We start from the raw sequence: 72,089 nt of genomic DNA, 5'->3' as shown, positions 1-72,089 counted from the left end.
CCAACCACCACTAACACCACTTTTTTTTTAATCAAGGTGTTATTCTCCCTCCCACCCACACCATCGGTGCCACCCAGATCGCACACAGGAGGAGAAAACATGAAAGTTACAGACTCTGCTAAGAATGCTGATTATAAGTCATCGGGCAGATATAATTACAGGAATCGCACTCCCTAGCCGAGTTGATATTTATTTCAGCAGCTCTGACCCTTCATGAGGATCTTGCTGCCACCTCACCCCCAACTCTCCACCCCCACCCCCAAAGGGCTTTTCTAACTGAAAGCAAACCCAAGCCAAATCCTGCTCCTACTCTCGGCCAGGTGCCAGGAAAAGTGTACATTTTCGTGAGCTCCGGCTATTTTGCCAGAAGTCTGCAAATGTGTCTGGACATGAATGGCTGTTCCCTTTTTCGAGGCCAGGCCCGAGCACCAGGAAGTTCTAAAAGCAGCACATGGAGAGAGATCGGGTGACCAGAGAAAGGGGCAAAAACAGCCTGTGTGCGATAAGGCTCTCCTGGCATATCCTGTCTGTGGCCAGAGTCAGTCACCTTATTGCCCTTAAAGGGAAAAAAAAAAAAAAGTAATCTTTCTCAGACTCAGTATTTCCAATTCTGTGCTGTTAACTTTGTTCCCAAAGCCAATCCCCCGATTTCCTACCAGCACTTCACCTTTCATAATGGAAATTAAATCAGTTAAGTTTGGACTGTGTGTGCGTGTGTGCGTGTGTGTGTGTGTGTGTGTGTGTGTGTGTGTGTGTGTGTGTCTGAGAGAGACAGAGAGGCTGTCTGTAAGCACGGGCATGGCTAACTAGATTTAACCCATGCTGTTCCTTTGGCCTTGGCAGAGATGAAAGCAAAAAAGCATTTTGAGGCTATTTGAAAGAAAGGATTTAAAAAATGTAGAAAGCAAAGATCACCAAACAAGTAGGGGGCATCATTAACCAGTCCTCCAAGCCCGGGTCACTCTTGCCGCTCAGGGTACACAGGCTTTGTCCATTCAGAACCTCTGGGCCCCGTGGGTAAGTACGGGTGCCATCTAGCCCCATGCGGGTCTTCTCCTCCATCCTGGTGCTTTGCCTCCCCACCATGTCACACCTGGGTGAATTTCACTGCTCAGTGAAGCCTGTGGTCTGTCTCTAAATTCCCCATGTTCATTCCATTCCTATTGAAGGGGGCAATAAACTTTAATGTGGAGGATGCAATTATTTGGGGGCCAGGTGTGACTTAACAGGCTTGAAAGCCTCTGAACAGAAGCAAAGCCAAAGGGAAGGGTATGTTTTCCAAGTGATTAAAAAGTGGTGTTAGTCCCTTCACACCCGTCCTGCCCCCCATCTTGCCCTGACAAAGCAAGGGTAGGATGCAAATTAAAGGGATCCTGACTTTACTCACCAGATGAATGTGTTAAAGTGCACTGGCCGCTAAGTTTCCACTGGACCAGCAATGGCTAGGACAGGGGAAGGAAGGACCGGAGTAAAAAGAATGAAGAGATGAAAAACCCATAAAGAAACACAGGTTTGCCTCAAATTACACATAGACATATTTCATAAAAGTGAAATATAAATTGTTTTAATACATGGATTCATTGCCAGCATCCCAGCTATTGTTCCTAGAGGGAAACCTTTCATAATTTGAAAAAGAAAGGGTAGCTGCTATTTATCTTTCAGGCCAATTTGGGTTGCTAGGTATGATATGGAATTTTTATAAAGTAAAGGACATCAAAATAAAAGGTTTTTCTGAATTCGTTAAAATATGAAATGCCAGCCAGAAATGTAGCGGCAAGGTGCAGGTACTGAAATAAACTGAGAGAGGGAAAGAGAAGGAAGAAGAAAGGAGAGAAGGAGAGAAAGAGAGAAACGATACCTCCTTGGGTCAACGAACCCAATTCAATAGGTTAAGGTGTCCATACCCCATCTTAAAAGGGACTGAGATGAGCAAATAGCATGCAGAGAGATGAACTGCCAAGCTGGAAAACCAAAGACAGGGAGCATTACTGCACAGAGGGCAAGGTGGAGAGAAGGAGTGAGGGCAGGAAAAATGCACGTAGGCTACATGCACCCAGGGGGAGTCAGAGACCCCAGCCAAGGGTTTGAAATAACTCTGGGCTGGCGGCAGCCGGCGCATGTGCAGAGGAAGTGAGAAAAGTGAGAAAAAGATACATGGGTTCCCCCTTGTTCTCCAGCAAAGAAGATTCCAAAATAAACTGTTCCTTTGCTATCTCAGGATCTCATGGACCAGAGGTCCACATGCCATCTTTAGGGCCATTAGCACCCTTCCCCAGTGGAAAAAGGTCAAGTGTATTTCCAGCTACAAAATATACCCACGTTGTCTCAGCCTTGGAGAGAGTAACTCCAGAGACGGAAGGCGGACGAGAAAAGTTACCAATGTGATGCAAGAGTTGACAGAATAGGAAAACTTTCAAGTCATTAATTCTTAATTAAAGTTCATTTCAACCTTGTAGAGGTTTTTAATGTGTTCATTTTTTATGTGTTTTGTTTAATTTGTTTCTTTAAGAGGGAAGTTCAAAGAGGCTGGTACTTTTTCAGGTTATTTTAAGAAATCTGCCTCAGTAATTCCGTTATTCTTGGTTACTCATTTAGCCCACATCGATTGTAAGGGCCTCCTTGGGTATCCAGCACCCAAGAAGCTCCTCTGGTACATAAGGCCCAGAACCCACCCACCAGGAGATTATGATCTGGCTGCACACACAGGTAGGAAGATCAGGCCACAGGAAGAACCAGCACCCTTTTCTAAGAACCAGACATTATGCCAAGAACTTTCCCCACCTTATCTTAAATAATCCTCACAAAAACCCATGGAGGTAGATATGATTCCCACCAGCTTTGCAAAGAAGGAAACTGAGGCCCAAAGAGGTTAAGTCCCTTGCCTGAGGTCACACAGATGGTAAGTGACTGCATCCAAGCTGAAGGATACGGCACACACCACACGTGCCGTGGGCAGTCAGAGGAGGGCAGAACCCAGGATGCCTTCACAAGCCATCCTAGCACCGCCTTGGGGGACCCAACCCATCTGGAAGGGTAGGTTGGACTCTTACCTGCTCCTGCTCATTCAGGGCTCTGCGAGGTGCTGGTCAGTCATGTGCGCAACATTTAAAAAAAAAAAAAAAAAAACCCTCTACAAGGCATGTAAAAGAAACTCGTTTTTCTATCTTTAGGTCACTCTGTGCCTCCACAGCCATCTGCAGGGATGGAACTTGGTTTCATTAAACATGATATTTTTGTCAGCTCTCTTATGCTTTTTTGTTTTGTTTTCTCTTGCTTTCAATTAAAGGATTGTTTCCCCTCCCAGAAATTCTTTGGGGATTTGAAACCCACTTCAAGGAAAGAAAAAAAAAAAAAAAAGGAAATCCATCTTACAGTATTAGTCACCGAGACGGGTGTGAAGACAACGGGCTATAAGCTGAAACCAGCTCCATCTCCAAAAGCGAGGAACAACCTCTAACAAACTGCTTTGAATTTTAAGAACTAGAAATAATGCTGGCAAACCGGTTTGTCTTTCTTAAAATGCAATAATAATGTGTTTAAGCCTCCAAATTAACTCCCAATGGTTACAACCAAATAAAGAACATAGGCTGGGACTTCAAGCAAAAGCCGGGATGCTTCACCAGAGGAAAATACTTAGCTATGAAGAAATAAAAGTATGAGCGGGGAAATAAAATGAAAATAACACAGGAGCAAATGTAGTGGGCCCTGGAAGTCTTGCATCCCCGCAGCAAGTAAAACCAGTGCAGAATTGGCCAGTGTGGTAGGGAGTCAGGGAAGGGGGCTGGGCTTGGATTGAGTGTTTCCGACTTTGAAATCAAAGAAATGGGCGTGTGTGAGGTGTGTGCCCTGCATGTATGACCACCGTCTCCTCAGCAGTCATGATGAAATAATCTCCCTCTTATCACAGCCTTTGATCTCACAATCCCCTTTTCCCACGCTATTAAGATATCCCATGTCTCAGCAATTCAACTTTGCATACTCAAACCTTTTTTTTCCTTGGCCTGCACCTGTCCACACATCAGCAAAGCTCCACTTCGCTTTGTGCCTTTGCTTTATGCCGTCCTGAAATGTTTTCATTAGATGGGAGCAATTGCCATGGCAGAGGCTGGCTGCCACCCCCACAAGGGGAGCTCCAGCTAGCACCCCTCCTCTGTGGGGCTGGAGAGGGGTCACCGGAGCAAGAGGTCTCCCAAGAACTCTGGGCCTTCCTGAGAGAGGAGGCTCTGACCCAAGGGAAGGGAAAGGTCACACTTGCTTAGCAAAGCTCCCAGGGTTCTCAGGGACTCCCTCTCTCTCTGGCATTCCTGGGCAAATGCTGCTGGCAGAAATTCATTGGGGAGTTTGGCTCAAGAAGAGATCACCTACCTGTATCTTGTCTTAGCAACCATTTCTACTGAGTTTGCATCGCTGCCCCCTCACTTCCAATTTCCTGGGTCCCTTCTAAGACATCTGAATGGAGAGTCTATGATGCGGCCTCTGGCCTGGAAATTGCCTGGCCACCCCATCCTCCACCTCATACCTCAACTAGCCATCTTTTATTGTCCACCTAAAGAAAAGAGAGCAAGATTCTGGAATCAGGCACCCTTAGGTTCCTTAACCTCACTGGGGCCCCTTAAGCTCCTTGAGGCTCACTTTTCTCATCTCTAAAATGAAGATCACTCTACCTCCCTCACATGTCTTTTGTGGTGATTACATTTAATCATATGTGTAAAGTGCCTATGTAGTCCAGGGTCAGGCACATAATAAGTAGTGAACCACAATGGTTCCTGCTCCAACTGCCTACACCTAGATTATATTTCCTTACAATAATAACAACAACTGTTTATTGAGTCTTTCCTACTTGCCAAAGGCTGTCCTAAGGATTTTACATAGATAATCTATCCACTCTCTAAAATAAAATCCTATGAAGTAAGTACCAACCTTATTCCTCTTTCATAGGCCAGGAAACTAAGGCTCAGTGCCTGAGGTCATGCCCCTTAGTAAGCCACAAACATGAAATTCAAGCCCAGGTCTTCCAGACTTTAAAAACCCTGTCCCATTGTGCACATCTGCTGCTTCCTGGATCCTCACAATATTCATGAAAACGTTTGCCTTTTTTTAAAGTTTTTTTTAAGTTTGTCTCTTAACATTTCCCATGTATTCATTCATAAACAAATCCTAACCTGCTTGAAATAAGAAAAATAAGTGATTTTCCCTATTCCATGGTCATTTACATGATATGGCTGAGTACCTCATCGTATATTAGCAAAGCAGATCTCCATAGAAAGTGAATTGTCCTGGGGTGCCTGGTTGTCTCAGTCGGTTAAGCATCCAACTTCAGCTCAGGTCATGATCTCGCGGTTTGTGGGTTTGAGCCCCACATCGGGCTCTGTGCTGACAGCTAAGCCTAGAGTCTGCTTCAGATTCTGTGTCTCCCTCTCTCTCTACTCCTCCCGACTCATGCTCTCTCTTTCAAAAATAAACATTAAAAAATTTTTTTTTCATTTTAAAAGGAAAGTGAATTGTCCTTTCTCCAAAATTCATGTTTCCGCCTGAGAACAAAGGTATTTCTTCATATTCTTTGGGACGAGACCTGGGTCCTCATTCTAAGGCAGCATCCACCCTGGCTACCTCCTTTGCAAAACCTGATTTTCATTTATCTATACTAAGGCACAATAAAAATTTATTATTTGGGTGGCCATCCTCCTGCATTCATCCTGCATTTTGTTCCCCAAGCCCCAGCTCAAATTCCTCTAGGGAGTTTTCCCTGTCTTTCCACCCAGGCCGCGAACCCCAGGCCCTGATGTGTCACAGAACTCAGAGCCTCTTCTACAGACACCATCTGGCACTTCCTTAACGGATTTCCTGAGTGTTCTACATGTGCACATCTTGTTGACCTAAGAAGATTATAAATTCCTCAAAGACTGAAATCTTGTCTTCTATTGTTTTTGGAACTCCTAAAGTGCTTAGTCCTTCACTAGGCATCAAGTAAAAGCCTAATAATAGAATGTCCATGGATGCAATTACCCCCACAAAGTGCTAAATGTATCAGCTGCCCCATGAGCCACAAGCATACCTCTGTTTTCCCTTTGGAAGTTACCATCAGCCCTATCCCAGTGCCCAAACCAAACCAAAATGATGTAAGGTCCAGAAGAGACCCAAATAGAGACCCAATAATTCTATCTCCATGGCCCAGGTGACCTCCTGCTCCCTGCTCCTCATAAAAATCATCCAGCCAGTCTCCTTGCCCAGATTCTCCTAGCCCTGAACTCTTTCTTTACAAGGATACACAGGAATCAACCCTTCCTTCTTCTGATAATCATATTCTCCCATCCCAACTATTTGTAAACTGCTCTCCTCCCAAAGTAACCTAATGAACATCACATAATGGTTCTGATAAGGGGTGAACATCTCATCCCCCTGGCTTCAATAATGGGCATGGGATAACCACAGGATGAAGATCCCATCTCTTGGATCACAATGATTGGTCCAGGGATGAGCACATGACCCAAGCTGAGCCGACAGGATCCTTGCCCAATTTTTATTTACCTATTTATTTATTTTGCTGGAAGTGACAGAGAAGGACCTCCTCCCTCTCTGACTATGAGGTTGTAACCATGAAAGTCAGGGGCTGCCTGTCCCCTTTTAGAAGACAGAAACCATCTGTGGCAAGAGAAAATGAAGCAGACAAACAGAAGAACAGAACCTGAGAGAGTAATGAAAACATTCAAGCCCTGGCTGCAGTGATCCCTAAGTCAGACATCAGCAGCTCTGCCTGAGACTGGGTTATGGAGGTTCAAATCCCCCTTTGGTTTCAGTTAGGTTTCTGTCACTTGCACCCAGAGTGTTCTCCTAACATACACGCTTCCTAGGAAGGGCATGTAAATTAGTGCCAAGAACAAGTACAGATTAGGCCATCATGCAGACAAAGATAAGTGGGTGGTGAGAATTGAGCCATGGAGTCCTCAGTGGCAGGGCCTCTGCTGGTCTGCAGAGGGGCACGGAAGGGGTGGTGGCAGGAAGTGCTTCTCATCCTACTGTGGCTTGAGTCATGGCCTACAGCATCAAAGGGCTCATGACTGGAAACCCCCTGAAAGAAATGCCCTTTCCCTGCTGGCCACAGGTGCTGATGGGCAAAGAGACTCACCAGGCTTCCGGTTGGACCTCTGAGGAGGGGCCTGCTCTCCCTGCTCTGGGAAAACAGGTAGCACTGGGTAGTTCCTCAGCAGAGTCTGCTTTTCCATGTCAAGATGGTAGCAAAACAACACTTTGGTATCATCAATCTAGTACAAAAAGCTGAACTAGGAGTCAAAACTTGAGACCTGGGCTTCTCAGAGTCTTAGTTTCCTCTATTACATGGGTAAAGAAATGCCTGGCTGCCTCCTGGGCAAGCCTTGAATAAAACCATAACAATAACTACAACCTCCTTAGTAGTCACTATGCGCTGAGCCTATGCGTGCATTATCTCATTAAGTCCTCACAGCATGGTCTGGCACACACAAGAAAACTCTGGCTGGATTTTTAAAAGGAAATCTTACCTAAAGACACAAAGCTCATAAGTTGCAGAGCTGGGAGTGCAAACCACATCTATATTAACAGTGTCTGTGCTTTAACTCCTCTACCTGGAGATAGTATTGCCAGATGTAGGGGGGAAAACACACACACAGAGCACCCAACTACATCTGAACTTGAGATAAACAACAAATAATTTTTTTAGTCTATGTCCCATGCAATATATAGGGCATATATATATTAAAAGATTATTTGTTGTTTGTCTGAAATTCAAATATAATTGGGTGGTTTTGTAACTCATCTGGCAACTCTACCTGGAGATCAACTTTATTAATGAACTTTGAAAATGGTAGAGCACTACACAAAGTAAAGTTCTTTTGTTGTAAATCCTAACCCCAGGTCTAACTGGTGGCCGGCACTATTCTGGGACTACTCTGGGACATTCATATCCACAGCTGTAAGATCCAGACAGGTACCCAGCATTAGCAGCCTTCGATCACCCTTGTGGCTATCAGAGAAGTTCTAAACATAAAAGGTACTTGGATAAAGTTAATTGGGAATCAGAGAAAAATGATATTAACCACCCTTATGTCCTCCCCACCACCACACGCACTTGCCTTCCCAGTGGCTGGGGTATCTTTCCTGGAGCTTCCCCTTCTCTTTCCTCCCTCACTTAAATACCTAGATGGCAAGCTCATCCCACCTGCTGAGTTTCTGGCCACCGCATGCCAGTTTAGTACTAGATTCTGGGGATTTACTGTAGAGATATGGGCCCTCCCCTCAATGCATAACACTGGGGTTGAAGAGACAGTATACAATTTAGTGTAGGAGCATGATGAGACAGTTCCCACTTGCTGGGCACCTTGTGCTCATCAGGTGCTATGCCAGCTACATTCCAGGGGATGGTCTCATATAATGCCCCCAGCCCCTCATCCAGGAATCGCAGGTACCCTGCAACCTCTCCGAACAGCTGGAAGCCACCAGGGAGCTCCCGCCCCTGCTATCAGAGGTACAAAATGAGGCTTCTTAGTTGATGAATAAAATCACCAACTTGAGTATATTAGGAGGAGAACTCCGCTCTTTTCCATTTCTCACATTTCTCATACAGATCGCCTTAAGACCGTTCATGCCGCAGGGACATTCAGAGTGTCACCCTGAACTGGGTCCCAAAACGTGAGCCCTCTCAGAATACGTGGTATCTCCAGGACAATAGCAGAAACCGGCTCCATTATCCTCCGGACTGTGTCTGAATTGCCTTTCACTAACAAAGGTCTATGGGCCTGCCAGCACACTTGGCTACCAACTCCCAGATCCCTTTCACCCAGACGTGTACTTCTGTCAGGCTAATGGCTGCCCTGCCCTGGGTGACTAATGCCCTGCTTTGGTCTCATTATGGATTCTTAATCTCTTCTCATTTTTCCCCATAATTCCAGTTGATAATAGTCATCAACTTTTCTCTCACTGTGGAAGAGGCCTTCTGAGATAATGTAATTCCTTGCATTCATAAGCAGTTGAAGGAGAGTATTCAACTAGGGTTTTCCGAGGTCTAAGAAAAACAAAGCCAACCAGAACAAGTGGGAAGAGACCACACCACTTCCAACTTCCCACACCACTCCCCCCAACTCAGCCTCTGGCTACACTGGAAATATGATACCTACGCACTGTTAATAGTCCCTACACTGCCAGCCTTCCTAGGAATGGTTTCTGCTCATCTTTTCCCAACAGGTTCCTCTCCCTTGTCCTGCTTCTCAACCTGACCTTGTCCAGGCTCCTCTACAAAGACCTTGATTCACCTCTCACTTAGGGAGTGCAGTGGAACTCTCTGTAAGGTGAGCTGAAGCTGAGGGACCAGAAGGCAGCCCACGTCAGATGCTGCTGGTGCTGAATTAAGCTTTGGAGTCATCTAGTTTTTAAGATTCAGGAAATATGATGTGACATCTTGGATAACTGAATCCAGGAAAGGGTAAACAGGATCCTACTGGACTTGCACGTTCCACTTTTATCACCCTCTCTTCATTTTCTGTTCTATATAGTTCATTGCTTCCATACTAAACATTATACCTGCTTTCGGTCCCAAAGTGTTCAGTGCTTGATAAGAGATGCTCAATGGAAGTCTTTTTTTTTTTTTCTCTTTTTCTCTTTTTTTGTCCTGCTTGCTCTTTCAAGGTCTTCATTTTATACCACTAATGTGTGGTTATAAGGCTTGTTTTTGTTGTTTCTGTATTATCTGGAGGTTTCTGTATTTGTTTATTGGTTGTGTTTTGTTGCTATCTTTAAGAGATTCTAGGATCTTAACTCTGGTCCTAATATCTGATATTTGACCTCATTTTTAGCTTTTTGCCTCTAATACTTCCTCTTCATCACCTAGAACATTCCATCTTGCCTTAGGCCTCTCTGAAATCCCCACCTATGTCCATATTCCCTCCCAAATCTCCCATTAGTCTTCCCACGGTTGTGAGTTCCTAAATAAAAGGGTCAGTAAAATTTTTCCCCTCAAAATGAGATACATTCAACCAATGCCCCTTCACCATTTTCACGGTGAAACTCGACTTAAAAATTAAATTGTTTTTGAAATTTTTCTTTCAGATTCGAGCCTATGCCAATCACACCCGTGCTCTTTACAAATGGATGGCTAGTCTTGCCTCACAGTGACTTCCCCTTTCAAATCTCGCTCCCAAAAACATTTTCTCCCTGTCAGTTTACCACTGACTCTCTGCAAATCATCCTGTGATCCCAGGTAGAAAGGACATGATACACAAATAAATTTTAGTGTCCTATGCTTTGGGGTTATAACTGAAAATAGATTGGTAGTCAAAAAAACTGATGTGTGTATAGCACCAATATAATACATACATGATGCTACATATATGGTCCATATGTCGAGAGCCTTAAATCTGATACGATAATCTACAAAATAAAACACGTCTGCCCTAAATCCAAAGATTTTTAAATGAGACAAGAGTCTCGTGGATAATAAAACTATTCAAAATCCTAACCATACTTCATCCATGTGGATACAATTACATCCTGTTTAGTACTCCACCTCAATAATCATCACATATGATATTATTACCAGGGCTAACACTTATAGAGAGGTAACCACGTGCCAGCATTCTGTTAGGCAGCATATGTGCCTTAACTTTTAATTCTCACCAAAACCCCACAAAGTAGCTATTCTTTATCATTCCCATTAAACAGATGAGGAAACCAAGACTCAAAGGCAACTGGTAACTTGACAAAGTTCCCATACTTTTGGCAAGTGACAGAGCAACAATTAGAACTTAAGCGCTCCTCCAGCTTCGGAGCCCATCACAGCCACCTCCTCCCTGTGTTGCCCCCCCTTGAAGAATTCCACTCAGGGCTTACGTTTTAAACCTACATGTAGGACAGGTGTTTGGGGCCCTCCACCAGGCTGCTCACCAAGAGACTAATCAGTCAGCATTGCTGTAGTAGGTCACACTTTGCTCCCCATCTTTTGTGGAGTACAAAGATGATTAATTGCTTACACAGAAATTGATCTAACCACTGTTTTATGAAAAATGCAGGATTTCCATATCTTTAAAGGGACTTCTCAAAGAAATTTGAATTAGGGAACAAAGTAATTGAATTTTTCTGTCTTTCCTGGCATTTTTAGCTACTGATTAATGTAGAGTCCTAGGTGTTAGAATGACTTGGAAAGATCGATAAGAATATTAACCCTTATGAAAAGGTTTGCTATGAGAAGAGATTGTAGCTCAGAGTCTTGGACGGAAAACAATCAAAGGTTAGAGTTTTGTGGGCATCAGCTCTATTGGCAGGGAGTGGGGGTGGGGCAAACTTTCTGGCTAGTCTGATCTTCAGTATTTCCTCAGAACTCTTGCTTTCTCCTGGTCTAAGGGAGATAGCAATCCCCTCCTGTAACATGTCACCATCAGGAGGGAGGGGAAACAGTAGGGTTGACAACCACAGCTAGGCAACAGTATCGGGTATAATAGCACCCTCCCCCAACACCCTCCCGGCCAGGCAGACTAATTGTGCACCCCCTCCCAGCTCTGTCCTATTAAGAACACCCCTTGTCTCTCAGGCCGCAGTTGGTCGTGAGGATTAACCCCTCCCACCCCCTCACCCCACCATCCAGGCATCCCCCTCCTTCCAACAGTCCTCTGGGCAGACATGACTGACAAGAGTACCACAGGCGATGATGTCACAAAGAGAGGGGGCAGTGTGCCCTGTTAGACCATCTTTCACTCCAGTGGACTCGCCTTCACAGACAAATTGATTTGCAAAGGTTCAGGCTGCCAGCCCGGCCTGCTTTGCATACAGAACGCTCCCTGGTGACACAATAAAAAGTGGCCAGGCTAACAGAGGAGCACAGCGGGGTCTGGCCGGTTCAAAGTCCAAACTCCACACCCCCCTCACCTCAGTCTGGTTTGAAAGGTCACTGTGTGTCTGGGAAAATAGTCGCAGGATACAATCCTTTATTAAAGGTCACTATTTTTCAACAGCACTTAACACACACTTACACACAAATTGAGACTGGAGAGGGAAAAAAAACTGGGGGCTGCATCGTATCGTATATTGTGCTTGCAAGATTTATGTCTTGTGGTCACCAGCAATAAACACACACTGCTTCAGTATTAAAGTTCACATTAATCCACTGATTCTCCCTCCCCTGGAAATCAGCCTCTTCTTTGCCGGGTAGACAGGGGCAACCAAGACTTTTGTTCATCCCTTTTGTTCCTTCCCCATCTTTCCCTTCCCTGGTTGCGAATGTTTTGCTTTTGCGAGTTTTTATTAAAATAATTGTTGGCATTGTTATTATTGATGTGCAGCCACAGAACTGTACTCTTGGTAGTTTCCTCCCTTGCACTGCTCATGACGTGTGCCTGGCATTTGAATCCAAAACCGTGCATGATCACCACGCTCAAGACTCAGAGTGTGTGTCTGTAGAACTGAATGTGTCACAGACCTTGAGAAGTGAAAGTCAAGTTCCTTCCTGTGCTGCTTGTGAAAATCCAGGGGAGCACACTGATGCTAAGCCAGTGACCATAAAGCCATCAAGGAGACTGCCAGTCCTGCCTATCCATTATGTTGTGTATTTTATTTGAGGAAATGCTTCCAATACAAGCAAAAATAGCAATTGTGTTTTCCTCCAGTAACAGTTCATGTTTGGTTCCCAAAGAATGTTAACAATAGCAATCCCTGCCTTCATAACAAAAGAGATTATCAAAGAAGTCAGCCCAAGCTGTTAGATTAATTTAGGCGAGAATTGCAAAAGAAAATATTTAGGGGAAATTCTATGAATTTCAAATAGCCGGCAAAATATATAATGTTGAGGATTCCACTCTGCTCTGTAGCACATTTTTGCAAAGCTTTTGCCAGTGATAGGTTTCTGAGCTATCAAAAGCACATTAATTTTTTCTGATTAAAACAGCTGTGAAAATATACAAGTGTAACTGTGAAAAATCCAGGGCTTATTGTAATACTTTAAGCAAAACAAGGATAAAATATTTTTAAATATGGACTTGCCAAAAGTAAAATATCTAACACGGGGAGAACTAATTCTGCGTGTGCTTCTAATATTTTGGCATAAATACTTTAATCCTCTTGTCCATCCTGTTGGCACCTCATCTACAGTTGACTTGTTAAGGGCTAGTTCCTTTGTAATGTCGTCAGCACCTCTCCATAGTTATTGACTGTGCTCTCATTAAAACTGGCAGAAGTGAGAAGAGGTGGGGAGGAAGCTGGTTCCTCACTACAAAGGTATTCAGAAAGGCAAAAGAACCTAAAGGAGAAACGAAAAAACACGAAAAAACACGACAGAAGTGAAACTGTCTGACCAGGAGGAGGAGGAGGAGAGGGGAGGAGGGAGGAGGGAAGAAGAGGATGAAGATGCAGAAGGAGAAAGAAAGAGGTGAGGAGGGAGGAGGAGGGAGGAGGACAGAGAGGAGGAAGAGGGAGCAAGAGGAGGAGGAGAAGGGTGGTGAGGAGGAAGAGACTTCTGGAGGTGGGGATGGAGTTTGGTAACCCTGCTTTCGTGATTTTGTTTGTTCTAAAAATATACAGGTAATCACAAAGACCCATTTCAAGCTTCTTATCATGTTCACCCAGAGTTATGCCACAATATGGCACCTAAATGCAGAGCACACATTCATAGCCAATTCCAACTTGTCTTTTTCTCATTATTTAAAATAAATCCTTTTTGGAGGAAGAAGACAATTTCTCTTGCCTGTGTCCCTGATTTGGGCTTGGGTGGTAATGATTTATTTCACTGTGGACCCAGACTCTTCATTCCCTAATCTACTACCTTGAAAGGGGTGACCTCACGAATAAAATCACTGTGTGATTCAAAGGGGGGGGGGGGTACATGCTTAATCAAAACAAGGTGCCTTTTGAGGAGAACCACCCAAACTTCAGCTTCTCAATGCCAAAGACAACATAAAGATTGAGAAAAGAGAAAAGAAAAAGGGAGAGAAAAAAAGACATCCTCTTTCCTCTCCCCCCGGACTGGAGGCCTAATACAGGATGGAGCTGTATGCTGACCCTCTGCTGATTCCCATTCAGACAGGAGTTCTGGCACTGGAACTCCAGATCAGACGGTAAGGTCACTGCCACGTGATACCCATGCCCAATGTAGAGCCCAAACCCAGCATTCCCCTGCCTCCGAGGCAGCAGGCAGAGACACAAACACCCCTCCCCTCAAAGCCACCAGGCCCACAGTCCCACCATAAACATAAGTGCCTGGGATTCCAACCTAGAGCCCCTAATGTGTTCAAAGGCAGCACTAATGCATAAAACGTCTGGGCTCAGCTGAGGCATCGCATCAGTCTCTGCAAATGAGGCTTTTCGGACAGCAAAGGATGAAGAGCCAGATTCTGAGAGGGTTTGGGAATTGCTGAGCCAGGATGATCCTTCTCTCCCCTCTTCTTGACTCTCCCTCCCTCTGGTCTCCACCTTTTTCCCCTCCCCAGCAAGGTGATTAATTCCAGGCCCCAAGAGGGTTTCTAAAGGGATCTACGATCGCCGCAGTGACACCCAGTGCTAAAGGAGAGAGAAACAAGCAGAGACTCCTCTGGTGCCAGTTGCGGCCAGAAGCCAGCAAGACCCTTCCGGCCAGGCTGAGTGTGCCCTGATCCCTAGGCAACTGGGCACTCTGCCCCCCCAAGATGGGGTGCTGAGGCCACACTCCAGCCACAGTCTTGGGGTTTGAGGATGCCCTTTACCCCCAGAAGTTCTCCCAGCACCTTTATACAGCTCAGTGGTGCCCTCCAGCCCTGTCTTCTTCCTCTGCATCCTGGTTCAGCCTCCTGTCCAAGACCACACCACTCACACCTATCTCTGCATCCTATCGCACCCACCCCACCCATCCCCAGGAAATCTATGGTCACACACCCATAGGTACTACCCATTCAGGAACTTTCCAGCGAAACAGCGCCTCTCACTTACTGTAAGAAGGACTTGTCCAGATCCTTCAAGCCCTTGAGATTGTCTTTCCAGGTGGGTAGAGTCTGGCTAATGCAAAGGCCTCCCGTGGCACAGTAGACCTCCAGGCTGAAGCACTAGCATCACTTTTCTCCAAGACTCATGAGTTTGGGACATTTTAGGTTTTCCTGGTTTTGCAGGCCCCAAAGAGAAATGTCCCAGATATTTTCTTACCATTGCATTGTTCAAGCCTACAATGATTATGCGGAAGTATGTGCACATGTATGGGTGTTGGTGCAAATCACACTGGAGGAAACACTGGTGCAGTCATCCCCTGATCACAGGGGATGTCTCAGTCCCCACAGACTGAAGATAGGCAGTTTTGTATCAGTGTGCCCAGAATGCCAGCTCCATGAGGACGGGGATTTTTGTCTGTTTTGTATACCGCTTAGCCCCAGCACCCAAAGCAGCACTGGCTCAACAGTCCACGCTCAATAAATATTTATGGAAAAATTTTACATGCTGAAGAATTTGAGTGTGTGACTCGGTGGTTTCTGACATTTCTTTTCTTTTTCACTGATTAAAAGAAAAATCAGCAGGGTAGGAGATCAACAAGATCCTTTTTTGCTTTTTGGTGTGTGTGTGCACATGTCTTGGGGTGGGCAATGGAGGTTAGTATCTCTATGTGTTTGTTTGTTTGTTTGTTTGTTTGTTTGTTTTCCCTTTGCTATGTCTGGTCCAATCCTTCCACTTCTTTGCTGCCTGGGTCATGCACCTGAGTTCTGTTATAATAGTAATTACAATGGTTTTGACAGCCTTAAGAGTATAGTTTGGAAAGCAGCTGTCACAGAAATTAGCAAGTTTTGCCAACAGCTCAGCTCTGAGGTGATGGGAGCCCAGGCCGGGACAGGAGGAGTTAACTGAGATGAGTGGGGTGTTATGCAAAGCACCAAATCCCTAAACTCCCGCAAAGATCTTTGATGGCCATGATCAATAGATTCTCAGACCACACTGACATAACCTTGTCATGCCTCAGCAAGGGTACAGTGGCTAAAAAGGGGTGGGGAGGTGGAAAGGTGGGAGGAGAGGGGGGAGAAAGAGAAAACAGGGAAAGGGACAGAGATATCATATGCCCTCCCCTCTCCTGCACCCCCAGAGCCCCTCCTTTCCACACCTACCCCCTCTTCAACAAGCATCACACAGCAAGTGACTGGTAATGGTTCTTTGGCCTTGTACAGCTTTTAAAATCCTTCAGCTGAAGCATCTCAGCTCCAATCGCCAGCAAAGCTTGAGCACCCTTGAGACCCTGGTGCAGATAATCATCATCCACTCAGTGACAAGAAGCTGAGCGCCGCTTCGGTACCAAGGAGACCGAATGTGGCAGGGCACCAAGGTGCCATCTTAGACGCGTCCAAACAGCCGCGGTGGCGGTGGCAGCAGCGACACACAGGGGTGTGCATGTGTGTGCAAGTTGTTGTTTCTTCCCCCTTTTCTTCTTCTTCTGTATCTTCTTCTCCCTCCTTCTTCACCCTCCTCAGAGAATCCTCTCTCGAGAGGGATGCTGTTAACACAGCTGCTCTTAGCAGGCTTCCCCGTTACCCAGCGCCTGCCAGACCAAATTGAATCCTGTAGTCAATACTGTTGGAAAGGAAAATGACATTAATTTGTGTAAAAGTGTAATCAAAAGGTGGTTGGGTGATTTTTCTTGCTTTCAGAGAAATGTGGGTTTGAGTTTATGATTATATAAGAGAGAGCCAGTCAGTCAGCGGCTTCCTGCCTTCCACCCAGCACTTCCCAAGTGCTCTTGCTGCCGTGTGACAGCATTAGAGTTAATGGTGTTGCATTATGTATACAATACGCTGTGGATGGTACAGCTGGCTGGGATGGTCCTGCGGACCAGGGTGCTGATGGGTATTTACATGCCAGCTGAAAGGTGGAAGAGACAAGATCCAGAAATAAAAGAAGAGCCATCCCTAACACGCACAGAACTCAGACCTCCAGCAGCTTGGAACAGCGGGGAAATTTCCAGATCGCAAGGGCCCCCGCGTTTATATTCCCTTTTCCACCTCAGGCCTTTGGCTCACATTTTCCATTCACAGAGCTCCCTGGCAAATTGAAGATGGTCTAAACAAGGAATACCACATCCCTTGCGCGTATTAAAAATAGCTCTCCAAACAGCCCGAAATATTTTCATTCCATTGTCAACTTTCCATCTCACACCTCAACAAGGGGCAGTGCTCAGAAGGAGACAGCTCCGGGCAATTGTCCTTTGCAGGTCTGCCTTTAGGGCCAAGTCACCAGGCCTGAAGCCCCTGCCCAGAAGCAGATCAATTTTACTATTAAGCAGTCATACAGAGGAGATGCAGGCACTGGAGGTTTGCGAAAGAAAAGACACTGTTCCATTCTCCACTCTGCGAGGACAGAGGTGGGCATTGCGTGTGCAGCTTTGCTATCCCCCAGGGGTGAATGAACATTAGGCACTGACCACTATGATGGAAGAGGTCACGGTAATGACGCCGGGGGCCTGGGAGAGTGGGAAAGGAAACCATCTTTGTCCTGAAAGTGTGGAAAGTTTGCCAGGAACCAAAGCAGGGGATTTTAGGATCCCAGAGAGCCTGACAAAAGAAAGCTGCATCTTTAAAAAAAGTTATTTAAGGGATTGGCCTTATTCGGGGGTGGGGACGGAGGAGTGGCAAGAAGGTAGGAGCCTTATGGGAAATCCCAGAGACAGCAGGGGTGGTCAGGGCCTCTCTACCCTCAGTCATCCTGACCCCATTAAAAAAAAGCTGCTCTATGTGCTGACCAAAATTTGAATTCACTTAATCAATTAATTCATTCAATAAAATCTGTTGATCACCTGCCATATGCCGGGCACTGGGCTAGATCCCGGGGATACAGCAGTGAACATAACTGACAAAAATGTCTGTCCACGAGGAACTTCCATACTATCCCTCCACGAAGGACAAGGATGCAGCCTTCCACAAGACAATGAGGGGTGCAAGCAGTCTTGGGAAAGATAACCAAGGCATAAGTGATGGAGATCTGTGTTCTCTATGGAATTTTTATTGGGGGAGGGGAAAGAAGCACAGGATGCTAAGTTGAGAGGGAAGAAGAATGTGTGTGTGGGGGGGGGGGCCGGGGGGGACTGGGCCAGCTGTGGAAGGAGGGAGGAAAGTACAAAAGCTGAAGGCACTGAGGCAAGATGCACCCAGTTTGCAATTTTGCTGATGATTAGCACTGGTAATGAAGAGGGGATCACGTAAATATCCATGGAGTGAAATGCCAAGATTCAGAGTTACTATTATATTTATATGAGGCAAAAAGCTGGCAAAAATCTCTGTTCAGCTGCCAATAAGCCTGCATTCCAAGGCCAGGTCTAGATGCAAAGCTGCAGGGCTCTCCAATATTCAGAGCAGTACAGAAACTGTCCCTAATGTCTAGGCAGCTGGACTCATCCTTCTACCCCGGGGCTTCCCACAAATCTCTGTAATGCTCTAGGAGCCCAAGCATGTCAACCAGCACCCCATTCACCGAAGATCCAGCCATTTGAAAATAACAATTCTTTCCCTAAAATTCTGGTGTGCTGTTCAAAGTTATTGAAAAAAAACCTGACCTTCATCCTCAACCACCACAGTACCCACAAAAGCCGTGGATTTCACTCAAGCCACAGGTCATGCTTTCCCCTGGTGTACAGAATCATTCAGAGTGCTTGAGTCATAGAAAAGCCTGCCTTGTGTCTGAATCATGTCGGAGCTTGTGTCTAGTCGCAGAGAGGAGTCCAGTCGGCTCCTCACCATCACACAATTTCCAGCCCTAACACAAAGTCATCGTCCTTTTCTTCAGTCCTGATTCCTTTACCCTCTACCTGCATCATGACATAAGACTTTGGCACTGTCTCATTTCTAGAAAGGTCTTTGCCCCAGTAGCTTGAAGTATCTCCAGTTTCCTTCTGTCACAAAAGAAAGAAAGAAAGAAAGAAAGAAAGAAAGAAAGAAAGAAAGAAAGAAAGAAAGAAAGAAGAAAGAAGCTTTCAAGTTACTTCATAGGAATCAAAATAGCATTCTCAAAATAAATAAATAAATCCCTTTACAATGTTATGTTTATTTGCACGTGTGCACACACACACACACACACACACACACACTCACTCACATGCAACCATCCCAAAACTATTGGCCTGAAAAACTGGCTATCCCACAGATGCCCCTTTCGACATAACTACATAAAAAGAGGTCAGGTCTCGGTCTGCAGCCCGAGCTCAGTCTGTGATCTGCCCAGGGTCACTAAAATAAAAGATAATCCAGAGAGCTGAAAGATCCAAAGTTACGCAGTGTGCACACCGCCTAGGGGTGCTGAAACAAGGTTGAAAATACAACCTGGTATGTAAGACGGCTGTGTGGGATATTAGATTGTGGCTGGCCCAGGGTGCTGAATGGCTCGCTGATATATTGGGTGTAGTTTGGTTGTGCAGAGAAACGAGCTGAAGAGAAAGACGCAAATACACAAAGGGAAAAAGAGACAGATAGAGAGATCTAGAATGAGACAAAGTGATGAGGGAGACAGAATGAGTGACAACAACACAAAGAGGCAGGGAAGACAAAGGCAATACCCTCTTTCCCTCAGTGTTCCTTGAGATTAGGCATGAAAGCAAAATGAATAAATCACCATCTTGGTTGGTGATATTGGAAACTTCTTTTCCTCCTTGAAGGGAAGGCAAGCGGATGGTGTCTTCTCTTTATCCAATTTTTAAACAGTCTGCAGGGAGCTGGGAGTGAAATGCAAACCAGGAAAAATAACAACAGCAATGGGAGGAAGAAAGGAATGGGAATGGACTCTGAACTGACTGTGACAGTTGTGGGGTATCAAACTGTTGTGGTTTTAGGACTGATCTCTCCTTGCCAGTAGATTTTTTTCTCCCCCCACCCCACACCCCAAGCTTGTTCCCTTATGCCCTGCCTCATTGAACCTTAGACAATAGTGACCTCAGCATAGAGACATATATCCAGGCAGCCTCAGCCTGAGGCAGAGATCAGGATGCAAAGGGCAAAGGTTTGACCCTAAGAAAAGTTTCTCATGGGGTCAGATCACACTGCCTGGCTGGAGGGATTTTTTTTTCTTGCCTGATATTGTTTTCTCTCTTCAAGTGACTGATTTTCCCAGCCAAATCTTTTACTCCTGTGCTTGCCTCTTTTGGATCTGGGTATACATATCTACCTCCTGCCACTTCCCATCGAGGCTATCACTTGTCACTTCTCCAAGTCTCAGCCTGGAGATGTGGCAATGCATCCAGGACCAGACTGCATATTAGCCCCCCTGTGACCTCCCACCTCCCACCCCTAGTCCCCACCCACCCCACACCCTCCTCAGGGTACCCAGCAACTCTCACAAAACTGGCTGGCTACATATGGGCCAATGGGAAGGCATTTGTTAGTTGCAAATGTTCAAATTAACACTTACTCCTGTCTCTGAGTCTGCAGGGAAAACCAAGTCTGACTACTAATTACAGCTTTTGGGGGTGAAAATAAACAGAAGTGTGCCAAGTCAAGGCCTTTATGCAGAAAAGAAAAATGTCTTCATCTGGATGCCGCATTTTGACATTTGAGGCCCAAGAGCTGGAAAGAGGAGCCTGGGGCTCAAGAGAGGCTATATCCTTCTCAGGGAGAAGCACTGTGTCTTCAGTTCTTGGCATTATACCCTGGGCATCAGAGTTCCAGGGCCATCTCACACATCTTTGTTGGTTATTTGGTAGTAGCAGAGTGGGGGAGGAAACTGTCCTAGGTATCAATGGAAGGTCAGTGGGAGCTGCAAGGGCCCCATCATGGCTGCCCTATATAGCTCGTCTCTTTCTGCCCTCTGAGCCCAGCATTCCCTCCATGGCACCAGACACAGCACAATTTCCCAGCCTTGCCTCCACCACCTAGGAAGCCTTTTCTGACTACTCCAACCTGTAATCTCTTGCCCTTCATTTCCACGAAGTTCTTTTTTCCACCATTCTTTTGCTGGTATAACTGTTTTATAGAGATAGCTAACTTTTAGTTCATCCCTAATGAAATTTCTTGATCTGGGAAATACAGTACTCTCTAGTCTTGGGAAATTTTCAGCCATTACACCTTCATGTATTGTTTTGCATCATTTTCTCTATTTTCTCCTCTTGGGATGCCTATTAAACATGTGTTAGGGCTTTTTGATCTGTCTTCTAGCTCTATTAACTTTTTTTTCATGATTTTCATCCCATTAGCTCTTCTTGCCACATTTTGGGACATCTCCTTATCTTAGTCTTCCAGTTTCATAATACATTATTTGTTGTATGCAATACACTATTTGGTCCATTATGTGATTTAAAATATACCTGCAAATTCTCTAATAGTCCTTCCTCCAAAAGTCAGCATCTAACTCCTCTCCCCTTGAGTAAGGACTAGTTTTAATGACTCTCATCTAATGAATAGGATATGGTGGCCACGGTGGTGTGTAACTTCCAAGACTTGGTGACAAAGAGCATCATGGTTACCTTTTCCTTTGCTGTCTCTCTCTTTGATCACTTGCTCTAGGGGGAATCAGCTATCATGCATGAGGACACATCAAGATGCCCTTTGGAGAGGCCCACATGGGGAGGAACTGAGCTCATCTCCACCTTCCCTGTGAAGCATCCATCTTGGAAGCTGGTCCTCCAGGCCCAAACAGGCCTTTATAAGACCACAGATCTGGCTGACACCTTCACTAAAACCTAATGAGAGATCCTGAACTAATACCAGCCAGCTAACCCATTCTTGAATTCCCAAAACCAAGAAACCAGGAATAAATGTTTATTGTTTTAAGTTACTAAGTTTTGGAATGACCTGTTAGCTAATATATCCATAGACTCAATTTTTTTTATTCCAATAATGATTTCTTCATTTTTGAAGTTTCTAATTTTCTTTAAAGCCACCTACACTTGTTTCATTTCCTTCTGCACATTTTTCATCATTTCTATACCTTCCATTATCCTTGAGAACACTTAAATGATTTGTTTTAAAACATTTTTTATTGTTCTATCAGGTTTTTCCCTTGGATGTTGGTTCCTCTATTTGCTGAGTTTGTTATTTGTCTTTCATGATGGTGGACTTGCTAGGTGCTTTATAATTTTTGTTTGTGAGATTATCTTTTATGAGAATTTCCTCCAATAAATATTCAGAAAACCCAAGGCAGTTTTAAGAAGGACTTGATACTCAGATCCAGGCTTCTTAGTTCAAAGTTATTTGCCAACCAGCAGATTTGGGTTGAGTGTACAGCATGCTCCCAGGAGTTTGTCATGCTGGGTGGCACTTCTCAGGATTTTAGCCAACCCCAGGCAGGAAAGAAGGGTTTTCTGCTGTCCCCTCCCAAATTTAATGGAGAGAGAATGTGTCTGGGCTTCAGCTTTATATAGTCAGGGCAATGGGGTCCCAACTTGAACCCACTGATAAGACTGTTTCATCCCCAGTGCCCACAAGCCTCAGCCTCCAATATCCAGTGTGGCCCATGTGTTAAATTATTTTATAGAAACCTCTCCATTTATGACTGCTGGAAATTTCCTCTCTTTATTTAAGCATAAATATATACTTGTTAAAATTTTTTTTCTCATAATTTCTCATAACTTTTTAAGTGTTCAATGTAGAAATAGGAGGCTTCAGCTTGTAGTTAATGTTCTTGCTCTGTACCAGAAATCATATTTGCTAACTTTCCACATTTATTTTTCCTCTATCCCCAATCATACCATAAGCTTCTAACAGGGACAGGATTATGCCCTTTTTTACTTCTTCTCATTGGAAGAGAAGAACATCTTCAACATCTTCAGGGATCTGCTCTATAAATATCTGACTGACTGACAGATGATGTGACAGGAAGGTTTGAGAGCAAAAGGAAATTAAATTTCTCTCATATTTCATCAGGACTACTGACTCTCAGATTTGGAACCCCCCAAAAAACGTGTCTCTTAAGCTTTTCTAAATTATAGATACTTTGAAAACCTAATTAGACCCTCTCTACAGGAAAAGAAAGAAAGAAAAAGAAACAATATATTTGCAACACACAAACACAAAGTTCTGCATTGTTTCAGGGATTTAACTACGCTTTTAAATATTTATTTATGTATTGAGAGAGAGAGAGAAAGAGAGAGAGAGAGCATGAGCAGGGGGGAGGGCAGAGAGAGAGGGAGAGAGAGAATCCCAAGCAGACTCTATGCTGTCAGTGCAGAGCCTGACATGGGGCTCAGTCTCACAACCATGAGATAGTGACCTGAGCTGAAATCAGGAGTCAGATGTTCAACCAACTGAGCCACCCAGGCACCCTGGGATTTCAGTTCTTTAAAAAATTAATACTAAAACACAAAAATGTTTCTTTTTTGTGTCTCTTAACAGAATTTCTTTTAGTGTCATTAGTTATTTTTTTTTCCTGCGACTTATCAAAGATCCTTTTTTTTAATCATTAGAAATAACCCTTTCCTGGGGCATCTAGGTGTTTCAGTCAGTTAAGCACTGACTTCGGCTCAGGCCATGATCTCGCAGCTCATGAATTCAAGCGCCGCGTCTGGCTCTGTGCTCACAGCTCAGAGCCTGGAGCCTGCTGCAGATTCTGTGTCTCCCTCTCTCTCTGCCCCTCCCCTGCTTGTGCTCTGTCTCTCTCCATATATATAATAAATAACAAACATTAAACTTTTTTTTATTTAAAAATAAAAAAAATAACCCTGTCCTTCTCTTGACAGACATGGAAGCTGACGGCCTGAGAGCCTAAGTGACTTGCCCAAGCAAATCATGGGCATGACCTCTGGCTAGATGCATATCTAGGACTAGCTGTTTTCCACTATCTAGGCCACTTCTCTTCATAACTTTGAGTCTAGGTACACTACTATGTGGTAGCACCACAAAAAGTCAGAATTAATTTTAATCCTATCAATAAATGACACTAATTTGTTTCCAATACTTCACCCTGCTTTATAAATACTCCCTTGTACTTAGCCTTCTGCTGTGGATCAGTAAAGTCAACTGGTACATCTAAAAATGGGACCTACAATCTTAGCCCCCTTCGCCAATTGAACTCATGTCATGCTCCCATCTGTCATTCAAGGTCAATTCAGCCAACATTTATTGATGTCTGGCATTTACCAGGCACTGCTCTCAACACTGGAAATACAGAAATGGCCAAGGTCACACAGGGCTCATTGGCTAATGGAATGATAGACATGTAGACACATAACTATAATAAAATGTACATGCTAAACTAGGGGTGTGCACAAAGTGAAGACCCTTCCAACAAAGAAAACTACAATTAATTTGAAAAAGTGAAAATTGTTTAAACTATATTCTTAATTCACCATGCAACAAATCTAGAAACAAAATAACAACCCCCCCAAAAAAAACACCCTCAGCTCCTTGAAATTTTAAAAATTCACTCATAAATAATCTTCAGTTAAAGAGGGAAAAAGTCAGTTCAGGACTATCTACAAAACTATATTTGTAAACTTATGAGATGCTTTCAAACTATAGTCAGAAGACAAATAAATAGCCTTAACTATTTTCATTAGTAATTTTTTAAAAAGATAAAAATGAACTAAAATTTCAAATAAAATGATTTTTAAAAAGTAAAGAAGAAATGATCAGCAAAAATAAAACAAAATGTATTAAAAACAAAAAACAGTTGAAGTTATAAATAAATTTAAGAGAAAAAATATAAAGATTCAAAATTAGGCATAAAGGAGTATATAATCAACTGGCATGCAAATACTTTTATAAGAATCTCATGTGCCACACTACAACAAATAAAAAATAAAATCTTTGTAAAATAGATAATTTTTAAGAAAATGCAGATTACCAAAAGTGTATCCAAAAGAAGCAGAGAAGATGACCATACAAATGCCATGGAAACAACTGGAAAAAGTCTGCCAAGGGATTAGACCCAGATAGTTTTATGGGAAAATTATTTAAACTTTGAAGAAAATGATTATTCTATTGCTATACAAAATGTGGTAGGTCATATAATTTTTTTGAAAGCTCTGTTGTTTATTTTGTGAATTAATATAATGTCAATAAGAAAATATGACAAAGACAAAAACAGCAAAATAAATACTCTAACAAAACTTTGGCCAATCTTATACTAATATAAGTAAAAAGATCAAAACATATCAAGGGCAGGTTAAGGATGTTCACTATTCCCACTATAGTTAAATATTTTTTCTAGACATTTAGCCAGTGCAGTAAGACAAGAAGAAATAAGAAATGAAAACATGAAAAGGAGAGCATATTAACACTATTTGTGTAACCAAAAAAAAAAAAAAAACAGACCAAAAAAACTCAAGTAGTAAACCATTGAAACTAATTACCCAGAAAACGAGACAATTACAAATAAATATATATATAACAACAGCTTCTTTTAAAAACTGGCAATAACTACCCAGTAAACATAATGGGTAAAGGGTTCCATTTTCTTTTTTTTTTTTTTTTTTTTTTTTTTTTTAATTTTTTTTAACGTTTATTTATTTTTGGGACAGAGAGAGACAGAGCATGAACGGGGGAGGGGCAGAGAGAGAGGGAGACACAGAATTGGAAACAGGCTCCAGGCTCTGAGCCATCAGCCCAGAGCCTGACGCGGGGCTCGAACTCAGGGACCGCGAGATCGTGACCTGGTTGAAGTCGGACGCTTAACCGACTGCGCCACCCAGGCGCCCCAAGGGTTCCATTTTCAATAGCAACAACATACAAAGTATCTTGGAATAAATTTAACAAGAATTATGCAGTAAAGGAAACGACATGCTTTGCAAAGATCCATAAAGAATACCTTGAGAAGAGAAGGAATGTTATATATTGTGTCCGGAAGCTAAGATTTAATGTTGGAAGGCTATAAATGCTCCCCAAGTTAATGGGCTTTTACTCAAAATCACAATGGGAATTTTGGGAATGTGAAAAAAAGTGGTTTTGAATTTCAAAAATTGTTTTGAAAAATCAAGAATAATGAGGCAAACTTGAACTTCAGCTGCCAAAACAAATTATAACTCCAGTAAATAAAACAATGCAGAACAGAATAGAAAGCACCAAAACAAGCCCAACCAGATAAGAGTTTAGTCTAGGAAAAGTGTGACATTTCAAATGAACAAGAAAAGGTAAAAATTTTAAGAAGTGGTTTTAGAAAACCGGGTAACTATTTGAAATAAAATGTAAAATTCAATCACACAGCATGCCAAAATTCCAAATGGATTTCAAAAATCAAATGTTCAAAAAATGATAAAAGAGCAAAAATGTAGATGAATATTGATCTGATGATAGGTATGGAAAACTTTTCTATGAATATAAAATTAGCAAGGGAGGAAGGAAGGGAGTGAGGAAATAGTAATAGATTTAGCTGCATGAAAGTTACTTCCAGAAATAAAAATGAGAAACAGTGAAGGCAAATACTAACTAGATAAAAAGATTTGCAACACATAACAGATAAAGAATTAGTATTCTTACAATCAGCTCTTGCAAGTCTATAATGAAAATAAAAATATCATTAAAAATGAGCAAAGGACATGGATAAGCAGTTTGGAAAAGGAAAAACACAAATAACACATAAGTGTTTGAAATGTTTAGTTTCAATAATAACCAAAGAAATTCAAATTAAAACAAGTCACCACATTTCCTTTAATTTCAAAAACTGAAATATCCGAGGCTGGTGAGGATATAGGATAATGGTTTTTGGGGTCTTTTTAAATTCTGTTGGCAGAACTATAAATTAATACAACACTTCTGAGGAACAATTTAGTTACACATGTCAAAAAACACAAAAATAGTCATCCCTTTGACCCAGGATTTCCACCTCTTGGATTTTACCCTAAGTAAGTGATCAAAGCTGCTTACAAAGATATGTAGCAAGAATATTCTTTAGAACATGACTTCAGGGGCGCCTGGGTGGCGCAGTCGGTTAAGCGTCCGACTTCAACCAGGTCACGATCTCACGGTCTGTGAGTTCGAGCCCTGCGTCGGGCTCTGGGCTGATGGCTCAGAGCCTGGAGCCTGTTTCCGATTCTGTGTCTCCCTCTCTCTCTGCCCCTCGCCCATTCATGCTCTGTCTCTCTCTGTCCCAAAAATAAATAAACGTTGAAAGAACATGACTTCAATGGAGAAGAGTTTGAATCCTCTAAAATATAGAATAGGGCCCTGCTAAAATGACTTACAGCATATCCACATGTAAACTTATTAAAATTTTACCTGTAGATAACCTAATGATACAAGAAAATGCCTAAGATACACTGCTAAAGAAAATGTTACAAAACAGTATGTATAACATAATCATAACTGTGTTTGAAATTTTCAATTATGAAATTTGTTGGGTTTTTTATTTTTTATTTATTTTTTAATGTTTATTTTTGAGAGAGAGAGAGAGAGACACACACAAAGTGTGAGTTGAGGAGGGGCAGAGAGAGAGAGGGAGGCACAGAATCTGAAGCAGGTGCCAAGCTCTGAGAGGTCAGCACAGAGCCTGACGTGGGGCTTGAATTCACAGACCACGAGATCATGACCTGAGCCGAAGTGGGACACTTAACCAACTGAGCCACCCAGGCATCCCTGAAATTTGTTGTTAATGTCTGTCTTGTTCACTCTCACACTGCTAAAATGTTTTCATCCCTTGCTGCAAATTAGAATAGTCTGGAACACTTTTACAAAATACCCCTACCTAGGCCCCAGTCAAAAAAATTCAGTCAGAATCCCTGTAGGTGTGTTGTTTGTCTGTTTGTCTGTTTGTTTGTTTGTTTGTTTGTTTGTTTGTTTGTTTGTTTTAATCTCTCCAAGTGATTCTAATGTGCAGTCAGTATTAAAAACTATTGGTATATAGAGAAGCGGTACCCGACCAGGGCAATTTTGCACCCTGGGGACATTTGGCCATATCTGAAGAGATTTTTGGTTGTTCTCTCAACTTGGAGTGAGGGATGCTATTGCTGTCTAGTGGGTGGAGGCCAGGTTTTATAGGCTGAATTTTGTCACTTCAAAATTCATACGTTGAAGTCCCAATGCCTAGTACCTCAGAAGTAATGGTAATTGAAGATAAAGTCATCAAAGAGGTGATTAAGTTAGAAGGCGGCTTTTAGGGTAGGCCCTGAATCCAATATGGCTGATGCCCCTGTATAAAGAAAGACACAGATGGCTCGGAGCCTGGAGCCTGTTTCCGATTCTGTGTCTCCCTCTCTCTCTGCCCCTCCCCCGTTCATGCTCTGTCTCTCTCTGTCCCAAAAATAAATAAACGTTGAAAAAAAAAATTTAAAAAAAAAAAAAAAAAAGGGGCGCCTGGGTGGCGCAGTCAGTTAAGCGTCCAACTTCAGCCAGGTCACGATCTCGCGGTCCGTGAGTTCGAGCCCCGCGTCAGGCTCTGGGCTGATGGCTCGGAGCCTGGAGCCTGTTTCCGATTCTGTGTCTCCCTCTCTCTCTGCCCCTCCCCCGTTCATGCTCTGTCTCTCTCTGTCCCAAAAATAAATAAACGTTGAAAAAAAAAAAATTTTAAAGAAAGACACAGGGATGTGTGTGCACAGAGCAAAGGCCATGTGAGGACACAGGAAGAAGGTGGCTATCTGCAAGCCAAAAAGAGAGGCCTCAAGAGAAACCAAGTCTGCTGGCACCTTGATTCTGGACTTCTAGCCTCCAGAACTGTGAGAAAATAAATATCTGCTGTGTAAGCACCAGTCTCTGGTATTCAGTTACAGTGACCCTAGTGAACGGGCACACTACTTAAATATCATACAATGCACAGACCATTCTCCACAACAAAGAATCATATGATCCAAAATGCCAAGATGAAGGAACCCTGCTCTAGAGACTGGCTTGGTGCTGTGTGTGGATAATCAATAAATATTTTCTTGACTAGGTGAATGAAATATTTGGTAGGTAAAAGTCAGCAGGGGTTGTCACCAACGGAATGTGAAGAGCGATGAGATGGAAGAGTCAAGAATGGCAACCAGATTTCTGGGTGGATGGACCAGATGAGTGGGGAAGGCAGAATTCAGGAGGGCACACAGGTTGGAGCAGGGAATCAGGGAATCTGGTGGTACTCCGGGAGTACCCAGCGGAGATATTCAGTGGCCAGTCAGAAATAGGCTTCTATACAAACAAGGCAAGAGATGGTGTGCAGGGACAGGTTCAGCTGCTATAAGGGGATAAGAGTGCTACACTGTCCCAGCGGAGCACCTAGAATCAGCAAAGTACAAAAATGGAAGCTTGAAGACCACCAATATTTAAGGAGTAGACAAAGGGAAAAGGAGCCAGCACATGAGATGAAGGAAGAAGAGGCCAATTGAGAACCTTCATCCAAGGGCAGCCATGGAAGCTGTGCTGGTTAGTTTTATGTATCCACATGGCTAAGCAATAGTATCCAATTATTCAACCAAGCACTAATCTAAGTGTTGTGGGGTATTTCACAGATGTGGCAAATATCTATGATCAGTTGACTTTAAATAGAGGATATTATCCCCAATAATGTAAGTCTCATCCAGTCCATTGAAGGGCCTATACAAGCGAAACTGAGGTTTCCCTGAGGAAGAAGAAATGCTGCCTCAAGACTGCAGTATCAGCTCCTGCCTGAGTTTCCAACCAGCTGAGCAGCCCTACACACTTCCAGGCTTGCTAGTGAGAGGAGGAGGAGGGAGAAAGTGAGCTACTGCTCTGTCCTGCACCCTTACACACCTGGCTATGGCATATATGAATGAAAACAAGAGGTTACTCCGCACTCACAGCAAGATCAGGAGAAAAGAAAAGAGAGGAGAGAGAGAGGGCACAGGAAGATTTTGAAAATGTGTGCCTGCCTGTGGAAATGAGGGGCCAGGATAGGGGAACATGGACAGACCAAGGTGGGACACAGGCACCCGGCTGCCCCATCCTACTCCTACCACCACTTGCTAAGCGCTCACCACAGCTTGGATGCTGCTTTAAGCAGTTTACTCTCATTGACCCCCCACAACAAACCCTCAAGGGGTGGGGGGTTCGTCTTTATTTTACAGTAGGGCAACTGCATCTGAGAGACAGTAATTACTCTAGACCCTCCTCTAGTATATAGGGAAGCTCAGGCCTCTCTGACTCCACACTCCTGCTATTCACTACTAACTTGTTATTGTGCTAGCAGCTTGATGGAAACATTAGGAATGGGGGAAATAGAGTTCTAAAGTTGACTCTGCCCTGACTGGCTGTAGGACATCTACAGGCAGATTGGTGGGTGGTGAGATGGAATAGCCCAGGCTTTGGGGTTAGACACCTGGGTCTGAATCTCAAGTTTACCATTTATTGGTTGGGTGGCCTTGGACATGTTTCTTATTCTTCCATAATTCAGCCTCCCCATCTTTTTTTTTTTTTTACTTTATTTATTTATTTATTTATTTATTTATTTATTTATTTATGAGAGAGATGCGGGGGGAGGAGCAGAGAGAGAGAATCTCTAGGAGGCTCTGCACTGACACAGGGCTCCATCTCACCAACCATGAGATCATGACCTAAACTAAAATCCAGAGTCAGAAGCTTAACCAATTGAGGCAGGCATCCCCAGCCTCCCCATCTTTAAAACAGAGATAACTGGGATCTACCTTTAAAAGATTGTATTTTCTGGGGTGCCTGGATAGCTCAGTCAGTTAAGCATCCAACTTCGGCTCAGGTCATGATCTCACGGTTTGTGAGTTAAAGCCCCATTTTGGGCTCTGTGCTGACAGCTCAGAGCCTGGAGCCTGCTTCGGATTCTGTGTCTCCCTCTCGCTCTCTGCCCCTCCCCCCACTTGTGCTCTGCCTCTCTCTGTCTCTCAAAGATAAATAAATGTAATCAAAAAAATTAAAGATTGCATTTCTGAGACAGCACACATAAAGCACATAGCAAATGCTTTATGGTATCAAGAAATAGAAGTTCCAGTCCATTCTTGATTTATCTCTGGTCCTCAGTTTTCTCACCTATTTCGCTTCCTACAGTGTTGTTGGGCTGGTCCAGTAAGAGAATAAATGCCAACGTCCTTGATAAATTCAGGGCAGCACCATTGTGGGAGGACAGGATGCAAACATTGCATGTTATGCAAAATTCAGCCACCAGTTGTGCAACCTTGAAGAAGTCCCATAAACCCCTGGTGCCTCAGTTTCTCCATCTGAAACACTGGTATAGAGATAGCTCTTCCTCTTTCCCAACACTTAGGCTTATGAGGACAAATGAGTGCAATTTGCAATCGTTATAAATTGAATTTCAGGCCATATGGTTAGGTCGGACTTCTAAACAGCCAGATGACATGCCCAGCCCCCATTGTCCCACTATACACACACCTCTCATATCCTATAATGGAATATCAGTGCACTCACATCAGCTCATTTGTCTCCTCAAGGACACACTAGCTCTAACTTCACAGAATTTTCTTTTGTTCTTTCAACTCCTGACTCAATGCACATCTCAATGCCTTGCTCTCCCTGTCATCTTCTTTCCCAGAGTTGACATATGGCTGAACCGATATCCTTCCTCTGTTTCCTTTCTTGTTACTACATGTCCAGTGGTATTGCATAAAAGTGCTCAACGGGAAGGGTCAAGCTCAGTTTCAAGCCTGAGGTCTGGGATTACATCAAATCCGTAACGTTTTTCTGCCCTCGCCATCAGCCAAATACTTCCCAATTTAGGGCTCGCTCATGTCAGGAGAGGACTGAATTGTCTGTGCTACAGTATGCCCTTTTCTTGCCTCCATGGTTCTTACTTAATTCCAAAGGTAAAAACCCACTTAGGCCCATGTAACGGTCCCAGACAGCATGGCTATTTGGAGCCAGGCAGCATTTCTGCATGAGGGGGCTGCAGGGGTTTTTGCCTAAGTGAACAGACCACCTCTGTTTGGCTGGAGAGGGGAAGGCCCACACAAAGAGCTTTTTGGTTCCATTAAATCAGAAGTCAATTCGAGCCCCGTTTTGTAAGTGCCTCACTTTGCACATGCCTTAGACACACAGTAAACATTATTACATGACAGAATCCCCCTTCATATCATGCACATCCTTCCCTTGGGGGTGGGGGTACTGGCTCACCCCAAACACCAGCACTCTGGGATTCTATGTTAGGAGTCACCCCCCGCCAGCAGATGTGGTGTCCCTATCTGTTCTCTTGCCTCTTGTGCCTAACTGCGTTTCATTGCCCTTAAATCTATGGTGAATAATTGAGTGCATCCCCAGCACCTCGAGTGGTGCCTGAAACCAGGAAGATGTTTTATAAACACTTGTGTCGTGAATAAACAAATGAATGATGCACAAATAAAAACTTCAAGTGGGGATTAGAAGGGAAAACAGAGTTTGGGGTTTGGTTTTGTCTGGCTTTGTTTTGTATTTAAATGAAAGAACAGAGGAAAGAACTGTAATTTGGGTTCCAAATTAGAAGGCAAGGAGGCCCAGGAAAAAGTCAGTCATTTGTTTGACCATTTGGGGGCATAGCAGTCGGCCAGCAGGTATTAATTGTTGACAGCTCAACGTACAGTCTAGGAAGCTTCCAGGTCCAAGAGGTTTCATGCACCAGGTTTGGGGACGTCTCCCCTGCAGCCCCTGCTCCTCACTTCTGCCTTGTTTTGCTCATCCTGCTCCACGTACACAACCTGAATGAGGTTACTTAACCCTGACAGCTTTCTCTGGGGAGCAATTAGAGCCCTTAAGATCTTACCTGTGCTTCACCAGAAGTCTTCTCATTAAATAGTTACTTAAAATGTTCCCAGGGCCTAAAACATTAAGATTTACGGGAAACAACTGACTGCTTTCTTCCATGCCAAATCAGACCGTTGTTTAACATGGTGAGAGCTACCACTGAGGTTACTGAAGTAGAGAAAGGGGGGCATATGTTGCTTGAGAACAGAAACTTAGCAGGGAAATTAAAACCAAGGCAAGGACCAAACTAGTCAATGTGCTATCTTGAGGAATTGGGCTTTTCAGGGCTTCTGCGGTCCAACAGGCAGAACCAAACGGGCCTCCAGAACTTCCAAAGCACCTCTTTTCTGTATCCCACTCACAAAATAGTCAGACTAGAAGCTTCATGGAGCTTCATGCCTTGAAAGATGGCAAGTCAGATAGGCAAAGCCACAGAAGACAAGGCACAGTGGTACGAACAAGGGAGTGAGAGAGCACAGGGCCCAGGCAAGGCAAGAAGTTTGGAAACAGCAGATAAAGTTCATTCTGATCATGCCCTACCCTGCCAAGAGAATCTTGCCTTTTGTGGGAAAGTGCTTTGGAGGACACCAAAGTCATCTGTGTCTGCGTTTTGTGGGGCGTTCACTACTGACTCATCTTGAAGTTCTAACTCGTGCATTGCACTTTAAGACGGGGGTTCCAATCCAAAATTTATTCAAAAATTCTAAATGGTTATCAGTTCGGATCAGAAAATGGAAATGGATGTCATCTCTTTCAAACCTGCAGTTTACTGACCCAGGACAGGAAGAGACCTTCTCAGTGGGCAGGGAAAGACATATACATCTGTTTGGAGTCCAGCTTGGAATAAATGGAAAACATCCCCAGGTTCTTCTAAGCACTTCTAAGCACTTCTAAGCCCTTACAGGCTTCTGTTTACCAAAGCTTTCTCTGAAAGAATTCTTCACTCTTCTGAGCTGTGAGTTTATGCAGGCGTCAGGATACCTCAGTAATTAAATCCGCACACAAACCAAAGTCAGATGGGTTTTTTGCCTTCCCTGCCATTTCCCCTGAAGGTCTTGCTCTCTTTGCAGGGCAGGATACTATCATAAAACTAATCCCAGGGGGCACCTGGGTGGCTCAATTGGTTGAGTGTCTGACTTTGGCTCCGGTCACGATCTCAAGGTTCGTGATTTCAAGCCCCACATCGGGCTTGATGCTGTCAGTCTGTCAGCACAGAGCCCGCTTCAGATCCTATGTCTCCCTTCTCTGTGCCCCGACCCCACTGGCACTCTCCCAAAAATAAATAAATATTTATTTTAAAAAAACAAAGACTAAGCCCACATAAGCTTGCATTGGGCTCGTTCCAGTTGCCTGGTAGATTGCTTCCATGCTTATGAAGACCCCACCCCCAGCATGCCTCTCTGCCATGCTTTAGTCAAGGTTGCCATACTGGGTTATTACTCCATGCCAAAGCAACCTTCCTAGACATCGTTCTTTCTAGGGCCCCATAAGGTCATACAAGCCTTTTGTTCTAAATACAAACTTTGAATTTTCATAAGGGCCTTTGGTAGATAATCTCTGCAAGAAACACTGGCCCTATCTTTACCAATCCTTCCTATATTTGGGGACATTCCCATGATATCAGCCCTGCATCCTTAATATAGTCACAAAAACTCCTAGCATCTTTTGCAACTAAGATGCAGGACTGTGACCTAGCTCTGTCATTACACACATCCACACAAGACTTTGTTCTGGAGATGAACAAGTGCGCAATGTGAGGAGCCCAGCTCTGCCAAGAACCCAGAGGCATCAGGACTTGGGAGACCAGGTCCAGCTCCAGACAAAAAGTGGCCCTAATGCTGGAGGCAGGCAGCAATGCATGCAGTAGAGACGGCCAGTTCCTGGCACTGAATTCTCATCAGCTGTAATGGTGGTTTCACCTTCAGACCAATTCTGTACTATGGTTGAGGCATTTTTCCTGGAAGCTTAACCTTGAACCTGCTTCTCTCCCAATTGACAACGATCCTGTTGGGAACCAAATATCACATAATAAATCCATTTTCTTCTTGAAACAGTCAAAGTGATTTCTGTTGTCTGAAACTACAAGTGCTGACCATGGGCATTTTAGGAGAAAAGGGCACGGGAGCCTCGGGGCACACAGACCTTTGACACCTGTCCATGCTCTGTGGAGACTCTTTCCTCTGCTAGTCTTTAGTGACCGGGTAGAGGACAAGGGTCATGCCTTCCTGGGAACATAGGGAACTCATTCTTTCAGTGCAAGGCAACCTTCTAAGTTAAGAGCAATCCTTTCTTTGAATCAGTGATGTTTTCAGATGTAAGTTCCTTTGACACCCACATAAAGCTACAACACAGAAGAGCTTCAAACTGTGACCTCAGGCCAGGTCATGATCTCCCTGCTCCCTCCATTCACCAGCTGTAGCTCAACCTTTACCTCACTCCTTTCCATACTCCCAGTTACCTCTTGTCTCAACTGCTTCTCTCAGAGCGCAAACTTGCAATCAACACTTTTAAAGTATAATAATGAAAAATGGCTTAGAATCTTATCCTTTGCCAGAATCAAAGCCTTGGACTAAAATAACAATACTCCCTGGTAAAATTCCAACCATCAGCCCCTCAATAAAGGAAATTTGTGTTTGATATGCACAAATTTGATATGCTTCACTTTTTGTTTGTTTGTTTGTTTGTTTTTGGCAATGAGGACTTCTGAGGGTGACTACAAAGCCATCACACAGGAAGGAAGAACTCTAACATTTATTGAAAGGTATTGTGCTAGATGCTTTTCCCCCACATTGTCACACATACCCTTTGCCTTCAGCACTTCAGCTGCACCAGCCACCCTGCTGCTCCTCCAACATGCCAAGCACCATTCAGCCTCGGGCCTTTTAATTTGCCGTGTCTCTGCCTGAAGCACTCTGCCCAGATACCTGCATGTCTGACTCTCTTATGACCTTCAGGTCTTGGCTCAAGCATCCTTAATTAGAGACACTTTCCAAGACCACCTGCTGGTATTCCTACTCCTGGTATTCTTATCTCCCCTTATTGCTTTATTAGTTCTTCAGATCACTGATCACCACATGACTTATTTTTTATTTATTTATTTATTTATTTATTTATTTATTTATTTATTGACTGTCCAGCTGTCTCTCCACCAGAGTGTAAGTTCTAATAAGGGCAGGGATTCTTTGTTCTCAACGCTTAGAGAAACCACTGGCATGTAGTAAGTGCTCAATAAAATTTGTTGACTAAATTTATAATATAACTTGTTGAATTAAATTTATAATTATGTAAATATCATTCTCATTCTTAAAAACTAATAATGTTCAGAAAAATTTAATGAATTGGTCAAGCTCTCCCAGCTAATCTGTGGTGAAGGCTGCACCCAAACCTGAATCTGTACAACAAAGACCAAGCTTGCTCAACCCCACCCCCATAGGCAGGTTAATCATAGAGTATTAAGGTTGACTCCCTCAGGTCCTCAGTGGCCTTCCAACACTTTTATTGCTTAAGGTAACACTGGTTGCTGCAACTGATAAACCTTCATATCTACGTGGCTTAACGCAATAAAAGAATCTTATACAGTTGTTGTTGGTAGGAATGTTCTCCTCCAAATGGTGAATAAAGGACCCCAAATCTTTCTAACTTGTAGATCCACCCTCTTTGACACATGGCTCACAAGGTTGCCCTAGGAATCACTACCGCTTCAGCCCACCTGAAGGGGAAAAGAGCATGAGGATCATGTGTAGGAAGGAGGAGGAGGGAGGTAGTGTGGCTATGAGACCACGAAGAGGAAAAATAGGTATGGTGATCAATTACCAGCCCCAAGAAGATCCAAATGTCATATTCTATTAGTAACTCAGGTTTTAGAAGGCCTCAACTGCTCAGTGAGGAGGTACCACAGTAAGTGGTGAACTACCTAGACAGGGAATTCAGGTAGCCTTGGGTTCAAGTACTAGGCCCACCACTGACTACTTGCTTTACCTTACTCAAGTAACATACCTAAATCTCAATTTCTTCAACTATAAAATGAGGACAATGATAACATCTACTTCATCAGGTTATAGAGAAGGAGAGCTGAGATAATACTGGTTGGGTACGTAGCACAATCCTGACACATCCTAATACACATGGCTATTAGTAGGGGGAAGATGCTCACAAGAGGGATCCCCAGCCTATTCTCCCGACAGTCTTACTTCCAAGGTAGCAGGTGGTCCAGAGAACTATTCTGGTTCTCAAAGCATAGGCTAGAAAAGCTTTGTCCCCACTTGACAAGTGACCTGTGAATCCTCTCTGTTGCATCCTATTGATAGTTTCTGACAAACCCTACAGTATCGGTTTGCATAAGTAAGTTTGAAATGCCCTTTCCATTAACAGAGGAGCTCTGCTATTAACTAATTACACTTTGGCTTTTCCTGCGTTAGCTGCAGTGCCAGGGAGAAGAGGCCGAGTGCGAGGTGGCCTCTGGCATGGAGAGAAGGCTTGTGTGGATTGGGATTAGCAGAGGTTGGGGTGGGTGTGGGGGCTGCTATTTTCTCTCCTTTACTTTCTGCAAGTCCAGTCAATGGGAGAGAGGCCTGCTGAAAAGAGGACCCATGGAGGATCTGCTTCCAATATCCTTTAGAAGTGTTTTCAAAGGATTTGGGGAAGCTCAGGTTTTCAGAAAAAAATATTGATATTCAAAAAAAAAAAATTAAACTGCTCAAAGTCACCCAGTGAATGCATGGTTTGATTATGGTAGGGTCCTAATAGGAAGAGCTCTAGTCTCAGAAACTAAAGCCCTCATGCTGGTTCCAACCCCATGGCCAATATCTGCAATATCCAACCCCAGACTGGGATGCAGTGGTCTGCCCATTCCCATCTTCTGCTGTGCTTTCCTCCATGTTGGTGAAGAAAACAAAACAAAATAACAACACCAAAAAAACTCACACAGAACAAAAACACCTTAATTTTGGAGTGGGTCAGCTGTGAGTTCAAATCCCCAGTTTGCCACTTAGGCAAGTTGTATAATCTCTCTGAGTCTCAGCTTCCTTATTTGTAAAGTGAGAATAACTATGTCAAGGGCCACCACTGTGAAAGAGGGTGACTTAAAGTAGATATCAAGTAAGTGTTAGTAGGTAGGAGTTTCCTAAGCCCACCCCACCCCTAAGGTCTCTCCCATTCCCATAGGCCTTGATGTCACCAACCTGAAAATGTTCTTAAAGTGTCACCCCTCTTAGTTATTCTTACTTTAATATGATACACTGTGTACCTGAGGGATGGGGGAGTTTGCCACACCTTGAAGAGTGAGATGTAGGTATCTCTGTGACACTGATAGGGTGGGCCCAACAGACACCCATTTAATAGGGTCTGAGAACCTCTTGGAAGGACAACTCCTCCTGAGAGATGGAGTCAGAAATTATGAGTTTCACCCAAGAGAAAGCCTTCCACAAAGAAAGGGAGTAAAGATTTTGAGTTCAAATCAATCAAACCAATCCCTATCCCAGCTACAATGCATAGGTGTTTAAGTCCTGGACACAGGAAGTAAATAAAAATAAAAAGAACCAAGCACCCTTCCAATTAGAATGCAGAGAATCACGAGACTGTTGCTTCCACCCTAACAGTGAAAAAAATCCAGATAAGCTACAAAATACAAAAGCAATCAGAGAGCTAAGATGCCAAGAAATGAAAATGAACTAAATTTCAAAAAGTGATGATTCCTTCCTAGCAAGAAGACAGCTATGATGCTTTCATCACTGGTGAAGGAGTAGAGAAAGAGGAATCTGCCATGGATGGGAATAAAGAGAAACCAACCAAAGTTGTCAAACATAGTACTGAGTTGGTTGGCATGACAGATTAGAACCTTGAGGAACCCCAGCCAAACTGTGAATCTGCATCTACCTACCAATATGCTCCCCTTGTTCTCATCTAGGCCCAGATGTAGTATGATGAGAGCTGGGAGGGCAAGAGAGTAGACACAGATACAGATCCCCCTGAGGTGCCCACAGCCTTCCCCAAGTGCAAGGCTGAAGCTATGGGTGGGGCAAGAGATCTGAGAGAAATCACTCTGAGGCGCTCTGGGCTTCCATCAAGTGCACTGCAGCCATCTTCCAAAAGATGTGGACAGCACATCAGGGGATACAGAGAACTCTCAAGACGCAGAAAGCTGGAGGCAAAATTGGAGAGCAAAGAATACTCTCCAGTGGAAGAGGTAGAAGCTGGTAGCCGGACTATAGAGCATAAAGAATTTTCTGGAATCTCACCAGTATTCAGATCCTAAATCTTGCTAAAGCAAGAATTGATTTTTTTTCTTAAATTGTTTTAAGCCAGTGGCACAATCAATCTAACTTAAGTTGCGATCAAGCCCAGACTCATTGAACTACATATGAAATTGACTCAATTCCCTCACACATGCCCTCAGATAAAAAAGATGATCCCCTTTTCTACAGGTGAATATTATTTGCTCTACTGTTACTCCACCCAAAATGTCTCCACACATCAAGATACATGAAAGGTACAAAAACACAAGAAAATCTTACCCATGGTCAAAAGAGGAAACAGTCAATTGAAAAAGACCCAGAAATGACCCAGGTAGGGACTTTAAAACAACAGTGACAAATATTTTAAAGAATCTAGTGGAGAAAATATATGCATAAACAGATTAGTAACTTCAGAAGACAGAAGGTGACAGTTAAAGAATACCAAATGGAAAAAATAGAAATGAAAAAAATATATAATAAAAATTTACTTAATAAATTTAACATCAGGGGCGCCTGGGTGGCGCAGTCGGTTAAGCGTCCGACTTCAGCCAGGTCACGATCTCGCGGTCTGTGAGTTCGAGCCCCGCGTCGGGCTCTGGGCTGACGGCTCAGAGCCTGGAGCCTGTTTCCGATTCTGTGTCTCCCTCTCTCTCTGACCCTCCCCCGTTCATGCTCTGTCTCTCTCTGTCCCAAAAATAAAGGTTGAAAAAAAAAAATTTAAAAAAATAAATAAATAAATAAATAAATAAATAAATTTAACATCAAATTAGATATAGCAGAAGAAGAAATCAATGACCTTAAAGACAAACTAGAAATTACCCAAAAAAAAAAAAAAAAAAAAAAAAAAAAAAAAAAAAAAACAGTAAAATAAGGGGAAAAAAGAATTAAGAAACAACGGATAATATCAAAGGGTCTAGAAAACATGTAATTGAAGTTCCAGAAGAAAAAGAGAAAGATAACAGGGAAAATATGTTTTCCTTCCTTCCTTCCTTCCTTCCTTCCTTCCTTCCTTCCTTCCAAGAAATAAAGTCAAGGGGTGCCTAGGTGGCTCAGTTGGTTGAGCATCCGACTTCTGCTCAGGTTACAATCTCATGGTTCATGGGTTTGAGCCCTACGTCGGGCTCTGTGCTGAACACTTGCTCGAGCCTGGAGCCTGCTTCGGATTCTGTGTCTCCTTCTCTTTCTGCCCCTCCCGTGCTCACTCTTTGTCTCAGTCTTTCTCTCAAAAATAAATAAGTGTAAAAAAAATTTTTGTTTCTACTTTCCAAAACTAACATGTACATCCAAGAAGCTCAGTGAACCCAAGCAGGACAAATTCAAAGAAAACCATACCTTAAAATGCCATAGTTAAACGGTGACTCAAAGATAAAAAGAAAATTCACAAAAGTAGCCAGAGGAAAAAAGATTTATAATGTACAGGAAACAACAATAAGAATGCTAGAAAACTGAAACAACTTTTTATAGTGCTGCAAGGAGGGAACCTATCAACTTAATGCTCCATATTCTATAATAATAAAAGCAATATACAGACATTTTCAGATAGACAAAAACAGAGAGAATTTGTCTGCAGCAAACCAGGACCACAGAAATGCCCCCCAAAATTATGTGTGTATATAAAATATATTTTTATTCTGTATATATACATATATATTATATATATACAAATTGTAATGTATATTATATATAAAAACTTCCATAAAAATTGTTGATTTTTTAAAACAAAAATAATGATAATACATCATGAGGCTTATGGCATAAATAGAAGTAAAACATATCACAACAAGATGATAAAGGGCAAGAAGCAGGTCCATGAAATCTTGCTATAAGACTTGTTTACATTGTTCATAAAAAAAACTATGAACATGTTTGAAGATAGACTGTGACCATTTAAAGACATGTAGTTTAATTTCTAAAGAGCAAGTGCTATAAAAATAACAAAAAGAAAAGTGTAACTAAAAAGTCAGTAGAGAAGACAAAATAGAATACCAAAAAATTTTTGATTCATCCAAAAATATACAGGGGAAAAGGAAGAAAAGAACAAAGAACAAACTGGAAAAGTGCCAAGAGGTAGATTTAAATCCATCATACATTTAATTATATTAAGTGTAAACAGACTAAACACACCAAGAGTAGAGCAAAAATTGTCAGACTCAGTAAAAAAGGTAAGCCTGACCTACATGTTATTTAAAAATAACATATGTTCAATATAAATTCACAAATATATTAAAAGGAAAAGACTTGAAAAAGATATTCTATATAAGCACTAAGTATAAGAAAGCTAGTGTGCTATATAAAAATCAGACAAGGTGGGCTTCAAGACAAAACAGATTACCAGAGATAAAGAGAGAATTCCATAATTATAAAAACGTCAATTCATTACAAAGATCTAACGATCAATCCTAAATGCATAGAGACCCATCCTAGTGTTTCAAAATTCAAAAAGCAGACCTTGACAAAACTAAAGAGAAATCCACATTCATAGTTGTAGATTTCAACACCCTTCTCTCAGTAATTGATATAATAAAAAAAAAAAAAAAATTAGTAAGTATATAAGGATTGAACACCACTGTCAAGCAGCTTGATATAATTGACCCTATTGCCCAAACCTGCAAATACTCATTAATTTCAAGTGCACCTAAAACATTCACCAAGAGAGACTCCATGCTGGTCCATAAAACAAATCTGAAAAAATTATCAAGGCTCAAAATGATATCAAAATATCAAAATAATTCTCTCTGATCACAACTGAATTAAATTAGATATGAATTACAAGAAGATAGCCAGAAAATCTTGAAATGTCTCAAATTTTAAATACTCATTTCTAAATAACCTGTAAATCAAAGAAGAAATCACAAGAGAAATTAGAAAATGTCTCTGAGTAATAAATTAAAAATATATATATAACATAAAAAAATTTGTGAGATGCAGATAAAGCTGAGTTTAGAGGGAAATGTAGAGCTTTAAGTCCCTATTATTAGAAAAGAGATGATCAAAGACCTAAATTTCTACCTTAAGAATCAAGAAAAAAAAGGGGCGTCTTGGTGGCTCAGTTGGTTAAGTGTCCAACTCTTGATTTTTAGCTCAGGTCATGATCTTACAATTCCTGAGTTCAATCCCCAGGTCAGGCTCTGCACTGACAGCTCAGAGCCTGCTCAGGATTCTCTCTCTCCCCCTCTCTTTGTCCCTCCCCAGCTCTCTCTCTTTGTCTCTCTCTCAAAATAAATAAATAAACATTAAAAAAAGAATCAAGATAAAAGAGCAAATTAAAACCAACATTAGGTAGATTTCAGAAAGCAAATAATAAAATTAATAGCAGAAATAAATAGAATAGACAAAGAAACAAAAAATTGAAAGTTGAATATCTGAAAAAATTAATAAAACACATAAATCCTTAGCAAAACTTATCAAAAGAAAAGCACAAATTACCAAGGAGTAAAAGAGGAGACATCACTGAAAATCCTGCAGATATACAAGAATAATAAGGAGATGTTACAAATGGATGCCAAAATATCAACCACTATAAAATTGAAAAAATCCTTGAAAAATAAAACTTAATAGAACTCAGATAAGGAGAAAAAGAAAATAGAAATGCCCCTGTGTCTATTAAAGAAATTAAACTATTAATAAAATACCTACAAACAAAGAAACCACCAGGCACAGATGGCTTCACCAATTAATTATGTAAATATTTAAAGAAGAATTCATATCAACCTTACACAGTCACTTTCAGAAATCACAGGGAATATTTCCCCATTCAGTACATAAGGTTCATATAATACTGATATCAAAACCTGACAAAGACATTATAAGAAAAGCAAACAAACATCCTTTATGAACATAAATGAAAAATTCTTAACCACATATTAGCAAAATAAATTCACACATATAGAATAGATAGATAGTTATATAGATGTAGATCATGTCCATGAGGTTGATCCAGGAATGCAAGATTAGCTTAACATTTGAAAAGTGTTCAATGTAATTAAGGCAAAAAAATTACATAATCATCTCATTCCCATTAGATACAGAAAGAGCAATTAACACAATTCAATACCCATCATTTAAAAAAACAAACAAAAAAACAAAAACAAAAAAAATAACCAAAAATCATAAAACCTCTCAGCAAACTAGGAAGATAGGTAGGGAGAAGGAACTTCTTTAATTTGATAAAAAGAATCTACAAGAAACCTACTGGTGATATCATAGTTACATCCATTCTCACCACTTCTATTCAGTATATACTAGAAGTCCTAGCCAGTGCAATAAGGCAAGAAAAAAAATACAACACATGAATATTAGAAAAGAAGTAAAGTCATTATTATTTGCAGACAATTTGATTGCCCAGTAGAAAATGCTATGGACACTTTAAAAGAAGGAGTAGAACTAATAAATGAATTTAGCAAAGTTACAAGATACAAGGTTAATATACCAAAAGCAATTTAATTTTAATAGAGCACCAATGATTAGAAAATAATTTTTAAATCCTATTTACAACATCATTAAAAACAGTAAATAGCTAAAAATAAATCTATTGGAAATATACAAAACACAAAAAAAGTTTTACAGAGAGAAATTAAAGAGGTCAGGAAATGGAGACATATACTATGCTCATAAGTTGGAAGACAAATATTGTTAAAAAGCCATTCTGTCTAAATGGATCTATAGATTCAATGCCATGTCAACCAAAATTCCAGTAGGCCTTTTTGAAAAATTCACAAGCTAGGGCACCTGGGTGGCTCAGTCATTAAGCATCTGACTTTATTTTTTTTTTTAATTTTTTTTTCAACGTTTATTTATTTTTGGGACAGAGAGAGACAGAGCATGAACGGAGGAGGGGCAGAGAGAGAGGGAGACACAGAATCGGAAACAGGCTCCAGGCTCTGAGCCATCAGCCCAGAGCCTGACGCGGGGCTCGAACTCACGGACCGCGAGATCGTGACCTGGCTGAAGTCGGACGCTTAACCGACTGCGCCACCCAGGCGCCCCAAGCATCTGACTTTAACTCAGGTCACGATCTCAGTCTCACAGTTAGTGAGTTTGAGTCCTACATCAGGTGAGCTCAAGCCCTGCTTTGGGTGAACACAAGCCCCACTTCAGGTAAAAATGAGCCCTGCTTTGGGTGAGTCCCATTTCTCTCTCTCTCTCTCTCTCTCTCTCTCTCTCTCTCTCTCTCTCTGCCCCTTGATCATTTGCACCTGTGTCTCTCTCAAGAAAAAAAAAATTACAAGCTAAATCTAAAAGTTATATGGGAATATAATATCCAAAGGCATAAAAAATAACAAATATGGAGGACTTTTATTACATGATTTCAAGCCTCATCATAAAGTTATGATTTGATATTGATGAAATAATAAGCAAATAGATCAATAAAACAATGTAGAGATTCCACAAATCATCCCATTTATATATGGCTAATTGACTTCAACTTTTCTTGCAAAGTGGCTTTTTTTCCCAAAGTTTTATTTAAATTCTAGTTAGCTAACATATAGTATAATATTGGTTTCAGAAGAATTTAGTGATTCATCACTTACATATAACACCCAGTGCTCAACACAAGTGCCCTCCTTAATGCCCATCACCCATTTAGTCCATTCCCACCCACTTTCCTCCATCAACCCCCAGTTTGTTCTTTATAGTTAAGAGTCTCTTAACTTTTTTTTTCCTCTTTCTTTCCCTTCTCCTATGTTCATCTTTTTTGTTTCTTACATTCCATATATGAGTGAAATCATGTGGTATTTGTCTTTCTCTGACTGACTTATTTCACTTAGCATAATAGCAAATAGCTCCACTGCAAATAGCAAGATTTCATTCTTTGTTATGGCTGAGTAATAATCCATTGTATATGTATACCATATCTTCTTTAACCATGCATGGGCAAATGGACATCTGGGTTCTTTCCAGAATTTGGCTATTGTTTATAATGCTGCTATAAATATCAGAGTGCATGTGCCCCTTTGAATCAGTATTTTTGCATCCTTTAGGTAAATCCCTAGTAGTGCAATTGCTGGGTCATAGGGTAGTTCTATTTTTAACTTTTTGAGGAATCTCCATACTATTTTCCACAGTGGTTGTACCAATTTGCATTCCCATCAACAGTGTAAGAGGGTCCCCCTTTCTTCACATCCTCACCAATATATGTCATTTCCTGTGTTGTTAATTTTAGCCATTCTGACAGGTGTGAGGTGATATCTCATCACAGAATTGATTTGTATTTCTCTGGTGATGACTGATGTTGAGCATCTTTTCATGTGCCTGTTGGCCATCTGGATGTCTTCATTAGAAAAATGTCTATTCATGTCTCTGCCCATTTCTTAACTGGATTATTTGGTTTTTGGGTGTTGAGTTTGATAAGTTCTTTATAGATTTTGGACACTAACCATTTATCAGATATGTCATTTGCAAATATCTTCTCCCATTCTGCAGTCTGCCTTTTAGTTTTGTTGATTGTTTCCTTTGCTGTACAGAAGCTTTTTATCTTGATGAAGTCCCGATAGTTCATTTTTGCTTTTGTTTCCCTTGCCTCCAGTGACGTGTCTAGTAAGAAGTTGCTCCAGCCAAGGTCAAAGAGGTTGCTGATTGTGTTCTCCTCTAGGATTTTGAGGGTTTCCTGTGTCATAGTTAAGTCTTTCTAACATATGGTACTGGATCAATTGGGTATCTGTATGAAAAACAATGTCATCCTCAACATCTACCTCACTCCTTACACAACAATTAATTCAAGAAAGATGGATCACAGGCCTAAATGTAAATAGCAGAACCATATAGTGTCGGAAGAAAACATAGAAAAATATCTTTGCAATCTTCAGGTAGGAAAAAATCTTAGGATGCTTATAAAAAGCGCTAACTAATAAAGGATAAACTGACATATTAGAATTAGACTCAGGCCGATTGTATTTTCCAAAAATGGCTAGAGCAATATTCCAGTCCCACATGGTCTTCTAAAACATTGCCACTTCCCCACCAAGAAGTGGAGTCAATTAACCAGGATGAGTTTGTAACTTCTCCAACTTTTAGAATAAAGCAGAAATGATTCTATATTTCTTCTGAAGTTAGGTTGGAAAAAGTAAATAGCTTCCATCTTCCAAAAAGTAAACATACTCTCTTTCTTAAGATGCTCTTACCTCTGGAACCCAGCAACATGAAGAGGTCATGGTATGCATTCTTGTCAACAGCTCCATCTAAAGTCTAAGCTGATATTATCAAGGGCCAGATATATGAGTTATCAAGCCTTCAGATGATTTCAGCCCCCAGCCGGTAAGTCACCTCAGCTGACATCAAAGGGAGCAGAGACAAGTTATTCCTAATGAGTCCTACCAAAATTATAGATTTGTGAGCAAAATAAATATTGTCATTAAGTAAAGAAACTGGAGGATAATTTGTTATGTAGATGATTCTGGATATCAGAAGACACCATTAAGAAAATGTATAGGCTAAGGGCACCTGGGTGGCTCAGTCAGTTAAGCGTCCAACTCTTGATTCTGGCTCAGGTCATGATCTCATGGTTGGTGAGATCGAGCCCCAAGTTGTCAGGCTCTGTGCTGACAGTGAAGAGCATTCTTGGAATTCTCTCTCCCTCTCTCTCTGCCCTCCCTTGTACTCTCTCTCTCTCTCTCTCTCTAAGAATAAATAAATAAACTTTAAAAAAAGAAAATGTATGGGCTAGCCACAGACTGGGGAAAAATATGTATATATAACAATATGTATGTACATAACTATGTATATATTTACATATATACATAGTTATGTATAATGTGTATCTAGCATATATAAAGAATACCTACAAATCAAACGTCTAAAAACCAGCAGCCTTATTTTTTTAATAGCCAAAAGACATCTCTCAAAATTAGATACAGTCAATTAAACACAAAAGGTATTCAACATCATCTTGTAATTTCACACCTATTAGCATGATTAAAATAAAAAGTACTGACAATGCCAAATGTTGGAGACAGTATGAAACAAGTAAAACAAGTGAAGCAAGTAAAACATTCACATATTACTTAGTATAAGTGTGAAATGGTATGATCACTTTGGAGAACTGTTTGGCTGTTTCCTATAAAGTTAAATACACATCTACCCTATGACCCAGTAATTTCACTACTATGTATTTATATAAGAGAAATGAAAACATGCTTCCGCAAAAAGACTTGTACAAGAGTGTTAATATCATCTTCATTCATAATAGTAAAAAATAGGAAACCCAAATATTCATCAATAGGAGGATAGAAAAATTGTGGCACATCTATACAATGGGATATAACTTAACGGTATAAAGAATGAACTATTGATAATGCAATGATATGGGTGAATCTTGAAAATATTCTTTTAAGTGAAAGAAGCCAAACACATCTATATAATTCCACTTAGATGAAGTTAAAACTGATCTAATATGACAAATTAGAAAGTGGTTGCCTCTGGAGAATCAGGGAATTGACACTAGAAGGAGTACAAGAGAAACTTTTGGGATATCCTATATCTTTTTTCATTACACAACCATATACAATGGTTAATATTCATTGACCTGAACACTGTACCCTGCGTATTTTCTTGAATATAAATTATACTCAATACTCAATTAAAAATTACATAGAGATGCTTCTCTAAACTCTGTAACACATTGTTTCTAACAAAGAAGACTAAGGCATTGCCCTGGCCCACCGCTCCCCCTAATTCCCCACAATAGAGCAGTATATTGGCAGAACACTGGGGAGAGCAGCAAGACACACGACAAATATCCAAGGTCCACCAGCAAGTACAAGTTTGTTTACATACTGCCTCTCACAGCATCCCAGGAGTACAAGTATAAGTAGGAAATTGTGCAGGGGAGCCCAAGGTCATGAGTTTTACAGGTAGGAGTAATGAGCCAAACAAATGTGTGACTTCATTCATACCTGCAGGTTGGTGAGTCAAGTTACATCAGAGAACTGAAAGATGAGCAATCTCATCGGAGTGAAAAGCTTTAAAATTTCACTCCACTGAGATTGCTCACCTTACTGTATTTCCCAAGCTACTATCTTCCCACACCTCACAAACTACCTCTTCTACTCACTGATGGGTTCTGAATCTCATACCTACCATGTCTTGCATAAATACGTACAATTATTTTCCAAATGTAGATTTTCCAAAATGTATGCAGACACTGATTATTCAAATACAGATTAAATTAAAGGCATTACTGAGTCCTCTATATCTTCTCAAACAGTAAATGTTAAAAGCAGAACTTCTATTGAGGCTGTCAATTATCTTAACAAATAATTTTAAGGGGGGGGGGGCGGTCTTATACTTGAATACATACTTGGAGTTATACAGACCTAAATTCAAATTCTGGTTTTGCAACTTCCTAGCTGTGTGACCTTGATAAAATTATTTTGTTTCTATGACCTGCGGTTTCCCATTTGAAGAGAAAGAGATAATGATAGTCCCTACCTCATAGGGCCATTAAGGGGATTAAATGATGATATCAAAGCTTTAACACAGTGCATAACACATAATATGTGCTCAGTAAATATTAGCATTCTTCAACAGAAACTATAAGGTATACTTTAAAAAGTCCAGGACTTGGAGTCTAAAGACCTAGTTCTGCTCCTAACTCCCCACTTCTCTTTGTGATTTAAGCATGTTCCTTTAACTCTCTGGGCCTCTGTTTCCTTACATGTAAAATGAAAAAATTGAATCTAGTATTGGTGACTTCCCACCACCACTGAACATCTTCTCCTCCAACCTGGCAGCAGATGTCCAAGGATCCAAAAGTTTATTATACCATCTATAAAATGAAATCGAAATTGCAGTAATATGCCAAAGAACAGTAGGGCTGGGGTAAGTATGGCTGCCACTTCCTGCCAGTGGAGAGATAAGAGAGAGTAGATAGATCCAGAAAAACATCTGGTAAGTAGAGAGCCTTGAGCATTGAGCTAAGAATGGTCTCTCCTCTCAGGACTAGCAAATGGGTCAAAAGTTTCTTTTTGCAAATCCAAGAAAAGAGGACCTTTGGGATGGGAAAGGAATGGGTCTTTCCAGTCTTCTTCTTCTTTCCATTCCCATTACTGCCACCTAAGTCAGAGAGACCTTCAGTGTCTTGCCTTGGGACTATAGAGAAAGCTTCCTTACCTACCATTGTGCCTCAAGCAATCCTTTCTCCTTTCTATGCTAAATTACACAACAGAGCTGTCCTTCCAATGCACAGTATTGTCATGCTCTCTCCTGCTCAAAGTCCTTCAGTGATGCCCACTGATATTGGACTCAGCTTTCTTCCACCAAGAATGCTTTCTAAATTCTACTAATCCTTGAAGGCCCAGCTCAATTCCTACTGCTTCCAGGAAGCTTCTCCTCATGCGTTCTTGGATGGAATAGAGAATGCTCACTCACTGGAAAATCTCAAGAAGAATAACTCAAGCACATGTTCATAAATCTGTATTAATTCCCAATTTTCTATTAAAGTTTAAATAGATACCTCAGGGGTGCATGGGTGGCTCAGTTGGCTAAGCATCCAGCTCTTGGTTTCAGCTCAGGTCACAATCTCATGGTTTTGTGAGTTCAAGCCCCGTGTCAGGCTCTGTGCTGGCAGCACAGAGACTGCTTAAGATTCTCACTTGCCCTCTCTCTGCCCCTCCCCCACTCATGCTGTTTGTCTCTCTCAAAATAAATAAATAAACTTAAAAAAAGGAGAGACAGAGAAATACCTCAGACTGGCACTCCATATAGTCAACAACATGATCCCTATCCAGATTTCCATGCCACTATTCCACCATGGTGGCCCAATCTCCAGTCAGTCTTGAATATTTCCTAAACATTGCATTCTCTCCACCTGGCATTCCTGCTCTGATTGTCAACATGTCACCCATCCTTTGAGAGTTATTTCAAACACTGTTGCTTTCTTCTTTCTTACTTTCTGTTTAACTCTACTGCTTTCCCTAATTCTACCCTCCTTCTAAGCCCCTTATCACTTTGTTTTTTACCCTAAAACTCTTAAAATCTCCTTGGCATCTCAGTTAAAGGTGCACTTGAAGAACGTAAAGTCATTGAGGATGGAGACTGACCTCTTTATGCATTGTGATCCCTGGATTGGCACTGTCCATGTATGGTACAGGGCTTAGGAAGGGACACTGGAAGTTCTGTGTCTTGTGACTATAGAAGACCTGATAGCATTGAGTGGAAAGTCAGGCACAATGACACCTAGAGCCCCTTCCAGTTTTAATCTCCAGAAGCTTAAGAAGTCTCTAAGAAATCCCCTCAACTCTTTTTTCTGAATTCCTTTTGCTACTAGTCACCCAATTCAGCATGTTCTTGATTGGTAGTATTGTTGTTTATACTTAATTTTTTACAAAGATGATACACTCACAGAGTTCAAAAAATTTTTGTAATGAAAATATACAAATGACAACATCTCACCCCCTAGTTCTTATCACATGACTGACTGCTCAATTAACCACTTTTACTAGCTTTTTGTATCCTTTCAGATTTTCTTTTATGCAAATATAAATGTATGTTCTTCTATTTTATCACACAAACAGGAGCTTGCATTCAGTTGCTTTTGCAATTACTTTAGGGGTTAAATTTGCCTTGCCAGCTGCAGTGAAATTGCTGTGTGAGGTATGAACCTCAAAGCTCCTTCATGCCCTACTACGCCTAGCTCAAGGCTGGGCACACACAAATGCTTAAATAAGTACTTTTTGGTCAGCTGCCCTTCCACAACTTTCTCTGCCCTGCCTGGAGCTGAGAACACGTGCCCCACCTACAGTTCCAATGTGTGAAGAGAGGCCCTGCACTCTCACTTCCTCTGACACATTTTTAGAGAATGATCTGATTCCCAGAGATCAGTCCAAGTTTCAATCTGTGGTACACCAAGCCTTTGCCACCTTTCAATTTGGTGGAAGAGAAAGCATGATAGACAGAGAGTCAGGAGACCTGGAGTTAGCTGCAGCTTTGTCCCCAAGTAGCTATGCACGTCTGGTGAAGTCATGTGCTCTCTCTAGTCCTCATTCTTCAAAGAACCTTCCTTCCAGCATCAGTGCAGCCCTTGGTCAGGGTCTTCCAGCCTCAACTCTTCAGACATCATGTGCTATGGACATGAGGGTGTGTTTGGACCCAAGAGTCCATGGGAGGCACCTGGAGAACTTGCTTGGACCTGTGTCTGCTGCCCTGCTGATCCTGGCCGTGATGACACAGCCCTTGCTGCAGTCATGAGACTGAGTGTGAGCCTCTCAGGGCAACAGTTCTCTCCCTGGCACCACAGGCAACTTTCTACACAAGACAAAACTGAACTTTTCCTGGTAAAGCAAGACAGGCCTAACTAAGGGCTCCACATTAGTCCAAATCTGAACCCCAAAGAGCCTAAGGGCACATCTGGGGAGGCCTGGTCACCCATCCACACGACCTTCAAGGCCAGTATCCTTTTCACCCACACCCTCTGAGCAGGTGGCACCAGAATGGGGAACTGTGTGGTTCCTGAGAGCCTTTGCTGGGGAATTCCTCTCAATTCCTCTCTGCTCCACTGCCCTCCCCACCTGCCTCCATCTGCCTTTAGGGACAGGAACAGGCTGACCTGGAAGGGACATCCAAGGCCATCTGGCTCCCCCTCTCAGTATACAGATTCAGAAACTGAGTCCAGAGAGAGGAAGTCACTCACCCGGGGCACACAGCTGCCTGAAGGAGACAGCCTTCAATGACAAATCACCCAACAAATGTCAGATAAGCCAGCCAGGACTCTCTCCTGCCTTCCGGAGGCCTCATCCACACATCCACAGTGAGGCAGGTGCCATACCAAGGCTGTCCTCTCGAGCAACAGGGTGGGAAAAGTGCCTCAGAGGACGCGGCCAGGCACACACTTCTCATGGTTTCCTGTTCTGGCAGGAACCCCGGTTGGTTGATTCGGTTCTCTATACTAGTGGCAAAGGATGCCTGCCTGCCTGTCTGCCTGCCTGCCTGCCTGCCTGCCTGCCTCTGGGGTATAATTTGGTTAAAATTTATCATAACAGTTGTGAACAGGACAGCCAGGGAGGAGAGCAAGGTAACAGTTTTGTCTTTAGCTGACCTGCCTCAAGGCTAAAATTGGGGCCTGAACTCAGACTGAAAAAGCTATCACTAGGATCCCTGCTCCTTATAGGGCTCATGATCATAGGGCTTACAGAATTTTCTCCATCTGTTGAGTTAGCCCCACTTCTCTCTGCCTGTCTAAAATCCCCTCTCTTTGAAAAGCAGCTCAGCCTCTTCCAAGAAACCTTCCCTGACTTCAAACCCCCCCTTAAGGTCTCTATCTTCTAAACCAGGCACCCAGGATGTGCCCTGGGTCACTCCCTAGAATGTGTGTATATCCACAATCATGTAACCAATGTCTGGTAGTCTTCCAAGAGAAGGCTGACGTTCTATTTCTTTAGTGTCCTCCACAGGCCCTAGCCCAGCACAACACGCAAAACGTACACACTAGCAAATTGCTGGTCAATCAATTCCAGTTCTTCCCATTGAAGGAAAGTGAAACCAGTCCATATGCCACAACCCAGCAGCCCAGGTGGTTCCACAGGGACAGGAGCGTGCAGTGGAAGGTGACCCCAAAAGATGAGATCCTGGGGTCAGCCTTGGGACCCATTTTCATGGGCTCTACATCACCTCAGGGACCAGACTCAGGGCACCAGGACCTGTGAATCCCACTTGTCCCTTCCAGTTGTCACAACACACACACACACACACACACACACACGATGTCCTTGCATTTTCTCTCCTCTGCTACCCCTGAAGTCTCTCTTCACCCAAGTCCGCCTCAGTGGACAAATTAGGACAGGTGTGATTGATCCCAGGACCCACATGGACTTGAGTAAAAGCCATGCCCCTGGTCTGCATGCGTTACCTGCCACCAAACTCTCCCTCAGGACCTCCTGCAGCTCTAGGAAAAGGCCAGGTGAGAGCCAGTCTCTACACCCATTCTGAGAGGGATCAGAGCAAGTAAAACCTGAAATAGAGAAATTTCAGCAATAAAAGCAAACACCACCACGTCGCTGGACCTCACAGAGGCCCCAGTCGACATTTAGAAAGACCCAACCATTTCCAGACCGTTCCGGTCAATAATAATCTGGGGATGACCTTAATGCTTGATTTCCCTTTCCTCATGATTTGTGGCTTGTGGAGCTCAAGATCCTTGAGTCCAAAACAGTGTTTGTGCTCATTAGGCAATGTTGCAAGGCCAGGCAGCATCGGCTCTCTCCAGCCTGACCCTGCCTGGTCCCAGCCTGAGGTGGAGAAAACCTCCTGACGAAAGGTAAGGGTCTCATGGTGACATTCATTCAGCCACATTCCACGTGTGATATCCCTGAGTAGTAGGTAAGCCAGTAAATCCATTATTTATGACATGAAATTGCATGCACAGTGCGATGCAGATATGTTAGCATCACCAGGAGAAACTTAACTTTTCTACGTCCTTGTTTTGAGAGGTACAAATTTTACAACTCTGGCAGTGCGTCACCAAGCATTTCTTACATAGCTACTTCCATATGTGGTTCAAAGTGGTTGGTTATATTTAAACATAGAATTTCCCCTACCTGATTACACTGAACAAATTAAAAATGGCTCCATCATTTGCATCCAAGTTCTGGGTTTCTTACCATCACCCTCGCTTCCCTCTTGCAGCCTTGAAAATCAGACCTTAACCATGTTTGTGAAACAAAAACACAGGAGCCCATTTCCATTGCAGAACAGAAAGTCACAGTCAAGCACCTGCATTTCTTTCTTTGTTGGCTGGGGGTGGAGTGAGGAGGAAGTTCAAATAGGAATATTTCTATGCCCACGTTGCAGCTTCAAGTCAGAGATTGGGAGTTCCAACCTCTGTGGGAGCAGAGCACACACTTGCCCTTTCTGGGCTATGACATCCTGCTCTTAAAAACAGCTTCACCACCAGCATGCTTCAATACTGGCAGAGGTGAAGAACTAACCCAAGGGACTATAGCAAATATACTGGATTATCACAAGGTTTTTTTTTGCCTTGCTGAATGGTGCTGATCTGGAAATATAATCCCCTAACTTCCCGTGCCATGTTCCATGGAGCTGAAATTCTAAATTCAAGCCTATTTCAGGTGGTTGTAAAGATTCATTTGTCAAGGCAGAAGAACTGGACATATTGTAGCAATGTATTAGCTTTGTGTGTGACTTTAAAAATTTTAGACATAGGACAGGTGGACTTCCATTTCTACTCTTACTCTACTCTTCTCTTGGCAGTAGGTTGGCTTGTTATTTCCCAACACACACCCTCTGCTTCAGCCAGAACCACAGTCCCACTGACTCACTAGTTCATTCTTAAACTACGCCAGCCCCTCCTCCAGCCTTGTCCTTCTCTTCTTGTTCTGGAGAGAAAAATTGGAGGACTATTTGCCCATCCCATCACGTCTTCCAGGCCTCCTACAGCTCACTCCTCTCTGAAGCCTCTCCCAAACCTTTCACCCCTTGCAGTGCGACCTTCTCTGTGCTCCTCTAATGTTCCAGCTATGCCACAGCCTTGCCTGTGTAGAGACAGCTTTAATCACCTGGTGACTTATGCTAGCTTTTCTCTTCATCCTTGGAGACCTCCAGGGGGACCTCTCTCTTATGCATCTGTGCATTCCAAACAATGCCTAACTGTCTTGAGTTGAAAGCTAACAGTCAATAAATACCACTTTTCTGGAGGAAAAGTAGGCAGTTACAATCAAAAATTTAAATGCACTTGGCCTCTAACCTAGTGTCTTACTTCCAGGCATCTAACCTATAGGACTACTTGCTCACTTACACAAAGATGCATGTTTAAATGAGTTCATACATGGAGAGAGCTTAGAATAAAGCCCTGCCCACAGTGAGCATGCTTTTCAGGATTAATGATAGCTGTTGCTGCTGCTATTGTTAGGATGTTCCCTGCAATATCGTTTATTATAACAAAAATCTGGCAAGAGTGCAAATGGCCACAAACGGGAGAACCATTAAGTAAATGATGGTACATCAGTATAATTCTATACAGATCTTAAAAAGAATGTAGACCGATATGCACTGACACAGTGAAATGTCCATGTTTTCACTATTTACCAAAAAAAAAAAAAAAAAGCAAATTGTGGAACATGATTTTATTTTTTTAAGAACTAAATATATAATTGTGTGTGCATACATATTAAACACATTCATGGAGGCAGCATAAAGTCATAATTAAGAGCATAGTTTCAGATTCAGACTGCTTGGATATCAATCTGGCTTCATCTCATACTACCTATGTGATCTCAAGGAAATTATTTAACTTCTCAGTGCCTCAGTTTCCTCATCTGTCAAATGGAGAAAACACAACACCTGCCTCATAGGACTAATACATGGACTAAATGAGTTCATACATGTACAGCACTCAGAATAGGGCCAACACAATAGAAAGCCCCCCCAATAAAAGTTAGTTGTCAGTAGTATTATTCTCTGCAAAGAAAAAAGAAGGGATCAACGCCAAACTGTTAACAGGGGTTTCCTCTGGAGAGAGAAATTGGTGGAGACGAAACTTTCTTGTTTTTTTTACCACAAGCAGGTATAACTTACATAATACAAAGATGCCACCGACTTGCCAACAGGTTGTAGGTTTGGCTCATGAGGACAACCGCTACCTGAGATGCAGTGTGAGGGGTCAGGACACAGGGCCGCAAGCCGCTGCTTCCCCGTTTCTCAATCCTCATTCTAACTCCAACCCACAGCCAGAAAATAAAACATAAAAGATGTTATTGCCAGCTGCTGCCCCCCCACACACACACATTCTGCAACCCCACAAACGTGCTAAAAAATTGAGAACATCTGTTTGCCGGGGGGGGGGGGAGCATCAATTACTATTTTAAACGGGAAGAAAGGGAACAGGAAGTAAATTGGTGACCAATGTATTTTTATTCGTACATCTTGACTGCCAAGGTAGGATCTAGTACTGCTTTAATAATCATTTTTCTGTGGTAGGAGATGGGTCTAAGTACTACTTACTACTGATCCCTCCCCCTTGTAAAATACTATTCTTCCTAGACACCTTCCTGGCCAACCCCAGTCTGCAGCATCCTCTATCTCCCCCTCTTAGAGAAGGGCTTTGGCCTCCTACCCCTAGGACATTCTCATCCTGGTGGCACACATTGTGATTTAACATATGCACCCCTGACAGCCCAGGAACATTGAGGGCAGGAGTCTCTACCTTGGGTTTCATTTGTCTCCACCACTGCTTGGCACAACCTTGCCCTACTGGCCACACTGCAAAATCCAAACTCCTTAGCCCTACCCCAAGGCTTCTCCCTCCTGGCCCCACACTCCTTTTCCAGCCACATCTCCTACCACCCCCCAAGTGATCCCCTCTCTTTCTGGGGATGCAGTCAGGCTGGCCAAATCCATGTCTCCCAATTCACCTTTTGCTTTCCACTTCCTACTCCTGTGGCCATTGTTCCCCTTATATTCACCATCTTTGTGCTGTCAGCATCTCCTCCCTTGGTCTCTGCATACCCACATCTCACTATCCCTCAGGCCAGCTTTCATCACATCCTGGCACCTGACCAGGGCATAAGCATCTCTCTCCGCTCTGCACCCCTCACCTGGGCATGGCAAATAATCCAATATACATGGTCTACCCTCTGAATGAGTAGAGCTTGTCTCCTCAACCGGATGGCAAATTCCTGGAAGGCAGGACACCTATCAAGATTCCTTCCTTTTCTCATATTGGGCATGGAAAGAGTGGGGTGGAGGGAAGGTTGGGAATCGAGAGAGGGGGAGGTGGGAATCTTGCCCCAAAAAGCTAAAGTGAGAAGGTTCATTTAGTACTAAAATATCTATTGATAGCTTGCTAACTTCTCATGGCAAACTTTTCTTATTTGACTTTGTGTTCATTTTTCTAGCTAAAAAAGGAAAAAAATAAAAAGATTGTTAAAAATTAAATCCAAAACTTTCAGCTCTGATAAGATGAGTTGTCTCAAATGCCAATAATTCCACATGGCTTGTCTAAAATTAGAGAGAGAGAAGTGACCAGGATTTTTAATAGATTGGCTTTCATAGTAGATGCAAGATAGTCAAAATCTATTTAAATGACTTTCTTGGGGAATTGGAGCAGCAGGCAATGCATCAAATGCCAGAAGTCCATTTAAATATTATACTAAGGGAAGGGAATTCATTTGGTCAAGATGCTAAAATGAACAGGCAGGGACAGAAATGCCCTGGAGAAGTACTGGGTGTTTCATCTTGAATCCATTTGTAAAATAAACACATTTATTTACCAAGTTTAGTACTTCGACTATTTCCTGGACTCCTCAGTACATACACAAATCTAGACTGGGATGGCCAACTTGGAATTAAAAAGTGACCAAAACTACAAAATTAATTTGACACTCTTCAATTTCCTTGTTTAGAAACACAAGACAAATCCTAATCAATTGGAAGTTTATACAGTATTTCAGTCTACAACTTGGAAATTGTCACAGTGCACTGGCAAACAGCAGCCCCTTAGTGCCTCTAGCCCCAATGTGTTTGCGATGATGGTCCAGGCAGCAGCTGTTTATGAGCTTAAAATGCAAACATACTAACTCCTTTCTTCTGCAGGAAGAACTTGCATTCCCACCGACACCTACTGCTGTCTTACAGATGGGCTTAACTCTGAGATCTCAAACCTTCTACAGGAAACACACAGACACACACACCCTGCTCAGGCCCCACTCTGCCCAGACACTGTTTAAATTGCTTTTCCAGTAGGATCCCAGGAAAAGGTTCCATTTAACTACCACCTGCACATGGCCAGGATACGACTGGTTTGACAATCTATAGCCTCTCTGGTCCTGCAGGGGTCCTTGGGGTAACTCTACCCCCTGCCTGGTTAATGACCTCTTGTGGGCTCTGGATTGGGTGTTTGGTATTCTGAGTTTCCTGTAGGCAGCAGAGGCAGGAAGACCACACAATATCAGACATAACATCCCACACGATGAGGTGTGGCGCAACAGACCTACTATGTTGGCAGCTAGGGCTGGCTGGCGAGGATGTCGTTTAATGGCTCAGCAACTCACCAGCCAGTTTCATTACTGAATGCCTTCCTCCTCACCTCTGAGTACCGGAACTCCTGCAGGCAGGCCTGGTTCTTTCCGCAGCCCTCAAAGGTTACAGAAGCCCCGTTTTCCCTTGCACACTCTTTCAGCAATAGCCTACCCTGCTCTCCCCATATTGTCAACAGTTCATAGCTGAAGCCTCAGTGGAATATCCCATCCAATTTCCCATAAAATGAGACATGAAAATAAACACACATATTGTATGTTGGTTTACATTTCCTACACAGACCCAGCAGGGGCGACAGGAAAGACATTAAGGAAACTATTTCTAAAGCAATGGGCTACATTTTAGCAAGAATACTCTCACTGACCCTAAAAAGAAAGCCATTCAGAAGGCTAAAATCCCATATAATTCTTTGAAAACGTTCTTGAACATTCCCATTTTAATTTCCAAAATCAATACGGCTCGCTAGTATTCCATGTTCGATGACAACAATTCATATTGATGGGGAGGGAGGTATGAACATTTTTCTATTGAATGGAAAATTTGGTTATTTTTAAGGACATTATTCCAAGAGAGAAAAAGGTCTTAAGTCCACTGCACCTGACAGAGTATTGTTTTGTTCCTAGAAGGCTGGTTTCTCTTGACATCGCTGCCCTCATTAAAAAAGCATATCACGGTTGTCGCCTTTATCTTTTCAGTCATGCAGTTTCAAGACCCCAAACAGAATGTTATCATTTATTTTTCTTCTGAAGAAAGGAACGTTGCTTGCATGCATGCTCAACACCAAAAATTCAAGAGCACATTCCTGTCACACCTCTCCAGTTCAAAGCACCTGGCAAGTCTGAGTTAGTAAGATGTCTGAACTAGAAAACAGTAAAGGCTGTTTTAGATCTTTCAAGTAAATTCACTAACTAAATAATCATTCCTTGACATTAGCACATTAACATTGTATGTAAGTGGTGCTACTAAAGTGCTAGAAAACAGTTTGTTTGCAGATAAATGGTACCTCCTGCAGTCTCATCCACACTGCTAATCTGTTCAGCAAAGTCTTTCCTCACGGATCAGATCGTGCAAACAATCAGTACCAGGTGCCATGCCAGGGAAGGACACACGCAGTCCAATGCCACCGTGGGACACAAAGAATCTTCCCTCACGATGGGGCCATTTTATCCCACCTAAGAAGCTGGAAAGGAACAACAACAACAAAAAGGAGGCATGGTCCGTGATACCATTGCTTCTCTCAGTAATGGCCTTTCTTTGGTGGGCACAAAATGCTAGTCACACACTTTGGACATCAGGAAAAAGCTGATAGCATCTTCCACTAAACTTGCCTCCACTCCCTGTTCCACACTACCTGTCTTGCTGACTGATTCTTCCCTTCTCTCATTCCCACACTTCTCCCTGTGAGGAAAGAAGGGTAAAGGGTAAAGGGCCCGGTGCCCTTTCCAGTTTCTTCTACTCATGCTTCTCTCTCTTAGCACTCCCGTGCTGCTGAGCCTAGGGCCATTCAGTGAGTTGGCCAAGGTGGGTATCTTAGGTCCACTCTACTCTAGACTTACAGAGAAATTTCCTCTTCACCTGCTTTTCCTTAAGGGCCTCTGCTTTTTTTCATCTCAGAAGACAAGATTGAAAGTTCAAGCTCAGAGCATGGGGCTACAGACGCTAAGGTGACTAGCCTGCTTTTGGGCCAGGCCTTCAGCCAGAAGGGCTAACAGAGCCCTTGTGGCCCATGCTTGGTGTGGCAGATTTCAGCAAGAACAGGAGTTTTACATCAGAGCCTGGGGCCAAAGCCCTTTGGAAATCAATAGGACACCTTTGCCAAGAGTGCCCACTCTGCATATCTCCCTTGAGCCTGATCTATGATTTCATGTTTAGGATCCTGGTTAAATAGCTTTTCAACTCATCATAACTAATTTAATGGGTGAAGAAACCTCCAAGAGCTAGTAAGCAGAAATTTGGAACATAAGAAGCAGAGATAATCCACATACAAATGAGAAGCCCTCAAATGACTATGGATTGACTATATGCACATCCAGACATTATCATAAACCAAAAAGAGTCAAAATTAACCAAAGTTTTGCTTCTGACACTTGCATATAACACAACTACAAAAATCTAGCACCATTATTAGGAGTGACTGAATTTGACATTATGCATATAATAAGATCCATGCTCTAAACATATTAAAATTCACAGTCAGACAAATAAATCTTTCTCAGCTCTGATAAGAAATTCAGTAGGGCAATTGGTTCAAGGGTCATATGACTTCCCACGCTTCACTCAGAGAAGAGTGAAATCACAGTTGTGGGGACCCCAAGATGGAAGTTGACATAGAGAATCCCAAGCAAAAGGTTGAGGTTTTCTTATTTTATTTAAAATTAATGTAAATATTGTATTCAACTCCATAATGCAATAATAATCTTTCCATTAATTAACTTTTCCTCAAAAATTCCTAAGTACAATAAATGTTCCAGGAAAATCACCATGTCGATCCTACAGCCCCAAGGTTTACCCAGCATACCACCACCTCACCCACATACCCTGGTTTGAGGAGAACCAATGTAGAATTCTGAATCTTAGAAAGAGAATTGAAAACAATGTTTCCCAAAGCAGGGGAAGAACAAAGGATACAGATTATACTCTTTCCATACCCGTTTTCCAGAGCCACTGATAGAAAATGATTAAAGTATTACACTGGCTCGTCATGAGGTTTCACACTGAAATGTGTTCATTTGACGCATGAAAAGTTTTCTCCCCTGGGGACGGACCATCAGAACTTGGCTTAGAACATGCTCTGAGAACACCTTGAGAACTTCATATATATAAGCCGAGCTCCTTGATCCCTTAATGCACCTAAATTCTGATGAAGTCACTGAAGGTGTCAGAGCAAGACGCAAAATCCTCAAGAGGCTATGGTCAACTTAGCATTTCCAGTTCATGTGGAGACGTTAATTCCACTTATCAAAGAGAAGTACAAAAAGGCACTCATTATGAAAAGCAGAAACCCCAAATGAAGAATATTGTGGGTTGGTCTCAGCTGGGTTCCCCTGAATTTATTACCTTAGAAAGTACAACATAGATCCAAGACTTCTACCCAAGACAGCTGCTAGTGGGAAGCAGTATCTAGATCGAATCACCAGTATCCTGGTGGCCTCTTCACTGGGTACAAGCTGTGCAAACCCCCCAAGATGAATGAAGGAAGAATAATCATTTTGGGAAGCACATTAAGGAAATCATATACGTAAAGACAAGACAATTTAAAATTTTAATATTATTCTTATGTAATTTGATATGTGATGGGATTGAGACCCATCAGGAGGAAAAGACTGAGAGATATAGAAGAAAGACAAAGTAAGGAAGTCAGGGAGGAGAAGGAGCAGGGAATAACAAGAAGGGTGCAAAGCCTAGAAGACAGAGAACAGGAAGCATGGGAAGAGGCCAGATAGTGGGGATGGAGAAGAACAGCCACCAAAATCCTTTCTCAGGTGGCACATTTGTGCCATGTAGAGGAATATCTCTAATTTGTTATGTCTTTTCTTACTATTTCAGAACTCTGTCGCTTGGAGAGAGAACCTTCTCCTTTGAAAAGAGAAAATTTTAGTTATGACTTTAAGAGTTAACCAATTTTGTAAGAAAAAATAAGTGTGAGTTTGAAGCTTCAGGAGATGGACCTTAAATCTGACTTGTAGTTCAATCCACCTCCTTGAAATGAAACTGTAATTATTATATTTCCGTGGTCACATCTTCTGCCATGATTTAATTTAGGGGAAGAGCCTACAAAGGCATGATTATCCTAGGAAAAGTTATGGTCAATAGATTTACTGATTAGAATTAGAAACACTGTTTTCTCTACTTCACCCCAAATTCAGACATCAAAGTAACCTCTCTCTCTCGCTTGCTCACTCTCTCACACACACACACATACACATACGTTTGAGTCCATATACACTCCACGTCACCCTCTCTCACTCCATGTATTCATGCTGACAGAGAGTCCCGAAGTCTTTTTCACCTGTGCACCACCATCTTTGCTTCTTATAATCTTACAGCCATGTGTGTGACATATCAATTCAGTTCTCACTTGTCAGGTCAAAAACAAGGACAATACATAGGTTTAACTTAAAGAGTTATCAGAATTTCAGGACTCAAACAAAAGCTAAATTTGACTTAGAGGGTTTTTTCCCTCCAACTTCCTGGCAAAGGTACAATGAAATGGCTAAAATGTAGGTGCACTGTGGAGAACAGGTGCAAAGACCTGGAAAATCCTCTGCTCTTGAATAATTGAAAGCAGACTAGAGATCCTTCTGTTCTATGAACTCTCCACAATTGGAGAGTAAGCTCCCTGAAAAGGTCTGGGCATTGGTCAGAGAATTCCAAATAACAAGGGGAGAAATCCCTTGAAAGAAGAGCTCAATGAGAAATCTCCACCTGTGTAAGTTGTAAAAACACCAAAAACATGAAAATCTGCCTGCAAGTCCTGCACTCATTCACTTGAGCCCATTACATACATGCACTTGGACACAAAAAATAAAAATAGCCCTGCAGTCCCTTGAAAAACTTTCCTTAATCTTGATGTTGCTTTAAAGCCATCATAAATCACACAACCTGCCAATCTTGCCATGTTTTATAAACTGTGGGGAGAGGTAGAGCATTTCTGGCCCAACGATCTCCCAGTAACAAATGCCAGTTCTACAGCTGTGGTATTTCCTCAATACCACTCGACCTCTTAAACAAGGCTCTACAAATATATTAACTGTCATATTCTCAATTTCTTTTTCATAATGGGAAGCGATAACCTCTTATGACCAGCTGGAAGAAGCCCAGGGCAGTGACTGTTTAGGGACTGAGAAAAACACCCAATTGTGGTGGGCAAGGCTTTCCTGCCCTCCAATTACCATCTCTAACATTCCTATGGGTTCCCTGTTTCCTACAAGACCCCCCCAAGGTCACACCTACTGTCTCATCAGTGTCTCACTGCTCAATTCTGCCTCTGCAACTTGCTGCCATCCAAATGGGTGCCAAAAACAAGCCCCACCGGTGAGGGGTGGTGGGAGAGGACACACGTTGCCTGGCCTTTGAGATCAATCAAAAAGGCTGAACCCAGGCAAGCCCAGGGTCTGGCTTGCCTTCAGGAAATTCCGGGCTGTCTGCAGCAGCTGTGGTTCGAGTAGTACAACAAATTCACTTACTGAATGACAACAGCTTTATTGGCAAGCCAATTCAATTAAAGCCCCTGCATCCAACAAAGTCTCCGGCAGCCCTCTCTGCATAAAGAACATGGAATCATGCCTACATTTCCCTGAGTGCCCTCAGCCCTAGCTGTCCCTCTACATGAGAGGGAGAGGGATGAATGAATTAGACGCGGATGATGGTAATTAATGGCTGGCTGTCAGAGAGTCATTTTGGAGGCTCAGCCGTTGAAGGCTCTGTATTAAACACCGAATCCCAGCACAAACTGACCAGGACAGACTAGAACTCTCTTTCTAAATCGTAGGAGTGTCACAGGCACCTGGGGCAAGAAAGGAGGGGAAAGTAGGGGAAGGCAAAAGAGGGTTAGAAGGGAAATAGAGAAACAAAACATCAGGCTGCTGGCATTGATCAATGCTTTTTACACTATTGATATATAAATAATATGTTCATTTTTCATTTTTACAAAATATGTCCTTTAGGCTACCATTATGACAAACTTACTTCAGAGCTCTGACATGAGCTTATTAGTGGGGGCAGGTGGGGACGGCTGACTGTAGAGCTATAAACAAAACACACTTTCTTATAAAATATACATAGCAGATCATTTTTGCCTTCAGTAACGAAAATCAAATCAGAATTTTTGGATCCCTGGCACGGTATTGCCAACCAATCACTGAGCACTTGGAGAGAAGAGGGGGATGGAAGAGGAATATCAGAGGGGGCACTGACGGGAAAGCAAATGGTTAACAAACAAGCTCCAACGGGCTCATTTACATGGAGATGGGCAGCTCTCACTTTGCCTGTGGCCAATGCCACCAACAGAGCCAAGTGCAGGTTAACTACCTAGCAGGAGATAACCTGGGAAGATTGTGCTTAATTATTCCTGATAGTAACAGGCTACCATATGCATTGTTTGAGGCATAAACATAAGCCAGATACGGAGGCACCAAACTGATCCTTCTCCTACAATCCGAGTCTGGTGAAAAACCAGGCTCTTGGTTTGTTTCCTCTGTCTAAACCCTAGCCTTAGAGGTCACAGGGCCTAAACTCCTACCCTTGAGATGTGAGAAACTCTGTGACTATATGAAAATGAGTCTTTTGTCTTAGTCCCATGAAGAGAGGGGAGAATTCCGGGTGGGAAATTCCATTTAGAGAATTTGTTTCTCTGTTCATGGCAATCCTCCAGAATGTTTGCCTAGAACCTGACTTCAAAATTACCAAGTTCAGAGCAAATGTCAGCTCTACCAGAAGGCCTTCCCAGATTCTGTCGATTGCTCCCTCTGCTACACTCTTGCAGAACCCTGCTGGTGTCTCTAACATGGTCTTTAATTCATTTCTCTTTACTCTGTAGTCAGCTGTCCCCTTGTCTGCCTTCCCCAATAAACAAGGGCTTTCTGAGGGCCTGGTCTGGGCTTTGTATATAGCTGGCACTCAATAAATCTAAGTGGAATTGAACTGAGTGGCCCTTAGGAAATGCATATAATTTGGTAAAGGCTCGGTCTTGAAGAGTTATGTAGGGCCTTCTTGTGACCCTACAACCAATAGGATTTCACTGCTGTTTTCCTCACTGCAGCCACCAAATTGGTTGCCCACTTTAATTAGAACAGAGGCCAGATGTCTGGCCAGCTCTGCTAGAACCGGAAGAGCTAGCAAGCTGGTGGAGTTTCCCAGGTGGGGGCCTGAGAGACTGGCTTCATGTGGTTGGGTCACCTTCCCTTGCATACTTCCTTCCCTCTTGCTTGACTCCCCCTACCCCACCTCATCCTGAGGGCAGCTGTCCCTTTTATCAGCAAAAGCCCTTTGCTGACAACACATCTATCCAGCACAATGTTTCACCCCATCCAGTGATTCGGTTACCCAAGGCATTTGCATCCTTGATCACTACAACGGCATGAAACATTTGTGTTTGTAAAAAAGCCAGCAGAGGCAGAATATCCCTTTTCAGAAGGCTACCATCCACTAAGTAATGAAATCTAATATTTAAAGGGCATGACACCCCGTTCATACTAGATTTCATTAATCAATGTTTTCATGGAAAGGATAAATCCTTTATGCATGCCTTTTTCCTGATTTTTCCCCCATTTAAAAAAATGCAATGCTTATTTTTCTTCCCTGCTATTAGCTCACAGAGACCCACCAGCATGAACCCTACTTTCTTGCCTCCCAAAACTTACCCTTCCATATTCACACTGAGAGAATGAAGCTCAGTCAAGAAAACAGGTAGAGAGACAGAAAAAGTGTTCTAGTTAGTCTTAAACACGTTTCATTAAAGAAAACCTTTGCAACACTGAAAAAATGTCAAGAATGTCACTGTAATTACAAGCCTGTACTTGGCATGTGAGTGACCAATACATTCAGTGCCTTGGGAATATTAAACAAAGGATCACAGCCTTCATTTGGATACTCACTAAGGACGATAGTATTGACATTGAACATGACAAAAATGATATTGCTGGGGCGCCTGGGTGGCGCAGTCGGTTAAGTGTCCGACTTCAGCCAGATCATGATCTCACGGTCTGTGAAGTTCGAGCCCTGCGTCGGGCTCTGGGCTGATGGCTCAGAGCCTGGAGCCTGTTTCCGATTCTGTGTCTCCCTCTCTCTCTGCCCCTCGCCCGTTCATGCTCTGTCTCTCTCTGACCCAAAAATAAATAAACGTTGAAAAAAAAAATGATATTGCTTTACAGCCACAAAACCTACACCTTCAGGTGAAGTTCAGGTAAGTAGGATATCACTCACTGGTATTTTTCCCGAAGGATGTTGATCGAAGAATATGCTGATTTTTTTGTCACCCTTCCACATAGCTTCTTGTATGTCTGCATACAGCACTGAAATCACAATGAAGACCACCCCTAAAGTACTTAATCATGTTGCTAAGGACAGGAGAGTCCTAACAACACCCCAAGACCTCTGAATAAACCAGAGATACTTTTAAGGTGTCTAAGCACCTTTGATTGTGCTAATACCGTAATGCCACAAGTTCCCCTCAATTTATAGAATAGTGAAGACCCAACAAATTGTTAAATGATGCCCTATTTTCCACCTGTAATTGCTAAATAATGTCCCATTTTCCCATTAGCTTCAAATGCGATTCCCACTGTTGAGTTAATATCTTGAATCCTGAATGACACTTTTAAAAATGCAACAAATAACAAAAATATAGGAAAACAATAAGCATAAAGATGCCTATCACAATATGCTTTATAACAGTAGGAAACTGGAAGCAATCAAAATAACAATAGGTAAATGGGTAAGTAAATTATGATACACTACAATGGACCATCATACTGCCATTAGGAGGATAAAGACCATATAGCAACATGGAAAAATGTAAGTGACACATGTTAAGTGGGAAAGGGACTAGAAATTGTATTGCACTGTGGTTACAACTAGATAAAAGCATACTTATAAAAAAAGACTGTAAGGGAATAAATAAAGATAATAATTGTGTTAGGGATTACGAGTGATTATTTTCCCTTTACCCCTCAAACTATCAGTAATGCTATATGTCATTTATAATTTAAAAAAATAAATGGAAAACCCAGCAAATTTTTAAGAACTATTATTTTTTAAAAGTAGGTATAATTTTGAAGTGAAGAATAGTAATATGCAAAATATTTTAACCACATTAAACCCAAATTAAGATGTTCTACATGGAAATAGCAACCCTGGCAGGATGAACATTACCCCACATTACTGCTCCCACCACCAGAGCACATCTCAGAGAGCTCTTCCTTCTGCAGACTTTTCCATTAACTCAGATTAACAGTCCTCTTTCTAGATATTTTCATTCCATCTGAACAGTTCGTTTCAGTACAATCACTGGATGGGAGAAAGCAGCAGGAGATGAAACTGAGGGCTGGCATGTCAGAAGTGGGCTTAGCCATAGATGCTGGCATCCAGTTGGCTGGCTATTGGGTTGTCAGCTGCAGGGAGGCTGCTCATGAGTAGACACTGGGATGGCCCCACAGGAGAGATAAAGGGCTAGGGATATGAGCCTGGCAATTTAAAATAAACTGGAATCTTCTTGGCTCAGTCGACTAAGATCCCAGGATACTGAGACAACTTGCAGCCTTGGCCTTGGATTCACCAAGCATGATCTTTGAAGAATTCAGAAGAATGAAAATAAAAGCACCACTGGGAGGGGACAATCTTATTTTCTTCTTCCAAATGGTACCTGTCATTGTTGTAATGGATCATGCCCACTTCTTGACCCAAACTAGTGCCTTCTAGACCCCACAGAAAAGAGTATACCTAAAATTTATCTCATAGAGAGCTAGTAATAATCTATAGGCATTATCTACCAATAAATAAATTTCTAAATTATACAAGGAAAACTTGGACAACCATAAGTTTATCCAGCAAAATGTCTCACTCACTTGGCAACACTCTGCACTTCATATTAATTCATACAGGTCACACATTTCTGTATCACAAAGCCATCTTTTCTGTAGTCTTAGGTGAGTAGAACTTATGTTCCCATATAAGCTATAAATGCTAATCCTTTTTAAATACAATGGCCTCCCTTTAGGATTTGGCTTCTTGCCATGACATTTTGATGACTTTATCAACCCCAGTGTATTAAAATGTCCAAATTCAAGCTCATAAGCATAAACTATCTAATGTTGGTCCATGAGTCTTCTCTTAAGACTAGCTCTTTAAGCTGTTATAGCTACTTTTATATGCAACCTGAGTGTAAGACAATATCATATTCAGTTTGGAAGCCAGACCTTATAAAGTGTGAAATCTTTTAACACACCATAAGAGTGCACAAAACAATTATAATAAGTATTGCACGTATTTTAAAATGTGACTCTTTTACTGGCCTCCTTCTTCATCTCAGTGCTTCTGGTCTCACTTCTTTGGTCAATATATTAAGTCATTTCAGCCATGTTCTTCCCAGAAAAATGGAAGTAAGAATTTAGCTCTTCTTCTGAGCACAAGCCCTAGACAGCACCTGAATGAAGAGAGCTTCACAGAGGAGAACAAGAAGAGGCAACTCCCCAGAAGAATGATAAGTAAGAAGTAAGACAGTCCTCATACTTTTGTTTGGCATGAGCAGAGTTTAAGAACTTACATCAGTTCCTGAAACAAGCACGAGGAACATCTCACACCCCACACTAACCTGTGCCACCTGCTCACTGACTTCCCCTTTAGACTCTCAGGTTTTTGTAAGTTACTCCCTGAACAGCTTTTTAAATCTACAGTTAAATCAAGTGCCACCTCCCTACAAAACCTCACCCTCCCAGGTCAAGGCAAAAAGTTATTGCTGAAGGAGGTATCAAATTGGAAAGACAACTAGGACCCTTTAGCCTAGCGGTGGCCAACAAAGCACCAGAAGAGCTTGTGACCCAGCACCAAGACTCTGCTCAGGTGCAGGGGGACTGGAAGCCACCCAGAAACACACACACACACACACACACACACACACACACACACACACACACTGTAACTGGTGGCGCAAGCATGAGAAACAACAATGTAGGCCAATATCCTCTGAGGCTCAGAGAAGTTGCCCAAGACATATAACCCATTGGCAGCAGAGTTAAGAGCTTTATTCAGGTCTGTAGACTCTTGCCATATCCTGCTGCCCCAGGGAACTAAAGGAATAGTATTTACAAGTGGAAGCCAGGCAGGAGCACTACTCTCCTCAGTGGATACCAACTTGCATTATAAAACTTGTTGTTGGTCATAATTCCACCTTTAATGATCTTTGGCTAACCTTCCCCCATAGGAGCCATACCAACAAAACCCTTTTCTAGGTACCTGCATTTAATCCACTATCTAGACAGAACTGGGCTTCTGGGGCTGACTTAGCAGAATCAGAAAATCCAGTCCTAGTCTCACCAGATGCCAGCCATGTGTTTATGAGCAATTCACTTGCCACTCCTAGGCTTCTGTTTGCCCATCTAATAAAAAGAGCCTAATGCCTATCCTGCCTATTTTTCTGATTTGTTATGAGGATCAAATGAGATCACAGGGTGCTCTTTAAAAATTGAAACCTTCTGGAAGCACAAGGTCCTATTTGGTATTCTCATACTCCTTATGGGTCTTATGCAAAAATAGGATGAATGAACCCTTTCTAAGGCAAAAATTGGATAAGACCACCAGAACTGCTTGTTTTTTCTAGGAAGTCTACAGCCATTGTACACAGTATCAATGCAGACCTGTGGTAAGCAGAACAGAAGTTATGAAGCCTTCAGAAAGTACTCAGGATGCATTCAGACTTGGAACCAGTAGCTTCATTAACTTCCTATAGCCAAGACCCAGGACTTGGGTTTATCTGGTCCACTTAGCTCTGGTCAGAGTGAACAGTCCTAATGATTTTGGAGCCCTCTGATGGCACTCCTCCCCAGCTATCTAAACACATGATGCTGAAGGCACTTCCTGAGCCTCCTATACCAGGACTCACAAATGCATTCCATGAAGGATTCTAAATAATCAATTTTCTGCCTATATTTGCATGTTTAAAATAAGGAAAATGTTTTAGATCTCTGTTTTTTTATTCCAGATGGAATCTGTTTGTAAAAACCCAGAGCTCCCTTCAGGGCCATTGAGGAGGGGTAGAGGAAGGTGAGGGGTAGGGCTTCTGGGAAGGCTGTGGGGCCCCAACTTCCTCTTCAAGTAGAACAGCTGCACTTCTACCTCACTGGGCTTCCACAGAAGGCTTCATTTTGCTAATTGAAAAAAAAAAAAGGCACGAAAGTCATCTTATCCAGTCCCCTGGTTTATAGGTGAAGAGATCACACTGGAGAAGGGTTAACTGATTTTCTAACTTCCTCCCTTAGCCAATTGCCCAGGCAGAATGAAGACGGGAAATTCTGCTTCCAGTGGAAGGGCTTCCTGCCAGGGTCCTTGGTCTCAGTGTAGGCTCCTAACTGTGGCAGCAGCTGAAGCAGCTTCTTCACTGTTCTGTCCCCACACCTGGCAGCTCTCAGAAGTGGCCACCTCCACTTTCACTTCGTCAGTGCCTCTCTAGGGCCTCTCCTGAGGCACTCCAGTAAATACCTGCATGGCATCCCCAGGGTTGCTCATCTCCTCAGTCAGTTCATTTGACCCTCTGGTTTCTGGGTAGCACCACCTTTACAGAATCAGCCCCATTCTAGGAGCTCATTCAAAGGGCAGTTATCCAAACAAATTTATTAATGACTCTGAAGTGATACTAGAGAAGCAAATGCATGTAAGATACCCTGGTTGTCCCACTTAGTCACCCCCCTAGGGCCCAGGCCTCCTGGCTCTCCTTAGCTCAAGGTATATTCTCAGGTTTCCAAAACTGTCCTCTCAGGGTTCTAGGGGGAAACTTTTTGCTCTTCCTGGAAAATATCCAAACTCTTAGCTAGGGTCCTTGGCAAAGCTTCTAGTTGTTCTTCATGAGTTCCCACCACAAAGAAGGCAAGCAGAGACAGATGAAGACTGACTCCCAAGATATCCAAACATACAATACTGAAGCTGTAAGAGACAACACCAGATAGGACCTTAAACAATGGCTTGGCCATTGTGCATGAAGGGGGAGTATTTGGAAAAGGAAAACTTCCAGAAAGTTTATCCTTTATAGGCTGTCTTTCTGTCCTACCTTCCCTTCCCCTCACTCCTCCAACTAAAGGAGGAATAGGCAAGAAAAGGTTAAGGGGTGTGTGTGTGCAGGTGCACCTTTATTCCATGGAGCAAACTGTATCTAATACCTGATGAAAAGTCTCCAGGTGTCACAGGCACCAGTGGCTTCCCTGTTACTTAAGTACAACCCTCAGGACTTCACAAAGTTGGGAAAAAGGGTAAAAGGATTCAGGTTGAACAGGATGGTATTCACTCTACAGAGTGTGATGTCCCAACAACCACCAGATGTTAACAGGTATTTTCTTTTGTTAAGGGGTCCTTGAACCAGGATTCCTTGGGAAAAATACTGACTGTACGTCTGAGGCTAAAAAGAACAATGTGATCATGGACTATCTTGATCCAGAAAGCAATGTAGGACACAAATATTAACAGAGACATGACAAAAGGTATGAGGAGCTAAGAGAAAGAGGAAGGGAGGGAGGAAGAGAGAGGAAAAGAAAGAAGAAAAAAGGGAAGGGAGGTGTAGGGAGTAAAAGGTTATAAAGAACCTCAGATGGAATAGGGGACATGTTAATGTGATATGGGGTATACATTAGATAATATTATTGTATCTATGTTACATTTATTAAGCATGGAAATGGTATTGTGGTTATGTAGGAAAATGACCTTGTTCCTAGAAGATAGAGTCTAAAGCGTGTGTGTGTGTGTGTGTGTGTGTGTGTGTGTGTGTGTGTGTGTGTGTGTCTAGAGATGGGGAAGGGGGAGAAGTAAAGATTGAAAAGAGAGACATAAAGCAAATGCAGCAAAATGTTACCCGGTATATCTTGGCTAATGGTATACAAGTGTTTATTGCACTAGTCTTTAAACTTTTCCTTAGGTTTGAAATTTTTCTAGATAAGTACTTGGGAGTTTAAGAAAAGGTAAATTTACTTTGAATTGGATAAAGCTTACGTATCAGAGTCCCTCACCAGAAAGGGTTCTTCTAAGACGTGGGTAAGTAAATGAGAGTTATCAATATGAAGAGGCAGTAAGATGAGTTACTACATCAGAAAACTTGAAACATCCTGAAATCTTGCAGCTCACATACAAAGTAAACTTGATAGAGGTTGTCCCAAATTTGTCAACAACCCAAAAATTTACATGACATTACCAATAACAAGGGGCAAATTTGACATTTTCTTAATTATCAATAATAAAAGCCAAATTTCCATCAATCATTTTGGAGAAAAATTAAATTATCTTTCTATTCTCTCAAAAATATTACAAAATTGTTGCCATATGTAGAGGTGTGGCCATGAAATATAGAATAAAAATATCATAGAAGTATCTCAAATAATTAATGAATAAAAATATGTTTTCTAGATCTCATCATGTTTGTGGAATTTGTCAGCACTTTTAATCATTGTATAATTTATTATTTTTATTCTCCCTTAACATATGAATTCATTTTTACAGCTTCCCTCTTTCCAAATTTGTATGCATTGTTTCTGAAACCTGTTAATCACACAAATAAATACATACATACACACACACACACACACGCACACGCACACACACAAATATGTGCAGCCTTTTTTCAAAGTGACATCTTCTGTGCTTAGGGTTCCTCAGAACACATCTGGAAAACAGTGCCCCAGAG

General features: G+C 42.2%; 1 long non-coding RNA gene across 1 annotated transcript; it reads right to left on the bottom strand.

Moving 5' to 3' along the window:
* Positions 1 to 15,381: 15,381 nt before the first annotated feature.
* LOC147582501 (uncharacterized) lies at positions 15,382 to 51,539 on the bottom strand. Its single transcript, XR_015248731.1, has 2 exons — positions 51,354 to 51,539; positions 15,382 to 16,530 (listed from the first exon to the last, which is right to left on the bottom strand). It is a non-coding gene; the product is annotated as an uncharacterized LOC147582501 (long non-coding RNA).
* Between the last annotated feature and the right edge of the window lie 20,550 nt (positions 51,540 to 72,089).

The sequence above is a fragment of the Puma concolor genome, chromosome A3, assembly GCF_028749965.1.
Source record: "Puma concolor isolate L17-30 chromosome A3, mPumCon1.1.hap2, whole genome shotgun sequence".
In the NCBI taxonomy this organism is placed as follows: domain Eukaryota; kingdom Metazoa; phylum Chordata; class Mammalia; order Carnivora; family Felidae; genus Puma; species Puma concolor.
The sequence above is the reverse complement of the archived record's forward strand: the minus strand, read 5'-3'. Positions and strand labels throughout refer to the sequence as shown.